Source organism: Lissotriton vulgaris, chromosome 7 (genome assembly GCF_964263255.1).
Source record: "Lissotriton vulgaris chromosome 7, aLisVul1.2, whole genome shotgun sequence".
NCBI classification, from domain to species: Eukaryota; Metazoa; Chordata; class Amphibia; order Caudata; family Salamandridae; genus Lissotriton; species Lissotriton vulgaris.
Window position 1 is genome coordinate 1,393,285,418 of NC_141695.1, and position 72,089 is coordinate 1,393,357,506.

Below are 72,089 nucleotides of genomic sequence, written 5' to 3' on the forward strand. Positions count from 1 at the left end.
TCACAATTTTCCAATGAAGGCTGACTCTTTCTTTGCAATGTGGGTAGCCTTGGAATGTGGGCTCTAGATCAGCTGACCCGTAGGGTAACCTAGCAAACCTGCACTCCGAAGAGTCCAGGGTGACATGCCCTGCATGGCTCCTAAACTGTTTTTTTACCCAGAAGCCCGTGCAAACCTTAAACTTCGGGTTAAACACATCTTTTCGTCACAAATCTATGAGGAAAATATCTGGAATCTGTGGAGAGAAACACATTTCCTACCTCCTGGTAATTCACCACGTCTTCTGATAAAAAAGGTACCTCACTTGTGTGGATGGGCCTAGTACCCACGACAGGAAATGGCCCATCAAAATGTCCTGTCAAAAAATGAACTTATTTGGCAATGGACGTAGCTGTGGTATTTAGGTCCACCCAGGGAAACCTACCAGTCCCAAACATTTCTGAAAGTTAGACACCCGGGGGAAGTCCAAGGTAGGGTGCCTCAGTTTGACCCCATGGTATTTTCTTACCCTAAGTCCCCTGCAAACTCAAACTTTGGGGCTTATTTACAAGCCCATTGCACCGCTGGTGTGTCACTTTTCTTGACGCATTGGTGGCGCAGTGTGCCTGTCCAGATTTACAAGGCCACATAAAGCCTCCCTGCATGGCTATTAATGGCCTTGTAAATATCGACCCCTTTCACACATTACTCTGTGTGAAAGGGCGTTCCATGGGTGTTGCTGGGGGTGTTCTCACACAACATCCATGGAATATGACACTTTCCCAGATTTACAAGGTTTTGTAAACCTGAGAATGCATCAGATTGTACGCTTCCACAGGGGAGGTGTAAGGGAGAAGCAACGTGGAGAAATTCCTTTAATTCTCCTTGGGTTTTTTTCTATGTGTGATGCATTTTACAGCACACATGGAAAAAGGAAAACCTCTTATGTGCTGGAACGTGTCTCTTCCTACACAAAATCAATCACCCCTACAGTGCAGGGACCCTTGTACCATGGCACAAGGGTGACTATGTTGGCACTTGGCAGCCCATTGTGCGCCAGCGTATTGTAAAAGCACAGGAATGTGCTGTATTTTGTAGATATGGCGCATTTGTGCCCTTTTCTTTTGATGCACAGCAGCGTAGCAGGAAGGTTTGCTGCACTGCTGTGCATCAAAATATTGTAAATGAGGCCCTTTGTCTATAATCACACATTTCCTTGTATTTCTGAGGTGTAAACATCCGAAAACCTCAGGGAGTCACAGAATTCCTTTCATCAAGTGCATTAAATAGTCTACAAAAGCACCACAGGCGAGAATATAGCTGTTGCAGCCAATGTTCCCTCTAATATTTTTCCTCTGTATGCGGCAATGAAGGTGCTCTGTGCACTGCAGGTAAGGCTGTTTGCGCTGTAGGCAAGCACCACTTAATATACAATGCATGCGGTATGCAAGTTACCGAAATTAGCCATTTAGTAAGGGAGCTCTGGGCCTTAATGCAAATGAGAAAAAATGCTCCCCTTACATCTGGGTTTGTATTAAAGACACCAAATACAGGGGAGTAGTGGACTCCTCACAACCCTAGCCATGGGTACCACAGCATCTTGTGCCTCAATTGTTCTACCTATAACTCCTTTCCATTGATATCTCCATGTCGCTCTTATCTCCTTATTACACTTTTTCTTATCCCTATCCACTACCACCCAATTTCTCTTGCTTGTCCTTATCTCCTTCCTCCCTTTTCTTCTCTCCTTGCTCCTCTCTACCCTCCCCACTTTTCTTTCTCTATTTCCGTTCTGCGCCACCTCTCCCTCAACCTATCTCCTCTTGTCAATCTAAGTCCTCCTCTTCTCTCTCCCACAGACTACCTTTAATCTTTCTGTTCGCTCTCATTCCAACCATATGTTATACAATTTATATCTTGAATATGCTTCTCTATCACACACCTCATTTCTCTTCTTGTCGCTGACCTCCTTTTTTGTCACCTCTTGGTCTACCTATCCCCTTTCGGTTGTTTAATCTTCCTTTTCTTCCTTATTCCTTTCCCTCCCTTTTTTCTTTCTTTTCTACATTTAACTCCCTTTGCTTTCCTTTCCCTCCATATCTTGCTTATTCTTTCGTTCTTTTTTCTATCTCACTCTCTGTTGCACTCCCAAATATTCTTTCCTCTGCATCTTTCTATTATTTTTTCCTTTCCTATCCGGGTACCTTTTCTTTCTTTCCAATCCCCATACTTATCTTTTCCCCTTTTCTTTACTCTCACATCTTTCTTCCCATTTTGTTTCTGCTTTCTCTTTGTTCATTTTCTAATGCTGTCTCTCCTCTTCCTTTTTTCTCTCTACTTCATATCACATCTCACCCCGTGATTCTTTTTGTCCTTAATATCTTGCCTCCACAGTTGACCTCCTCCTTCCACCCTCATTCTATCCACCTACATTTAATCTCACCCCTCTGTTTTTCTTCTTTTCTGCTGCCTTTTCACCTCATCCATCAACTTCCACCCTGTCTCCTTGGCCTTTTTCTACCATATGACAAGCTCCCGCTCAACCCACTGAATGAATGTTTGGCTTCTTTGTCACTGTATCCTCTGTTTTGAGTTTTACCAGGGCCTGCCTGAGACTGGTTTTATTCTCTGTTTGAGTGGCAATAGTAAATCTAACCCCTAAAAAGTCTAGCACTTTACCTACTATTGTTTACATTAGAGTGGGAATAGTAAATCTTACACCTCAAAGTCCAACACTTTCCCAGCAGTTGCTTAGATTGCAGTGGATATAGTAAATTTAATCTCTCCAAAGTCTAACACTTTCCCTACTTTTGCTAACGAAATGGGAATAGTAAATCTGACCCCTCTAACGTCCAACACACTCCTTGCTTTTGCATAGATGTTTTCGATTGGACCGGAAACAGGAAATCTGAGCCCTCAAAAGTACAACACTTTCCCTACTTTTGCTTACTTTGGAGTGGGGATAGTAAATCTGACCCCTACAAAGTCCAAAACTTTCCCTCATGTTGTTTAGACTGGACAGTGGACTAGTAAATCTGACCTTCTCCAAAATCGAGCACTTTCCCTACTATTTCTTAGTTAGGATGGAAATATTAATAGTTTTTTCAAGTTTTTTAAAATTATGTATAAAATGTAATCATTTATGATTTTCTATTTTAATGTTTCAATATATTTTGTATATAATTTTCTCTACATTTTTTTTTAATTTTTGGAAACCTTTATTGTGCAGTAGTAGAAGAACAAATACGGGCCCACAACCATCAGGCCGGCTACGATTCCATTTAAAGCACAAGTGCAAGCAATGCGGCGACTCAGTAGCACAGCAATACAAAATGGCAATCAATTAAAGTTACACTGGATAGCGCTGTGTTACCGTGTCACAGGAGCAATGAAGGTTAATTTTAAAGATTTTTGTTCCAAATATAAAAGTTTTTCTTTTTTTTAAAACAGTAAACTAAGGAGAGCAGAGTCCGTGCAAGCGCTTCACGACATGAGCAGGCAACTTCGTCACGCGAAAACCAACAACAACAGAAGCCGAAACCCCCCAGGCAGCATGGCGGCTCAAGAATATGTGCAACAGGATTATCAAACCAAGCATTGTGCTCCGTGTCCACCGTCGCCCACCCCCTACCAATCCCATTCACGGACCCAAGATAGAAATAAGAGAAGAAAAGATCATAAGAATGAAGAGAAAAACAAGGCCCATAGAAACTAAAAACGGAAAACTAAAATCCCAACCCCCCACCCTACACGCATGCAGAGGCTACGGCCTGCCCCCCCCCCAGCAGTGTGCCTGTCGCCCAATAAAGAACCCGAAAAATAGAAACGAAGGAAAGGAAGAAAAGAAAAAGGAAACCTTTTAATACCAGAGGAGGGCCAAATCCAAAGTCTCCCGGACTCCCCAGCCACAAATATACACTCCACCCCATGTATGAAAGCAAGAACAATGAGCATCAAACACAAAATGAAGTGGGGAGAGTCATCACATCTCACATCAGTACGTGCTGAGGAAGCGCCCCAGTCCGAGTCCCCACCGGCCAATCAAGCACAAGTTGTAAAAGGGAATCCCCTAGCCCTGGCCAGTTCGCAAACGTCCCCCTGAACATGGCTCCCGGAGGGAGCCCGCCTCAGACAGAACAAAGGAACAAGATGGCCACACTCGGCAGAGAAGAGATGGCCAAAAACAAAATGGACATCGCCAATCACAATCAGTTCCATTGACCCAAAGGAGTGGCGTTTCCAGGTTCGCCCGATGTTGCAGAGTACAATGTAATAGTAGCGGAGCTTGCAGAGCGTAAGCAGCCAGGAGAACCAGTTGCTGCGCCAGCGGCGCCATAAACAAAGGTAGCGATACCACGGGTGAGGTCGTAGTTTCCAGCAGGGAGGGAAACACTGTAGCGTCATTGAAGTAGGCGGACAACAGTCCGCAGACACTAACACTGCCAGAAAAGCGATCCTCTGCGCACTCGCGCGGCAACAATGTAGCCCAGTCAGGAATCAGTGGGGGCAGATCGGTGCAGTGAGGAAAACAAGCTGGTGGTGCACATCCCACTGTGAGTGCGGCAGCATCAAGCTTCTTGCCCAGCAATCGAGAGCCCTCACGCCATTCAGCTCTCAGGTCGGCAAGCGCAGCGAGAACAGAGCCGCAGGTTAACACAGACTGGTGTTCCATCGTCTCCGCGGTATGAGGTGCGGCACACGGTCCAGCACACAGTTCAAGTCCATACAGGGCGACCCAGTCCTGAGCCGAGGTATCACCCACCATCACCTCAACGGAGCCAGCCGTCATTGCCACCCCGCCAGGGGAGTCACAGGGGTGCGTGGGCGAAGCCTGCATAGAACGGCTGGGCTCCAAGCTACCGGTGCAGTCCAGATCAGCTAATAATGGGCGATCCACAGTAAGAGTCTCCCCCTGTCCGACTCAGGGCGGGGGCAAACTTAGGGGTGAGCTACGGTAGCCGGTTATACGCCGATATGGGAGAAGCACAGCGCGCCTCACCTTCAGCGTCCCACAAAGAGAAGCGGCAGAGTAAACCCCCAAGCGACCGACGTTTACATAACGCGTGAGGGGCTGGTAAGTTCCTTCGCAGAGAGTAGCGTGGTTTAGAATGCCAGCTCCGCCCCAGCACGATCGCTCCACATAGCTCCAGCAGCCGCCATCCATGCACCATAGCATGGGTCCCGGTTCCAGGGTTAGGAAAGGCCGTCCGACTAGCTCGTCAATATCTCCGGCTGGCAGGCAGGCAGGGACATCGGAGAAACGCCAACAACAACAGCGCACTTTCACCGTCCTCCCGCTGTAGCGCAATGGCAGGATAGGGATCAGGATATCGTTGCGGGAAACAAAGGCTCGCGGAGCCGGGAGACTACACATCCGTCTCCGCCGCCATCTTGGCTCCTCCCTTTCTCTACATTTTTGTTTACAATATTTATATATAATTATGTGTTTAATGCATTTTTATTGTTTTAATAATAATTTAATTATAATTTAATTTTGATTATATTGGTTCACCTTTATTTTATATTATTTTTTAAATAACGTTTAGGTACTTTTAATTGTATTATTATTTTAAATTTCAATATATGAATGTAATTAAATATGTTATATGAGGTGGAATCTGTATTTTTACCTGTTTTATGATATTCGGGTTCACACTATTTTTGTTTTTTTACATACAATGTATGTAAACATGATATTTGGGTTCCTATTTTTTTGTGATATTTGTGTATTGCAACATTTTTGTTTCTGATAGTTTGTCATACAAAAATGGTCCTGATACTAAACTAAGGGCAATAAAATCATTGCCCGAGACATCCAGCACCTTGCTTTCCTCTCACCCCCTACATCAGCCATTGCCGACTTGCCTTTGATTTCTACCTCAGCTAAGGCAATCATGTTCTTCGTGTTATCCTCATTGGATATCACACCTGTGCCATTGGCACTAGGGAGAATCACCTCAGGTTTGAGATAATTCCTCTCAACCATAAACCTGTAAACACCTGTATCTCTTTCTCTCAATGATGCTAGCTTCTAACACAAATGCTTTTTTCCCTTTTATCAAATATCCATTGCTACTAGGTTGAGCACCACACAGCCCTCTCTGGTCTTTGAATCTCTGATGGTACAGAGCTGGCTTCATCCTGACTATCTAATCAGAGCTTCATTCAGTTGCACATAGTTAATTTGATGAGCTACACACAATCTGTTCATTGCTATCATTCCTTCCATAAGCCAGTGACTCATTAAAATGGCAGCCTTAGGTTCATCACTCTACATGTGGCCTCAAAACTTTTAAATTATTCCAACATATCCTGGCCTTTCGCATTTATGTGCACAAGATCTTTTGGAAGCTTATAACATACTCCTGCAGAGTTGGAGGTGATGTTGCCTTTCCTGGATGAAGCACCCTTGGTGTGATCTTCCAGTTCCCGGAGGTTACATTGTCTAGGAAAAGGGGAACTCACAAACATTTTCCCGGAAAAGTTTGGTCTTTGGTGTGACCAAAGGCCACACTGATGCCAGAAGGGTGGTGGTTGGAGTCGGGGTGGGGGTGGGGGAGGAGCGAGTCTTAAAGTGGATGTAGGGGAAGCAAGCACGTACATCTAGTGGCTGAACTGCATTGCACTATTTTGAACCAGAAAACCTGGGGTGAATCTTGACTTCCTCACTTGACCAAAATGTGTGATCCTAGGCAATTGAGTTATTTCAATTTACCACTTTTTCTTCATTATCACATGCAAGAGGACCTTTAAATCCAAAATGTAAGAGCTTTTGTAAAGCACACATCCTAAAGTCATGTATTTCATCACTACTGGTATTGTTAGACGGGGTGGGAGAAAGTATGAAAGTTTCCAAATTCATGTTTGAAAACTAACACATTTAGAAAAAATAATACTTTGAGTGCACTACTATAGTCTGATTTACTACGGTGAAACGGTTCTTTTTTTTTTTTTTTTTTTAAAGTATTTTCATTGAAGTTTTTTCCTCTTTTTTCCCCCCCCCTGAGATATGGACAGGGCACAATAACAATCAAATGCAGCGCAAAATCATATATACATTTGGGAATTATACAAAGCATAGAAAACAAGTGTAATATTAAATCATACATAGTTTTTCCAAAGCAAATCATATATACCAGGGATACATAAACTTCTATACACTACGTTCTCGATTTCCTCCCCCCCGCCAGTAAAAACCATAATCAATAATCGGGACCTTGTTTCCAGCGAACAAGAGGCTCCCATATTTGCAGACCCAGCTTCTTGCCGTTTCTCCCCCTCCTCGCATAAATGGATGATTCTAACTTTTGAGTAGATAGTATCTTCCCCAACCATTGATGATATGTAGGAGGGTTAGGATCCAACCATGCCGAAGCAACTAATAGTCTGAGAGTAGCCAATGCTACAAATAAAAACTTTTCGTTATCCACGTGCGTCTCAAGGCTGACTCCTAATAACATTAGAACTGGATTTAATTCTATTGTAGTTGCTAATACATTCTGTAAAAATTGCTCAATATCCCGTTTTATACTATTTAAATGTGGGCAAAGTGAGAAAATATGCATTAGGTCCGCCCCCGGACTACCACATCTGAAGCAGGTGGTTCCCGAAATACCCCCCCATTGAGAAATTTTCCCAGGTGTATAATACAGATGGAATAGGGTCTTATAATGTTGAGCCTGTAGTGATGATGAGCACAGCAATTTTCTTCCCATCTCTAATGAATCTGAGAAAATATCTCTATTTATATCCAAATCTACAGACCACCTATTAATCCATTTCTCCATATCATCTTTCTTTAGTATAGTCATCTCCGAATAGAATCTCTTTATGGTGCAATCTGAGCCTATTTCTGTAATATCCAGCATTGTATTTCTATCGAACCCCAAGGGCCCTCCTTTCCTATTTATCAAACAGCTCCTTATTTGAAGGTATTTAAAAAAATATTTTGTGTCTAAGGTATATCGAGCCTGTAGCTCAACAAATTGTAAAATACCTTGGGGTCCGTGAATATCTCCAATCTTTCTTATCCCCCGCCTCTCCCAGTCTTGGAATACAGCTCCCGAAAAAACCATACTAGGGAGTGAAGGGTTGTTTTTGAACCTAGTGTAAAAATTATATTTCCCGATTCCTATCTTTTTTGATATTCCCTTCCAAACATTGTGCGCTGCCATTAGGGTCTTAAACCGCGTTCTTTTATAATAACTTTCCTCAGTGAATCTCAAAAATATATTTTCCGCATTTTTACCAAGAACCAAACCATAAATTGCAAGTGAACCTACGTTGTCCCAATCATCTATATCCGCCCCCCCTACCAATCCCAGCATGTTTTGGAATGCAGCGGCCCAATAATACACTTTTAAATCTGGTAAAGACCAGCCCCCACGCTCCCGCGGTAAAGACATATATCTCAGTGCCCTACGTGTTTTTCCTTTAGCCCAAACAAATCGATTGATCATTTGTTCACATATTTTAAACCACTTGTTTTCAAAAAAAAGTGGGATAGCCCTAAATATATACAAAAATTTTGGCAATATCATCATTTTAATAATATTAACCCGGCCAACTAATGATAAGTGTAGATTTTCGTACCGGTCCAGGTCCTTCTTTGTTTTACTTATTATTGGAGCAATATTATTTTCTACCAGATTATTTAAATCAGCTGATATTTTAATTCCAAGATAGGTCCCCGCCTGAACCACACGATTATCATCACACGTAGTCGCTGAGTTTTTGATAATCTGGGTCTTGGAGGCATTTAGGGCGTACCCGGATATCCATCCAAATCTGCGGGCCTCTTCTTCTATATAGACAGTTGCCTCTGTGGGGTTTGGTGTTATCACCGCCACGTCATCAGCATAAGCCAATATCTTACACGGACCTAGCAATGTTGGCAGTGAAGTTATCTCTGGGCAAAGCTCTAATTTACGGATCAATGGGTCCATATACATGGCGAATAATAATGGGGAACATGGGCACCCCTGCCGTGTACCCCTTTTAATTAAGAATTGACCTGTAGTGTCCCCATTGACTCTTAGAGCCGCAGCTGGTTCTTTATATAGAGTTTGTAATGCTTTTATAAACCCACCCCTAAGTCCAGCTCTAGCCAAAGGTTACCACAAATAGTCCCAGGAGACCCGATCAAACGCTTTTTCAGCGTCGAGCAGCATTACTGCCATCGGGTCTCCTGTGACTTCGGTGGAATCTAATAATGTTATTACTTTCCTAGTATGGTGGGTCGTTCCTCTACCAGGAATGAAGCCATGTTGGGTATAACAAACTAAAGAGCTTATCACTTCTGCAAATCTCATTGCCAACATTTTTGAATATATTTTAGTATCATTATTCATTAATGTAATAGGGCATTTTGACTCGTCACGTTCGGTCCCGTTATAATGGAGACCTCTATATACCTTTTTGTGATTGACAGATGCCGTCTGTGAATTCCAGCTAAGAGACCCTCTCCGGGCTCGGTATTTTCCTCCTGCAACTTCTCACGGTATGCTTGACTCACTCTCCAATTCTAACCGTGTTAGTGGCCCTCCTGTAACAACATATATAGCAATGATCTCCTCACTTTCTCTTCCCAGAATCTTCCTTTCACTGATCGATTGATCCCTACACAGCCCTGAGTGTTACCATAGTAAACATTTGGAGACCACCGTCCTTGTCCTTGCATCCGCTCTGAATCACAGTGGAGCCTACTGTAAGTTTATCCATTTAATTATATGTGGACATCATGCATGTTGCGTGGCACAAGCTTAGTTTTCTTATTATTTCCTCCTATAGAGAAGGATTCCCCCATCTATCCTCAGTCGCATCTGATATTTGAGCGTGGTTCTTCAGCCTTGGCCCTATCTATCTTGCTTTGTGGGAGTACCGGTTCCCTCTCCACCGAGTTTAACAAACATCCCTGGTATGTTTTGCTAATGATACTATACCCTTTCTGTACTAAATAGGTCTGTGTCCCTGTCCTCTGTCCTGATGAAGACCCTAATGCAAGGGATCAATTTCAGCCTGCCTTCACTCTAGGGGTCGAAACGTCGACTGTTTTTTCTTGTTCTTCAGCTTCATTCCCACAATTATGCTATTAAATATATCCATGAAGCATGGTATTTTCTAGTATTAATATCGAACTTTGTTCTCTGTCAATTTAAATCAGTACAAGAATCCTTGATTGATTGTAGCCTTTTTGGCTTTGGTTTTATGTCACTTTACCCCTTCCTACACACACTCCGCACTTCCCCTTCCCCGTTTCCAGGGCACTGTACTTAATATTGTAAATGGTTTGTCTATAATGGTTACCTTAATAAGTGGCTTAGCTACATTGTAAATAAAAACAATGATAGCAGAATGACCCATTTGTCTTCTTAATCGACCTTATCTTGTTGTAAATAACTTCCTTTGGTTTACTGGGACCCCTCCTTCTCAGCAATCTATATACCCAGGTCCCAGTGACTGTATTGGGTCACCCCCCGTTTTTTGCAACGAGTTCTGAAGAAGATCAGGAGGGACTGTACCCCAGTCCTCCTAGTGGCTCTGTAAAGGATCAGGAGAGTGTGGCACCCGTAACTTCTGGGCATGAGCATGTGCCTTCTGATCAAGCTACAACTGCAGGACGCTCTTTTCTCGCAGTAAGAGGGCTGGGTTCTGCATCTGAACCTGCACAATTTACACCTCCATGTGTGGAGATTGAATGGTGACTGCTGACTACGTACAATCTTTTTCCTGAGGTTGTAGATGTCATCCTCACTGCCAGGCCTCCCACTACAAAATCTATTTGTGCAGGGCGTTGGAATCAATTTGTGGCCGCTCGTGTCCACAACGGGGAACATCGTTTACAACACGGTGTTTACACCGCACTACCTTAACAACGCTGCCATTACAATGCAAGTCGTTACTACAACTTGCACTGGATGGCGCTGTTGGTTAAGGAATATTGTAATTTTATATTCCAACACCTTCCCTACTGTTACGTGGACTGGTGTTGGAATATAAAATTATAATATTCCTCATTCCACGCCCTCCAACGCAAGTCGTTGTAACGAATTGCGTTGTAATGGCAGCGTTGTTAAGTACCGCGATCTAAAAGTTTGCGATGTACTGACACACATCCATCCACAACATAGACCCTTCTACAAGCCAATTGAATGTCTTGTTGTTTGTTTTATCTGTGGCCCAGAAATGTCTTAGAAAAGGCACCATTAAAGATTATTTGTCGCCCTTGTTGCTTTTTGCGTTTGGTGAACCAACAATCCTTGTTCAAATCACCAGTTGTGAACCAGTTTATTAAAGGTTTGACACATGTGATCCCTCCCAAACAGTTTGCAATGCCACAGTAGAGTTTTAATTTGTTCCTGAGATTCCTCGTGTACCCCTTCAAGAAAATGCACAACTGCTTATTGTGTCTTCTGACTCTCAAATCCATATTCCTCATTGTGATTACTTCAACTCATAACAGAAGTGAACTGCAGGCTTTATCAAAGCAGCTTCCTTACATCATATTTTTACAAGACAAACTGGTGTTGAGAACCAATGCAACCTGTTTGCCTAAAGTCATCATGCATTTTCACATTGGGCAAGCTAGTCCTCTTGCAGCGTTCTTTGCCCTGCCTCACCCTTCGAAAGAGGAGGAGAGACTCCATTAACTGTACTTTAAAAGAACACTGGGGCATATTATCAAGGGGGTTTATCTCCGCTTTTTTGGCTTTAAAAGCCAAGAAAGCGGAGATAAAATTATCTCCCTATTACCTAGCTGCCGCTAACACCAGTTAGTGACAGCTAGTAGGAGATAGCGACCATCTTGGGCCCCACTTTGCATGTCAGTGATATTTATCACTAATGAGATGCAAAGTGGGCGTGCCAAGATGTTAGAGACTGAAAACAGTCGCTAACATCGCTATCTCCTATTACCAACTTTTGGAGATATTCGCGCTAAGCGGGAATATCTCCAAAAGCTAACACCTGCCCTGAGCAGTTCTTAGCCATGTTATCCAATGGGAGGTGGATAACATGGCTAAGAGCATTAGCTCGCTAATGCATGAATATCGCTGACTTTTCAGCGATATTCATGCTTTGCGGCGATTTTTACCGCATTCGCGTTAAACCTTGGTAATACCAAGGTTTATTTGCGGTAAAAATCGCCGCAGCGTTGCGGTAATTTTTTGTCTCTAACCAAGCAATAGCGATAATTATCGCTATTGCTTGGTAATATGCCCCACTGAGCTTCTATATCAATCGCACCTAAGGGCAGGCCATTTTGGTACTCAGAGTGCCTGTTCTTAACATTTGTCGGGCCGAAATGTGGGTGTCTGTGCACAGGTTTATGGAGTACTATTGTCTTGACAGACTGGTCCGACAGGAATGGAATTTTGCCCGTTTGATCCTGCAGGACTTTTTGGTCTCAGTCCACACCACAGACCCTCTTCCTCTGTGAGGTATAGCTTTGGTATCTGTTCTAAAGGTGAGCACTGCTGTGAGAACTTACAGATAGAGTATTGCGCCTGGGGAATATTTTAATAGTGATAAATCTGCGGTTAGATAGAGTATCCACCAGAAAGAATGTTGCCAAGGGTAATTAACTTGCTCTTGTTGTCCCTCACAGTAATGAAGATGAAGAATAACTTCTTAGGATAGTCTAAACTTAGATATTGAAAGAGCCTTAAGTTCTCTAATAACTCTCAAGATAAACGAAAAAAACTATGCTACACTTTCAGAAGTGACAATACCATTCTGCAGAGGGCCAAGAAGGTGACATGGAATACAATGAACAGGATAGCAAAAGAGACTCTGAATCTGCGACTGCTTCTTTAAGAACATTTTGCAGTGAAGCAAAGTGTGATATCATATGTGAATCAATGTCATATCAGGAAAACATATTTGAATAACCTTCAATCCAAAAGGCTGTCAAAACATTGACTTTAACCAACTTGTATAGACCTTTTTAGAGGAAAAACTCCTCTATCACTGCCAACTAGTTCAGGATGCGTGGATATCAACCATGTGATCCTTGCTAAGGAGCAACACCCCCTCTAGAGCTCAATGTATCACAATGGAGTCACCTGTGAGCAATCCTCAAGACTGTCTTGATTTTGAGCCACCTGTGTGCACTCCTCAGAGTATTCTTTAAGTCATTATCTTTATCATGGCTTTATTAGATAATTTAAAAATAATCATAAAAGTGATAAAATATACAGATAGTACATGTATAAATATAAAAACAAATACAAAATCCGACAGAGTAGTTAACACAATAATTCATGCATATGTATAAATTACTCATAAAAAGTTAAAACAGCAGTTTTTCCCTATAACGAAGCGAAAATTATAAAAAGGAACACGCACTAGAGCACATCAAAGGCGAACTAAGATGCTGAAGAAATGGCAGAGCAGATTTCCAAGTGACAAACCCAGATCTTCTTAACCGCATCGCTGCTGCGGTTATTTTTGCGCTGTGCGGCTGTTTTAGAATAACCGCGTTACATGACGAGCTCAGCTCGTCATCCGCACACGTCACCCGTGGCTGATGACGAGCTGAGCTTGTCATCAGCATCGAAGGGGTTAATATAGGAATTACAAATGATTTAGTATACACAGCATACAGTTGCAGAAGAAGGTTAAGTGCAGCATAGCTTGAGTAGAATACTCATCACTTGAGGAGATCATGGTAGAAGACCTGACAAACTGGCCTTGAGGGAAGCATGAAGAACTTTGATTCAAACCCAACCTAAATTTGGCTACTAAGATCCGATCCCAAGAGCGCTAATTTTGAACACCTTATGATCTGCAGAACTGTGGGACTGGAGCCGTCTTCTTTTAGTCACTGGAGGCATCTGTGAGCAGTCCTGAGCATAGTCCTTAAAGCATGCCAGGAGGGTGCATGTTGGAACAGTGTTCAGCACAGTCTTTACAGAAAGTTGGGGTTCATGTTTTTAGCAGTGTCCTTGAAACAAGTCAGGTTTAATGTCGAACTGGCTTTAGCCTACGCCTAACTACATGTGAATGGGTTAGTGGGTCATCTCCAAGAAGTCTTCAAGGCAAGAAATTAGAGGCAGCTGTAAGTGGTCTTTAGCAGCATTCAACTGGATCATCTGATCAGTCTTCATCATAGTATCCTATAGAAGCCCATGATTGAACCAATGAGCAGTCTTCAAAACTTTCTTTAGCCAAGGTCTAGACTCACCTGGGAGCAGCCTGCAAGACAGCCCAAATATAACTCATCTGGATCTGCCATCCAGTCTTCAAGAGTCTTCAGTACAAGCCAATTTAGTGCTTACAATCAGTTGTCTGCAATCACTCAATTTAGTGTAAGCACAGAGGCTTAGTTGAGTAGGTTTGTGTTGTGGTTACTGTCCCTTTAATGGAACTTTACCAGCTCTGCCTTCTTGACATCATTATGAGAATGTTATGTTTTCTCCTGAAGAGTCAGTTGCTGTGATCTCTTGTTGATGGTTGTACCAATAAAGCTCCTTCTACAACTTATCCTGTTTAGAGCTTTTATCACTTTACTATTTTTTCTTATGTTTTATCGCATGGAATCCAGGAGTAGTGAGAGTAGCACAGTAGCACAGCAGCAGTAGCACAGGAACTCAGGGGCCTCCGCAAATCCATTTTAATCTGTGCTATGGTAGGATCTTAGTATTATTTTAGTGGACATATGACAACTTGTCATAAGTTCTATAGGAGCTGCCTTACGGATAGATTCCAGAAAAGTTTGTAAGGCAAGCCGTTAAAGGGCAAAGTGTAAGTCCAAGCGGTAAACTGTAAGGTGCAAGTGGGTCCTAAGAGGCAAAGAAAAAGAGATCAATCAATCTGCGCCTTAAGATCAGAAAGAATAAGGTTCGCCCCAAATGAGGCTTTACGAAGAGATCAAAAGACATCAAGTCAAAGCAAGCTCTTTAAGGGAGGTTCTGCTATGATCGAAACTCCACGAAAGCAACCCTGAGACAATACGAAGAGCACACACTCTCCTGTCTTCTCTTGAATACAAAAGTTATTTTACGCTCTATGGCTTTCTTTTAAAAAAAGAATAACGAAGAAGCCTTGAAGAAAGAACTAATGAGAAGGTATGGAAAAGCTTGAAGGTTACCAATGAACAACTAGCTTTTTATTTACCAAATGTAAGCGCAGAAACGTTAATCTCACTTTTTAACCAATAAAATGAGACTTTCATATCTTTCAGCTGATGTTTTTGCTGAAACTGATGATATGCCATTTGTTTAAAATACAGGCAATGTCATGCAGCTCTTACCTGCAGCATGCTTCTGTCAAAGCCTAGCCTCTCCTTTCCCCTGGAAGACACTGTGGGGCGGATTTACAAGCCCCCTGCGCCACCAGTACGTCACTTTTTGACGTACTGGAGGCGCATTTTACTTCTCCATATTCACAAGGAGAGGAAAAGTCACCCTATCTGACTTTTCCTCTCCATGTGAATATGGCCCCTTCACATGCAGCACTTTACGTGGAAGGGGCATTCTATGGATGTTGCTGTTCCCACGCAACACCCATGGAAGGAGACACATTTCCAGATTTACAAGAAATCGCGAATCTGGAAATGCGTGTCAAAGCTACGCCTCCCCAGGGCAGGCGTAGCGAGGTGCAACGAGGAGAAATGTTTTCCTTTCTCCTCATTTTTTAGGTCTCGCCTCCGCAGCGCACATGCGTTGCAGAGGAAAGAGACCTTCAGCCATCGGTAGAACTTTCCAGGCAAAAACGTGCACGCCTTGCATTGCTTTGAATGGCAATGCGTGCTATTCAATAGTGGGAGCGAGCAGCTGGCGCCAAATGTTATCAATTATCGAGGAGCCAGCCTCTCGCTCCCGTGAGGGAATTGCACTGGTCCCCTCCTCTCTCCCTTCCCCCTGCTGCCATCGAAGGCGGCGCACTTGTGCTTGTTTTAAAGTGGTGTTTCTGTTAAAAGTTTTCTTTGTGGGCGTTTCTCTTGTTCTCTGTGTTACTAGCGTCCCTCTTGTTTATCTTGTTTCTGGTTCCTACGTGTTTCTTTTCCTTCTTCATGCAGCTCGAATAACTTGTGCGGCTTGTGCTGTCTAATTATTTATGTATTTCTCAAGTTCGTATGTTTCTCGGGCTGTGCCTTTTCCTTGTGGGCCCACTCAGCTTGATTATAATCAGCCGCACCCAGAGTGGGCTTCAATCATCCTTTGTGTTCCGGGTTACTGCTGCTGGACACGTTAGTGACGGCAGGACGTGTTGACGCACACATGATACTGATGATGGGCCACGCTTTGTGGAAGGTGGGCGAGTGGTAGTGGGTGCTGACTGCAAGCCGTCGACTTTGGTCAGGTCAGGCATGGTGCTGCGCCATTCCGGTGGTTCATCTTGCCGGGCAGCAGGAACAACAAGAACATGCTAACGCTCTCCTATCTAATCGCTAGTGCAGCTTTTGGCACTAAGGCCTTCATCAGAAGGCGCCAACAGGCATTTATTCCGGTAGGTGAAGGTGCTGCCGAACGAAATAGTCCATTGGGTAAGTCAGGTAACTTATGTTGCCACTGCACGCTCGTGTCTCCTGCCTGCATCTTATAGAGCCCCATAAGCATCACTGGGGTCAGCGAAGTTTATGTAAATGTGCCTCCAGGTAAGTGTGCGGCCTTCTAAGCAAGCCTTCTGGTGCTCAAGTCCTCGGGCAAGTAGGAGCGCAGGCCTTTTGATAATTGATCCTTCTGTTAAGTAAGCCTTCGATAAAGCCAGCCTTCTAATTAGCACACATTCCGGTAACAACATTTTCTAATAAGTGGGCCTGACAAGTAAGCTAATTTTCATGCAGTCAGCCTTGCAGCCGGCCACCCAGCTAGGTAAGCAAGCCTTCTCTTCGTGAGCCTTCTGTAAGGGAAAGTTTGTGAGGGGCATGCTTCCAGGTAAATGATCCATCTAGTAAGCATACTGCTTGCTAAGACGTCTTTCTGGTAAACAGTTTTCAGGTGAAGGGACCACACTGGCATCCAAAACCAGTCCAGGCAAAAGTTTTCAAGCACACAGCACTGTGCAAGCAACTAAAGCTACAAAAGCAAGCGAACCAGACCTCCTCCAGTTGGTTTGTGCTGGGGATTTCTCCCCTAAAGACCTTTTAGTCCAAACAGTGCAAATTACACAAAGATGGAGGTTAAGCAACTTTAGGGCTGGATGTTGTAGCCCTTCCAGCCCTAAAAGCAGCCCACTAGGAATTGCCACGATGATTACGTGGCCAGCCGGCTTTGAGAGGTGTGCAGTCCTCCGGTAAGCAACAAGCTGTTTGAGCAGCCCTGGTAAATACAGCGTCTGGCAAACATGGCAATAGGTATTCAAGACTTCAGTAAGTGAGCAGTCTGGTTAGTACCCTACCATCAAATCATTCAGTTAGGTAAATGTCACTGGGGAAGTAGGCCACCAGGAGATCCCACGAACAGGTAACATGCAATGTAGTGAACATACTGCATGCATGCTGCCAGTCAAGCATGCCACTGGCAATGCCCACTGGCAGCTAATCTTCCTCCTGTTACCCAACTGGCAACAACAGTGTCTATTTAAAGGGGAATTCCGTATAGAGGGAAAAACTGTTCTCTTTGGCCAGTCCTGCATCTCTGACAGTACCCAATAGGCCTTTTATAGGCATTCTATAATGTTATTGTGATGTCATCAGGGGTTTTCACATGTGACATAATTCACTGGATGGTCCCTTTAGGCGTTCACCAGGTAACTTCACAGGTGCCTTAGTGCACCGTTATGTAAGCACAGCACCATGTCTTAACTCTGTTAAGGAAGCCAGCTGCCAAGTAAGCACCACTGGGAAAGCACCCAGTGAAACAAGCATTGGCAAACCAATAGGCGTGGCTTTGGCACACTGGTTGTTTCTTTTTCTAAGTCTGTTATTTGCCAAGAACATTTTAAACTTTACTACACTTGCATTTATAATATACTTACTTGTAAGGACTTTCAACCAGCCCTCTTCCTCAATTGGTCTCTCATTGTGTCAGTCACATTTTCCTTCTGCCCACTACTGCAGACAGCATTGGGAAGTATGTCAGCCAACTTCAGCCACTGTGTTAGATCTGGGGGTCTCTAGATGGCAATGGTTATCACCTTTGTCCAAACAGGGACCCTTACTTCTAAGTCAGGATAAGAGTATTACACTCCTTAATAACCTATGCTCACCCCCTTGGTAGCTTGGCAAGAGCAGACAGGCTTATCTCAGAGGAAGTGTGTTAAGCATTTGTGAATATACACAGTAATACAGTGAAAACACTACATATGGACACAACACAGGTTTTTATAAAAATAAGTATTTTTCATATAGACTTAAACACAAGACCACAAACGACAAAAATCCACAATACTACACTTAAGATTACTTAAAAGATGATTAAAGCCTCTTAGTTCAAGTTGTTGGTAAATGTGACAAAGTTCTCAACAAAGTACCAGGATGCATAACGCAAAGTGAACAAAAGACTCGCAAAAGGGGAAATGAGTCGATTCCGTGACCCGGGGTAAAGGTTGCGTCCTTCCTCAATGCTTGTGCAGAGTAGGGGACTCGCCATGAGCCTTACCGGTGCGGAGGTGATCAGGGGCGGTGGGTGACTTTTGAAAGTGGTGGGGCGCAAAGTGATTTGCATACAGCACCGTAGCGCGCAAGCGCAGCTAGCGAGCCCGAACCCCAAAAGGGGGAAAATTTTGAAAAAAAATGAAGAAAAATCGTGCATTTTCAAGCAAATTTGAGAAAGCAGGAGGTTAATAAAGCAATTGTGAAAGTGCAGTTATTACATTAATAGATGGCATAACATAGGTAGCTGCTTATTCAGTATAACCACAGAGCTTCATACATTCCGTCCTATTACGCTCAGGTGCTGAATTCAGACTATAAGACTTTCACGAAAATCTCAGCTCTAAGAGTAGAAGAAGTTGCACAGCAGTGTAAATTATGGTTTTGCCTATTTGTTGTGTGGCCATCGCCACCAGCCATGCACACTACACATTTGCCTATGATCTGGCACCTTTGTTATAGTCCTTAACAAATCAAACTTCTGAATGCTCCCTAAAAGGAGCACTCTAGACCTAGCACACCTATCCAACTGCAGACCAATCCTGAAGGGCCTAGGCTATTCCACGAAAAACTGATTGAAATGTGAGCGTTAACATAGTTCTGCAACTACCTTGAAGAAAAAACCTTTGCCTCCGATTGAGATCTGCCCTAGAAGAGGCACAGACTCTGCACAGATCTCTATAACAATTTACATACAATAGTGCACACAAGCTTGATCAATACCCTTCTGTAATAAATGGTGCACACGGACACGCTGCACTGCCGACTGCCTGGTAGTGGTACTAATGAGGTGAAACTTTGGCCAAGATAGCGTTAACGTTTAAAAATTACAAACCAAGGAGGTAACAGCCGCATTATGCCACATAATATGCCCTCTTTCATGCCACACATAATTTTCCCTTCCTGCCGCATAATTCCGGTGGACCTGCATTTATGCATCAGTGGATTACGATCAGCCAGACAAAAAGTATGCCCATGAAAGAGTTACAATTTGCTTTATTATGCTCTATGTTTCGTTAGGTTTTTATTAAAAGACTACATAAAGCATACCCGCATATAAAAATGTAAAATCATACTCAACAGTAAATGAAACAATGGAATTTATCTACAAGTTTTATTCCCCACACTTAAACTTCTTTGGTTTGCTCTCAAGCATACATTTGAATTACACACTGTGGCAGCCTATTATTAAACAAACATTTTTGCCACTAATCAGGAATTTATGGTTGTGACGAATTCTTTCTGTCAGTCTTCTCTCCTTCAAATTACAGGGTTCAAAGAGAATTAAATTGGCCAGAACCTCGAGGAATAGCCACATTACCACTGAGTGTTAGAGTCGTACAATTGACCAAGTACAGCACTTTAAACTCAGAGAGATGACAGCACTTAACTAAGTTAAAGAAAGGCTCACTGTACATGTAGTTTTAATTTATATGCATTTCCATTTTTAAGAGCACGGAAGAGGCCCAAAAGGACTGCAGACACTGTACAGTCACAGAAAAAGAAACATTTAGACGTGTTTTGTTATAGGGTGGGTGCAAACAAGGGATAAGCAGATACATGACGACTGTAGAGGGCAGCAAATGAAATGAAGAACAATGAGCCAGCCCAGAGCTCGTGGGCTGCTGGGAGGAGGGGACTTTCAGCAGTGGAAGTTGGGCAGAAGGGGGTGAGTGGGTGATGTGAAGGTCTTTCATTAGTAGGTAACTTTTGTTCACCGACAAGTGTGATAAGTGGAACCTTTTCAAATGTTGAGAAAGCAGGGCAGTTTCTAATTTTGCAGTGATCAGACCGTCTCTCTAATTTAGGCGATACCATGGAGACTACAAGGTTTCCAAAATTGATGAGATAATGGAGGGAAATGATGTGTTAGCTCTCATAGCAACAAACCTAGGCATCTGAAAAGGGGGGAAAAAATCATGCAAAAAATGTCTGGAGTCAAACATACTTTAAAAAAAACACGACAGAGGGTGTTCTGGGAGCAACACACTTCTTGTTAAATGGTTCAAGACTCTTTTGTCAATAGGATTTTAACATTAGAAGAAAGGCTAGTCTTAAAGACTGAAAGACGCACAGCAAGGTTATAATAGAATTTCTTTTCAATCAAATGGGAGCTTGAACCACTGGAGGAGATGACCGAAAGGAGTCACCGATTGATGGGAGGCTGAAGAGATGGACTTTGAGGCAGAGCTCTCAAGTTACCCTATTGCCTGAGTGAGTAGCTCCCAGACCAGACTCCGCCACACCCTCCAACAGCTAAAAAAATAGTGTCAGAGACTCCCCTCTGAATGTTCCAGTTCCACTACACACCATTGCACGGCACAGCAGACGTGTCAAGCATGATTCCTTTCAAACGCACGTACAAGAAGACGAGGGCGCTTGTGCAGCCCCGTGCACGGCTATGAAATTAAAAAGGAGGATATATTCATTTACAGTGCATGCGAGGTGATCCACAGCAGGGAAGCCAGCACCCAGAGGCCGAACGACAAGCACACTTTGTTATCTGCGAAGCACTTCGTTACTACATGACACGAATGGAGTCGCAATACTTCTACTTAGTCTGTCAACTATATACTGACTGATAGTGTACTCACTATTATCATGCAAGATATCACGATCGACTACGGGTCGAGACACGGAGACAGTGAGACTCGAGGACTCGAGATTGATAAATGAAACCACACAGGGGCAGACACAGGCAGGCTGGCTGTAGGGCAGACACGACACCACGAGGCGACTTGTCACTAGAACCGGATCATGCCTGCCATCCGACATCAGCAGCCTGATTAGCGCCGCGCGCCGCGCGCGGCGAAATGGCCAATCACTGCTTGACTACATTCGTCAGACACAGTGATTGGCCATTGTGCAGTGCGGCTGAGCAGCAGTGCACCACCCACACGTGGCATCCAATAATGGATTGCCCTGCCCTGCTGCGCCATGACCGGCCAAACGCCAGGATTGGCTAGGGGGGCACACTGACTACTCACCCTCTCGCTCTTCCTAACGCTGGGGGCTGCTGCCCGGCTAAACCGGCACCCCCCTGGTCACTCTCTATGGGGGGGGGACCTAACTGCGCATGCTCTGGCAAGTTTCAGCCCCTTGCTTCACTTGCGCGCTAGGGGTACCTGTCTCTGCTGCTGCAGCCTGAGCCCTGCTGTCACTCAAGCTGTGCAGGACAGCCCCCCTGCGCGCAGCGCACTCCATGAAAACTCGGGTGCTGCCCGGATTCCAGGCGGGGCTCGGTGGCGGCGTTTAAATAAATTACTCGGGTGGCGATTATTTTGTCAAACAAAAGTACAACATTTGCCTTGCAGCCGCGGGTCCATGTGGGCTAGTGGGGCTACGCCTCTACGCCCCAATGGACGCACTGTGGCTGGAGGTGATGTGTAGATTTTCGGCTTGCGGGCCTGTTGCGGTGTGCAAGATGGCGCCTTGATGTGATGCGACGATCTGGTTGCGATGTGAGAAGATGGCGCCCTTGATGCGGCGATGCGATGACGATGCTATGATGCCCTGGCAACCTTGCGACGACTCTGTACTTTGGAGCCGCAACAGGCCCTGCAACACGCTTCTCCGGTGATGCGATGGCGACTCTCACGAAGGCGTCACGCTCCTCCGGTGATGGACATCAGACAGCTTCGATGTACACGCGCGTCCAAGGAGATGCGGTGAAGGCTCGCTTCTCCGGCATTGTGACGATTTCAGCTGCGGCGCCGTCACACTTCTTCTCGATGTGTTGCGCTTCCAGCTCCCAGCGGCAGGAGGGAGCTGGAGGTGAAGTCTTTTGTCCCTGAGACTTCAGCAGGAGGCAAGCACAGTTCAAGCCCTTGGAGAATATTCTGTAGAGGAAAGTCCTTATAAAGTTCCTTCTCCTTTCCCTTGGCAATGAAGCAACCACTGCATGCCAACCCAGCAAACAGCACACTGGCAGAGGGGCAGTCCAAACTCCTGCAGCTTCCTTGGCTCTTCTCCTTGGCAGAAAAGTTTCTTGTTCCAGAAGTGATCTCATTTCTTGGGATCAGGGTTCCAATATTTATACCCAAAAATCCTTTGTTTGCTGTAAGCAGAGAGGCCTCTGCCTAGTTCACACCAGTTCCTGAGCACTTTGTTTACATGACTCTCCTCTTCAATTCACTGTGCAGGGCAGAGACATCAGCAGCCCCACAGGAGGTGGAGCCAGCACAAGGGAGGGAAGATACAGTTCTGGAGCACTCTGTTGACATGATTCCTCCTCTCCTTTCACAGTGCAGGGCAGAGACATCAGACAAGCCAACAGAGGTGGAGCCAGCATTTTAGAGGGAATGCCCAGCCTTATTCAGGTCCTAGGTGCAACTCCTCTCTCCCATCTAGATGCAGATTTCTCTATTCACCACTGGGCTGCCCCAACCTGTCTCCCGGAATCCCCCAGCCCTGTCACTCACAAACCCAGACAAGGAATACACAACCCAGCAGAGGAAGTCTCAAAGGGTTAGGCAAGCAAATACCTACTTTCTAAAGGTGGTATTTGCAAACACAGAATATTAAAATAAACTTTACTAAAGATGTACTTTATTATTATTAGTTCAGGCATACTAAATTCGAATTTCCACCATGTTCCCAGAGTCAGTTAGGATTATAAGAATGTAATAATCTAACTGCCCATTCTGGCCTATGAGAACAGGTAGCCTTCAATAGTGAAAAACGAAAATGGCTGTAATTCACTATTAGAACATGCTACACACATCAGAGCATGTCCTACCTTATACTTACAGTACACCCTGCCCTTGGGCCTACCATAGGGGTGTCTAATATGAAGCAAAGGGAAGGTTTAGGGACTGGCAAGTGGGTACACTTGGCCAGGTCGACATGGCAGTGCTAGACTGCACACAGACCTTGCAATGGCAGTCCTGAGACACACTTTACAAGCTGCTTCTGTGGGTGGCACAACCAGTGCTGCCAGCCCACCAGCAGCATTTGCTTTATAAGGCCTGGGCACACATGGTGCACTGTACCAGGTGCACTGACAGATACATCAAATAACCCAATCATGGAGTAACCAAGTAGTACATTAATTTAACATAGGGAGCACTTGCACTGTGGCACTGATTAGCAGTGGCACACAGCCCAAAGCAGTAATCCAGCAAAACATATCAAAACAGAAGAGGCAATCCATCAAAAATGGAAGGGAGACTCACGCCAATGATGCCAGGTCTAACACACTGGCTATATTCACTGCGAGTGACAGCATTCTGCCCTATCACAGAGAGCGCATCGACACACAAAGCAGTTCGCTTAAGTGCCAAGGACTGCTATGGCAGTGTGTGCATTTTAAGGCCAAAATATTTTTGTGCTTTAGCCAATTTTTTTTTTTAGATTGAGTCCCCAACAGTGAAGTTTTGTAATAACCATGACAAGGCCAGCATAGGCCACAAAACAAAAAAAGAATCAGTCATGTAAATGTGGCTGCCAGTTGCTTGCAATAAAAAAATTCCATTGAAAAAGCATTCACCCATGCATCTGTTTTACCTATAATAATGTTTCTTTAAAGACCAGTCATTTCAGATATACAATGCATTTTATTATTATATGTGAAGGAAACAAGAAAAAATGATCACCTAATCAAGCACCCAAATCATAGGCAGCTATAATGTTACAATGTCACTTAAATACTTCATAATGTAATGTTTAGAAAGGAATGTAGATAAAATGAATAGCCAGTATCTAAAGTTGTTTTAAAACAATAACTAAAATCAAAAGGCACACTATATTAAGTGGATATGAACAATGAGAACAGGCTTTCTGCAGTCACTCAAAGTAAATGCTTTCTGCAGTCACTCAAAGTAAAGGGAGCCAGTGGGTAATTTGGACTGCCCCATGCGGTATGGTTTGGTGGGCTGAAGCAAAATGTGAGTGTCAATTTCACAGATAATTCTGTTGTTACATGTTGTGTTGTATTGTATTGTATTGCAGTATTTATATACCTCTATGTGGGGCCTTGAAGCGCTTGCCTACATGGGTAGCACTCTGAGCCATGTAAGCTGTGTGGTTGGAAAAATGTTGTCTTTGTTTTTATCCTATGCAGGAAATGTTTCCATGTTGTGCTTGATGACCACAGAGTTGCAGTTGTCGTGTTATAGGACATAGCGTATAGCAGTGTGGTGCATGATGAACTGAGTGGCAGATGCACAGTTTCATGATTTTCAGTATGATGGTAACTTGAACAGATCTGCAGGTCCCTTTATGATATTTCTTATGGTATATTCTACTTATGTGCTTATTGCACGGGTTTGTCCATTCTGAGATTTGTGTATATTAATTATGATTTTATGGCAAACACAATAGTTGGTGGGACAACTTAAGCTGTTTCAAATTCCAAACCTAAAAATCCCCTTAAGTAGCTTCTGCTCTGTAAACATGCAAGATAAATGCCCTTTCAGGTATGTGTGCTGTTGCTGGGTCAGTTTGCAAAAACAACAGGTGATGGACCGAATGAGGATCAATGTCACACATTCAACCCAGTCAAAAGATCTGGGTCCTAATCCATCGTTTTTTTGCACTCTACACCACCCTGGGTTAGACAATGGCGATATGCAAATCAGCTCTGACCCTGTGCCCCATGGGAACAGTCCAGTCCGAACTACAAAAGCCATGTCCTTCCCAGAACGGAATCAAGCATCCGAGGACCGGACCGGTTTCGAGGTAACACCTCTCATCAGCCCGGCTAGCTTGACTCCAGTGGTGTGGAGTGCCTGGGACCCACGTCTGGGCATCCCCAGTACACTTATAGCGAGTTTGCAAAAACAACAGGTGATGGACCGAATGAGGATCAATGTCACACATTCAACCCAGTCAAAAGATCTGGGTCCTAATCCATCGTTTTTTTGCACTCTACACCACCCTGGGTTAGACAATGGCGATATGCAAATCAGCTCTGACCCTGTGCCCCATGGGAACAGTCCAGTCCGAACTACAAAAGCCATGTCCTTCCCAGAACGGAATCAAGCATCCGAGGACCGGACCGGTTTCGAGGTAACACCTCTCATCAGCCCGGCTAGCTTGACTCCAGTGGTGTGGAGTGCCTGGGACCCACGTCTGGGCATCCCCAGTACACTTATAGCGAGTTTGCAAAAACAACAGGTGATGGACCGAATGAGGATCAATGTCACACATTCAACCCAGTCAAAAGATCTGGGTCCTAATCCATCGTTTTTTTGCACTCTACACCACCCTGGGTTAGACAATGGCGATATGCAAATCAGCTCTGACCCTGTGCCCCATGGGAACAGTCCAGTCCGAACTACAAAAGCCATGTCCTTCCCAGAACGGAATCAAGCATCCGAGGACCGGACCGGTTTCGAGGTAACACCTCTCATCAGCCCGGCTAGCTTGACTCCAGTGGTGTGGAGTGCCTGGGACCCACGTCTGGGCATCCCCAGTACACTTATAGCGAGTTTGCAAAAACAACAGGTGATGGACCGAATGAGGATCAATGTCACACATTCAACCCAGTCAAAAGATCTGGGTCCTAATCCATCGTTTTTTTGCACTCTACACCACCCTGGGTTAGACAATGGCGATATGCAAATCAGCTCTGACCCTGTGCCCCATGGGAACAGTCCAGTCCGAACTACAAAAGCCATGTCCTTCCCAGAACGGAATCAAGCATCCGAGGACCGGACCGGTTTCGAGGTAACACCTCTCATCAGCCCGGCTAGCTTGACTCCAGTGGTGTGGAGTGCCTGGGACCCACGTCTGGGCATCCCCAGTACACTTATAGCGAGTTTGCAAAAACAACAGGTGATGGACCGAATGAGGATCAATGTCACACATTCACCCCAGTCAAAAGATCTGGGTCCTAATCCATCGTTTTTTTGCACTCTACACCACCCTGGGTTAGACAATGGCGATATGCAAATCAGCTCTGACCCTGTGCCCCATGGGAACAGTCCAGTCCGAACTACAAAAGCCATGTCCTTCCCAGAACGGAATCAAGCATCCGAGGGCCGGACCGGTTTCGAGGTAACACCTCTCATCAGCCCGGCTAGCTTGACTCCAGTGGTGTGGAGTGCCTGGGACCCACGTCTGGGCATCCCCAGTACACTTATAGCGAGTTTGCAAAAACAACAGGTGATGGACCGAATGAGGATCAATGTCACACATTCAACCCAGTCAAAAGATCTGGGTCCTAATCCATCGTTTTTTTGCACTCTACACCACCCTGGGTTAGACAATGGCGATATGCAAATCAGCTCTGACCCTGTGCCCCATGGGAACAGTCCAGTCCGAACTACAAAAGCCATGTCCTTCCCAGAACGGAATCAAGCATCCGAGGACCGGACCGGTTTCGAGGTAACACCTCTCATCAGCCCGGCTAGCTTGACTCCAGTGGTGTGGAGTGCCTGGGACCCACGTCTGGGCATCCCCAGTACACTTATAGCGAGTTTGCAAAAACAACAGGTGATGGACCGAATGAGGATCAATGTCACACATTCAACCCAGTCAAAAGATCTGGGTCCTAATCCATCGTTTTTTTGCACTCTACACCACCCTGGGTTAGACAATGGCGATATGCAAATCAGCTCTGACCCTGTGCCCCATGGGAACAGTCCAGTCCGAACTACAAAAGCCATGTCCTTCCCAGAACGGAATCAAGCATCCGAGGACCGGACCGGTTTCGAGGTAACACCTCTCATCAGCCCGGCTAGCTTGACTCCAGTGGTGTGGAGTGCCTGGGACCCACGTCTGGGCATCCCCAGTACACTTATAGCGAGTTTGCAAAAACAACAGGTGATGGACCGAATGAGGATCAATGTCACACATTCAACCCAGTCAAAAGATCTGGGTCCTAATCCATCGTTTTTTTGCACTCTACACCACCCTGGGTTAGACAATGGCGATATGCAAATCAGCTCTGACCCTGTGCCCCATGGGAACAGTCCAGTCCGAACTACAAAAGCCATGTCCTTCCCAGAACGGAATCAAGCATCCGAGGGCCGGACCGGTTTCGAGGTAACACCTCTCATCAGCCCGGCTAGCTTGACTCCAGTGGTGTGGAGTGCCTGGGACCCACGTCTGGGCATCCCCAGTACACTTATAGCGAGTTTGCAAAAACAACAGGTGATGGACCGAATGAGGATCAATGTCACACATTCAACCCAGTCAAAAGATCTGGGTCCTAATCCATCGTTTTTTTGCACTCTACACCACCCTGGGTTAGACAATGGCGATATGCAAATCAGCTCTGACCCTGTGCCCCATGGGAACAGTCCAGTCCGAACTACAAAAGCCATGTCCTTCCCAGAACGGAATCAAGCATCCGAGGACCGGACCGGTTTCGAGGTAACACCTCTCATCAGCCCGGCTAGCTTGACTCCAGTGGTGTGGAGTGCCTGGGACCCACGTCTGGGCATCCCCAGTACACTTATAGCGAGTTTGCAAAAACAACAGGTGATGGACCGAATGAGGATCAATGTCACACATTCAACCCAGTCAAAAGATCTGGGTCCTAATCCATCGTTTTTTTGCACTCTACACCACCCTGGGTTAGACAATGGCGATATGCAAATCAGCTCTGACCCTGTGCCCCATGGGAACAGTCCAGTCCGAACTACAAAAGCCATGTCCTTCCCAGAACGGAATCAAGCATCCGAGGACCGGACCGGTTTCGAGGTAACACCTCTCATCAGCCCGGCTAGCTTGACTCCAGTGGTGTGGAGTGCCTGGGACCCACGTCTGGGCATCCCCAGTACACTTATAGCGAGTTTGCAAAAACAACAGGTGATGGACCGAATGAGGATCAATGTCACACATTCAACCCAGTCAAAAGATCTGGGTCCTAATCCATCGTTTTTTTGCACTCTACACCACCCTGGGTTAGACAATGGCGATATGCAAATCAGCTCTGACCCTGTGCCCCATGGGAACAGTCCAGTCCGAACTACAAAAGCCATGTCCTTCCCAGAACGGAATCAAGCATCCGAGGACCGGACCGGTTTCGAGGTAACACCTCTCATCAGCCCGGCTAGCTTGACTCCAGTGGTGTGGAGTGCCTGGGACCCACGTCTGGGCATCCCCAGTACACTTATAGCGAGTTTGCAAAAACAACAGGTGATGGACCGAATGAGGATCAATGTCACACATTCAACCCAGTCAAAAGATCTGGGTCCTAATCCATCGTTTTTTTGCACTCTACACCACCCTGGGTTAGACAATGGCGATATGCAAATCAGCTCTGACCCTGTGCCCCATGGGAACAGTCCAGTCCGAACTACAAAAGCCATGTCCTTCCCAGAACGGAATCAAGCATCCGAGGACCGGACCGGTTTCGAGGTAACACCTCTCATCAGCCCGGCTAGCTTGACTCCAGTGGTGTGGAGTGCCTGGGACCCACGTCTGGGCATCCCCAGTACACTTATAGCGAGTTTGCAAAAACAACAGGTGATGGACCGAATGAGGATCAATGTCACACATTCAACCCAGTCAAAAGATCTGGGTCCTAATCCATCGTTTTTTTTTGCACTCTACACCACCCTGGGTTAGACAATGGCGATATGCAAATCAGCTCTGACCCTGTGCCCCATGGGAACAGTCCAGTCCGAACTACAAAAGCCATGTCCTTCCCAGAACGGAATCAAGCATCCGAGGACCGGACCGGTTTCGAGGTAACACCTCTCATCAGCCCGGCTAGCTTGACTCCAGTGGTGTGGAGTGCCTGGGACCCACGTCTGGGCATCCCCAGTACACTTATAGCGAGTTTGCAAAAACAACAGGTGATGGACCGAATGAGGATCAATGTCACACATTCAACCCAGTCAAAAGATCTGGGTCCTAATCCATCGTTTTTTTGCACTCTACACCACCCTGGGTTAGACAATGGCGATATGCAAATCAGCTCTGACCCTGTGCTCCATGGGAACAGTCCAGTCCGAACTACAAAAGCCATGTCCTTCCCAGAACGGAATCAAGCATCCGAGGACCGGACCGGTTTCGAGGTAACACCTCTCATCAGCCCGGCTAGCTTGACTCCAGTGGTGTGGAGTGCCTGGGACCCACGTCTGGGCATCCCCAGTACACTTATAGCGAGTTTGCAAAAACAACAGGTGATGGACCGAATGAGGATCAATGTCACACATTCAACCCAGTCAAAAGATCTGGGTCCTAATCCATCGTTTTTTTGCACTCTACACCACCCTGGGTTAGACAATGGCGATATGCAAATCAGCTCTGACCCTGTGCCCCATGGGAACAGTCCAGTCCGAACTACAAAAGCCATGTCCTTCCCAGAACGGAATCAAGCATCCGAGGACCGGACCGGTTTCGAGGTAACACCTCTCATCAGCCCGGCTAGCTTGACTCCAGTGGTGTGGAGTGCCTGGGACCCACGTCTGGGCATCCCCAGTACACTTATAGCGAGTTTGCAAAAACAACAGGTGATGGACCGAATGAGGATCAATGTCACACATTCAACCCAGTCAAAAGATCTGGGTCCTAATCCATCGTTTTTTTGCACTCTACACCACCCTGGGTTAGACAATGGCGATATGCAAATCAGCTCTGACCCTGTGCCCCATGGGAACAGTCCAGTCCGAACTACAAAAGCCATGTCCTTCCCAGAACGGAATCAAGCATCCGAGGACCGGACCGGTTTCGAGGTAACACCTCTCATCAGCCCGGCTAGCTTGACTCCAGTGGTGTGGAGTGCCTGGGACCCACGTCTGGGCATCCCCAGTACACTTATAGCGAGTTTGCAAAAACAACAGGTGATGGACCGAATGAGGATCAATGTCACACATTCACCCCAGTCAAAAGATCTGGGTCCTAATCCATCGTTTTTTTGCACTCTACACCACCCTGGGTTAGACAATGGCGATATGCAAATCAGCTCTGACCCTGTGCCCCATGGGAACAGTCCAGTCCGAACTACAAAAGCCATGTCCTTCCCAGAACGGAATCAAGCATCCGAGGGCCGGACCGGTTTCGAGGTAACACCTCTCATCAGCCCGGCTAGCTTGACTCCAGTGGTGTGGAGTGCCTGGGACCCACGTCTGGGCATCCCCAGTACACTTATAGCGAGTTTGCAAAAACAACAGGTGATGGACCGAATGAGGATCAATGTCACACATTCAACCCAGTCAAAAGATCTGGGTCCTAATCCATCGTTTTTTTGCACTCTACACCACCCTGGGTTAGACAATGGCGATATGCAAATCAGCTCTGACCCTGTGCCCCATGGGAACAGTCCAGTCCGAACTACAAAAGCCATGTCCTTCCCAGAACGGAATCAAGCATCCGAGGACCGGACCGGTTTCGAGGTAACACCTCTCATCAGCCCGGCTAGCTTGACTCCAGTGGTGTGGAGTGCCTGGGACCCACGTCTGGGCATCCCCAGTACACTTATAGCGAGTTTGCAAAAACAACAGGTGATGGACCGAATGAGGATCAATGTCACACATTCAACCCAGTCAAAAGATCTGGGTCCTAATCCATCGTTGTTTTGCACTCTACACCACCCTGGGTTAGACAATGGCGATATGCAAATCAGCTCTGACCCTGTGCCCCATGGGAACAGTCCAGTCCGAACTACAAAAGCCATGTCCTTCCCAGAACGGAATCAAGCATCCGAGGACCGGACCGGTTTCGAGGTAACACCTCTCATCAGCCCGGCTAGCTTGACTCCAGTGGTGTGGAGTGCCTGGGACCCACGTCTGGGCATCCCCAGTACACTTATAGCGAGTTTGCAAAAACAACAGGTGATGGACCGAATGAGGATCAATGTCACACATTCAACCCAGTCAAAAGATCTGGGTCCTAATCCATCGTTTTTTTGCACTCTACACCACCCTGGGTTAGACAATGGCGATATGCAAATCAGCTCTGACCCTGTGCCCCATGGGAACAGTCCAGTCCGAACTACAAAAGCCATGTCCTTCCCAGAACGGAATCAAGCATCCGAGGGCCGGACCGGTTTCGAGGTAACACCTCTCATCAGCCCGGCTAGCTTGACTCCAGTGGTGTGGAGTGCCTGGGACCCACGTCTGGGCATCCCCAGTACACTTATAGCGAGTTTGCAAAAACAACAGGTGATGGACCGAATGAGGATCAATGTCACACATTCAACCCAGTCAAAAGATCTGGGTCCTAATCCATCATTTTTTTGCACTCTACACCACCCTGGGTTAGACAATGGCGATATGCAAATCAGCTCTGACCCTGTGCCCCATGGGAACAGTCCAGTCCGAACTACAAAAGCCATGTCCTTCCCAGAACGGAATCAAGCATCCGAGGACCGGACCGGTTTCGAGGTAACACCTCTCATCAGCCCGGCTAGCTTGACTCCAGTGGTGTGGAGTGCCTGGGACCCACGTCTGGGCATCCCCAGTACACTTATAGCGAGTTTGCAAAAACAACAGGTGATGGACCGAATGAGGATCAATGTCACACATTCAACCCAGTCAAAAGATCTGGGTCCTAATCCATCGTTTTTTTGCACTCTACACCACCCTGGGTTAGACAATGGCGATATGCAAATCAGCTCTGACCCTGTGCCCCATGGGAACAGTCCAGTCCGAACTACAAAAGCCATGTCCTTCCCAGAACGGAATCAAGCATCCGAGGACCGGACCGGTTTCGAGGTAACACCTCTCATCAGCCCGGCTAGCTTGACTCCAGTGGTGTGGAGTGCCTGGGACCCACGTCTGGGCATCCCCAGTACACTTATAGCGAGTTTGCAAAAACAACAGGTGATGGACCGAATGAGGATCAATGTCACACATTCAACCCAGTCAAAAGATCTGGGTCCTAATCCATCGTTTTTTTGCACTCTACACCACCCTGGGTTAGACAATGGCGATATGCAAATCAGCTCTGACCCTGTGCCCCATGGGAACAGTCCAGTCCGAACTACAAAAGCCATGTCCTTCCCAGAACGGAATCAAGCATCCGAGGACCGGACCGGTTTCGAGGTAACACCTCTCATCAGCCCGGCTAGCTTGACTCCAGTGGTGTGGAGTGCCTGGGACCCACGTCTGGGCATCCCCAGTACACTTATAGCGAGTTTGCAAAAACAACAGGTGATGGACCGAATGAGGATCAATGTCACACATTCACCCCAGTCAAAAGATCTGGGTCCTAATCCATCGTTTTTTTGCACTCTACACCACCCTGGGTTAGACAATGGCGATATGCAAATCAGCTCTGACCCTGTGCCCCATGGGAACAGTCCAGTCCGAACTACAAAAGCCATGTCCTTCCCAGAACGGAATCAAGCATCCGAGGGCCGGACCGGTTTCGAGGTAACACCTCTCATCAGCCCGGCTAGCTTGACTCCAGTGGTGTGGAGTGCCTGGGACCCACGTCTGGGCATCCCCAGTACACTTATAGCGAGTTTGCAAAAACAACAGGTGATGGACCGAATGAGGATCAATGTCACACATTCAACCCAGTCAAAAGATCTGGGTCCTAATCCATCGTTTTTTTGCACTCTACACCACCCTGGGTTAGACAATGGCGATATGCAAATCAGCTCTGACCCTGTGCCCCATGGGAACAGTCCAGTCCGAACTACAAAAGCCATGTCCTTCCCAGAACGGAATCAAGCATCCGAGGACCGGACCGGTTTCGAGGTAACACCTCTCATCAGCCCGGCTAGCTTGACTCCAGTGGTGTGGAGTGCCTGGGACCCACGTCTGGGCATCCCCAGTACACTTATAGCGAGTTTGCAAAAACAACAGGTGATGGACCGAATGAGGATCAATGTCACACATTCAACCCAGTCAAAAGATCTGGGTCCTAATCCATCGTTTTTTTGCACTCTACACCACCCTGGGTTAGACAATGGCGATATGCAAATCAGCTCTGACCCTGTGCCCCATGGGAACAGTCCAGTCCGAACTACAAAAGCCATGTCCTTCCCAGAACGGAATCAAGCATCCGAGGACCGGACCGGTTTCGAGGTAACACCTCTCATCAGCCCGGCTAGCTTGACTCCAGTGGTGTGGAGTGCCTGGGACCCACGTCTGGGCATCCCCAGTACACTTATAGCGAGTTTGCAAAAACAACAGGTGATGGACCGAATGAGAATCAATGTCACACATTCAACCCAGTCAAAAGATCTGGGTCCTAATCCATCGTTTTTTTGCACTCTACACCACCCTGGGTTAGACAATGGCGATATGCAAATCAGCTCTGACCCTGTGCCCCATGGGAACAGTCCAGTCCGAACTACAAAAGCCATGTCCTTCCCAGAACGGAATCAAGCATCCGAGGACCGGACCGGTTTCGAGGTAACACCTCTCATCAGCCCGGCTAGCTTGACTCCAGTGGTGTGGAGTGCCTGGGACCCACGTCTGGGCATCCCCAGTACACTTATAGCGAGTTTGCAAAAACAACAGGTGATGGACCGAATGAGGATCAATGTCACACATTCAACCCAGTCAAAAGATCTGGGTCCTAATCCATCGTTTTTTTGCACTCTACACCACCCTGGGTTAGACAATGGCGATATGCAAATCAGCTCTGACCCTGTGCCCCATGGGAACAGTCCAGTCCGAACTACAAAAGCCATGTCCTTCCCAGAACGGAATCAAGCATCCGAGGGCCGGACCGGTTTCGAGGTAACACCTCTCATCAGCCCGGCTAGCTTGACTCCAGTGGTGTGGAGTGCCTGGGACCCACGTCTGGGCATCCCCAGTACACTTATAGCGAGTTTGCAAAAACAACAGGTGATGGACCGAATGAGGATCAATGTCACACATTCAACCCAGTCAAAAGATCTGGGTCCTAATCCATCGTTTTTTTGCACTCTACACCACCCTGGGTTAGACAATGGCGATATGCAAATCAGCTCTGACCCTGTGCCCCATGGGAACAGTCCAGTCCGAACTACAAAAGCCATGTCCTTCCCAGAACGGAATCAAGCATCCGAGGACCGGACCGGTTTCGAGGTAACACCTCTCATCAGCCCGGCTAGCTTGACTCCAGTGGTGTGGAGTGCCTGGGACCCACGTCTGGGCATCCCCAGTACACTTATAGCGAGTTTGCAAAAACAACAGGTGATGGACCGAATGAGGATCAATGTCACACATTCAACCCAGTCAAAAGATCTGGGTCCTAATCCATCGTTTTTTTGCACTCTACACCACCCTGGGTTAGACAATGGCGATATGCAAATCAGCTCTGACCCTGTGCCCCATGGGAACAGTCCAGTCCGAACTACAAAAGCCATGTCCTTCCCAGAACGGAATCAAGCATCCGAGGACCGGACCGGTTTCGAGGTAACACCTCTCATCAGCCCGGCTAGCTTGACTCCAGTGGTGTGGAGTGCCTGGGACCCACGTCTGGGCATCCCCAGTACACTTATAGCGAGTTTGCAAAAACAACAGGTGATGGACCGAATGAGGATCAATGTCACACATTCAACCCAGTCAAAAGATCTGGGTCCTAATCCATCGTTTTTTTGCACTCTACACCACCCTGGGTTAGACAATGGCGATATGCAAATCAGCTCTGACCCTGTGCCCCATGGGAACAGTCCAGTCCGAACTACAAAAGCCATGTCCTTCCCAGAACGGAATCAAGCATCCGAGGACCGGACCGGTTTCGAGGTAACACCTCTCATCAGCCCGGCTAGCTTGACTCCAGTGGTGTGGAGTGCCTGGGACCCACGTCTGGGCATCCCCAGTACACTTATAGCGAGTTTGCAAAAACAACAGGTGATGGACCGAATGAGGATCAATGTCACACATTCAACCCAGTCAAAAGATCTGGGTCCTAATCCATCGTTTTTTTGCACTCTACACCACCCTGGGTTAGACAATGGCGATATGCAAATCAGCTCTGACCCTGTGCCCCATGGGAACAGTCCAGTCCGAACTACAAAAGCCATGTCCTTCCCAGAACGGAATCAAGCATCCGAGGACCGGACCGGTTTCGAGGTAACACCTCTCATCAGCCCGGCTAGCTTGACTCCAGTGGTGTGGAGTGCCTGGGACCCACGTCTGGGCATCCCCAGTACACTTATAGCGAGTTTGCAAAAACAACAGGTGATGGACCGAATGAGGATCAATGTCACACATTCAACCCAGTCAAAAGATCTGGGTCCTAATCCATCGTTTTTTTGCACTCTACACCACCCTGGGTTAGACAATGGCGATATGCAAATCAGCTCTGACCCTGTGCCCCATGGGAACAGTCCAGTCCGAACTACAAAAGCCATGTCCTTCCCAGAACGGAATCAAGCATCCGAGGACCGGACCGGTTTCGAGGTAACACCTCTCATCAGCCCGGCTAGCTTGACTCCAGTGGTGTGGAGTGCCTGGGACCCACGTCTGGGCATCCCCAGTACACTTATAGCGAGTTTGCAAAAACAACAGGTGATGGACCGAATGAGGATCAATGTCACACATTCAACCCAGTCAAAAGATCTGGGTCCTAATCCATCGTTTTTTTGCACTCTACACCACCCTGGGTTAGACAATGGCGATATGCAAATCAGCTCTGACCCTGTGCCCCATGGGAACAGTCCAGTCCGAACTACAAAAGCCATGTCCTTCCCAGAACGGAATCAAGCATCCGAGGACCGGACCGGTTTCGAGGTAACACCTCTCATCAGCCCGGCTAGCTTGACTCCAGTGGTGTGGAGTGCCTGGGACCCACGTCTGGGCATCCCCAGTACACTTATAGCGAGTTTGCAAAAACAACAGGTGATGGACCGAATGAGGATCAATGTCACACATTCAACCCAGTCAAAAGATCTGGGTCCTAATCCATCGTTTTTTTGCACTCTACACCACCCTGGGTTAGACAATGGCGATATGCAAATCAGCTCTGACCCTGTGCCCCATGGGAACAGTCCAGTCCGAACTACAAAAGCCATGTCCTTCCCAGAACGGAATCAAGCATCCGAGGACCGGACCGGTTTCGAGGTAACACCTCTCATCAGCCCGGCTAGCTTGACTCCAGTGGTGTGGAGTGCCTGGGACCCACGTCTGGGCATCCCCAGTACACTTATAGCGAGTTTGCAAAAACAACAGGTGATGGACCGAATGAGGATCAATGTCACACATTCAACCCAGTCAAAAGATGTGGGTCCTAATCCATCGTTTTTTTGCACTCTACACCACCCTGGGTTAGACAATGGCGATATGCAAATCAGCTCTGACCCTGTGCCCCATGGGAACAGTCCAGTCCGAACTACAAAAGCCATGTCCTTCCCAGAACGGAATCAAGCATCCGAGGACCGGACCGGTTTCGAGGTAACACCTCTCATCAGCCCGGCTAGCTTGACTCCAGTGGTGTGGAGTGCCTGGGACCCACGTCTGGGCATCCCCAGTACACTTATAGCGAGTTTGCAAAAACAACAGGTGATGGACCGAATGAGGATCAATGTCACACATTCAACCCAGTCAAAAGATCTGGGTCCTAATCCATCGTTTTTTTGCACTCTACACCACCCTGGGTTAGACAATGGCGATATGCAAATCAGCTCTGACCCTGTGCCCCATGGGAACAGTCCAGTCCGAACTACAAAAGCCATGTCCTTCCCAGAACGGAATCAAGCATCCGAGGACCGGACCGGTTTCGAGGTAACACCTCTCATCAGCCCGGCTAGCTTGACTCCAGTGGTGTGGAGTGCCTGGGACCCACGTCTGGGCATCCCCAGTACACTTATAGCGAGTTTGCAAAAACAACAGGTGATGGACCGAATGAGGATCAATGTCACACATTCAACCCAGTCAAAAGATCTGGGTCCTAATCCATCGTTTTTTTGCACTCTACACCACCCTGGGTTAGACAATGGCGATATGCAAATCAGCTCTGACCCTGTGCCCCATGGGAACAGTCCAGTCCGAACTACAAAAGCCATGTCCTTCCCAGAACGGAATCAAGCATCCGAGGACCGGACCGGTTTCGAGGTAACACCTCTCATCAGCCCGGCTAGCTTGACTCCAGTGGTGTGGAGTGCCTGGGACCCACGTCTGGGCATCCCCAGTACACTTATAGCGAGTTTGCAAAAACAACAGGTGATGGACCGAATGAGGATCAATGTCACACATTCAACCCAGTCAAAAGATCTGGGTCCTAATCCATCGTTTTTTTGCACTCTACACCACCCTGGGTTAGACAATGGCGATATGCAAATCAGCTCTGACCCTGTGCCCCATGGGAACAGTCCAGTCCGAACTACAAAAGCCATGTCCTTCCCAGAACGGAATCAAGCATCCGAGGACCGGACCGGTTTCGAGGTAACACCTCTCATCAGCCCGGCTAGCTTGACTCCAGTGGTGTGGAGTGCCTGGGACCCACGTCTGGGCATCCCCAGTACACTTATAGCGAGTTTGCAAAAACAACAGGTGATGGACCGAATGAGGATCAATGTCACACATTCAACCCAGTCAAAAGATCTGGGTCCTAATCCATCGTTTTTTTGCACTCTACACCACCCTGGGTTAGACAATGGCGATATGCAAATCAGCTCTGACCCTGTGCCCCATGGGAACAGTCCAGTCCGAACTACAAAAGCCATGTCCTTCCCAGAACGGAATCAAGCATCCGAGGACCGGACCGGTTTCGAGGTAACACCTCTCATCAGCCCGGCTAGCTTGACTCCAGTGGTGTGGAGTGCCTGGGACCCACGTCTGGGCATCCCCAGTACACTTATAGCGAGTTTGCAAAAACAACAGGTGATGGACCGAATGAGGATCAATGTCACACATTCAACCCAGTCAAAAGATCTGGGTCCTAATCCATCGTTTTTTTGCACTCTACACCACCCTGGGTTAGACAATGGCGATATGCAAATCAGCTCTGACCCTGTGCCCCATGGGAACAGTCCAGTCCGAACTACAAAAGCCATGTCCTTCCCAGAACGGAATCAAGCATCCGAGGACCGGACCGGTTTCGAGGTAACACCTCTCATCAGCCCGGCTAGCTTGACTCCAGTGGTGTGGAGTGCCTGGGACCCACGTCTGGGCATCCCCAGTACACTTATAGCGAGTTTGCAAAAACAACAGGTGATGGACCGAATGAGGATCAATGTCACACATTCAACCCAGTCAAAAGATCTGGGTCCTAATCCATCGTTTTTTTGCACTCTACACCACCCTGGGTTAGACAATGGCGATATGCAAATCAGCTCTGACCCTGTGCCCCATGGGAACAGTCCAGTCCGAACTACAAAAGCCATGTCCTTCCCAGAACGGAATCAAGCATCCGAGGACCGGACCGGTTTCGAGGTAACACCTCTCATCAGCCCGGCTAGCTTGACTCCAGTGGTGTGGAGTGCCTGGGACCCACGTCTGGGCATCCCCAGTACACTTATAGCGAGTTTGCAAAAACAACAGGTGATGGACCGAATGAGGATCAATGTCACACATTCAACCCAGTCAAAAGATCTGGGTCCTAATCCATCGTTTTTTTGCACTCTACACCACCCTGGGTTAGACAATGGCGATATGCAAATCAGCTCTGACCCTGTGCCCCATGGGAACAGTCCAGTCCGAACTACAAAAGCCATGTCCTTCCCAGAACGGAATCAAGCATCCGAGGACCGGACCGGTTTCGAGGTAACACCTCTCATCAGCCCGGCTAGCTTGACTCCAGTGGTGTGGAGTGCCTGGGACCCACGTCTGGGCATCCCCAGTACACTTATAGCGAGTTTGCAAAAACAACAGGTGATGGACCGAATGAGGATCAATGTCACACATTCAACCCAGTCAAAAGATCTGGGTCCTAATCCATCGTTTTTTTGCACTCTACACCACCCTGGGTTAGACAATGGCGATATGCAAATCAGCTCTGACCCTGTGCCCCATGGGAACAGTCCAGTCCGAACTACAAAAGCCATGTCCTTCCCAGAACGGAATCAAGCATCCGAGGACCGGACCGGTTTCGAGGTAACACCTCTCATCAGCCCGGCTAGCTTGACTCCAGTGGTGTGGAGTGCCTGGGACCCACGTCTGGGCATCCCCAGTACACTTATAGCGAGTTTGCAAAAACAACAGGTGATGGACCGAATGAGGATCAATGTCACACATTCAACCCAGTCAAAAGATCTGGGTCCTAATCCATCGTTTTTTTGCACTCTACACCACCCTGGGTTAGACAATGGCGATATGCAAATCAGCTCTGACCCTGTGCCCCATGGGAACAGTCCAGTCCGAACTACAAAAGCCATGTCCTTCCCAGAACGGAATCAAGCATCCGAGGACCGGACCGGTTTCGAGGTAACACCTCTCATCAGCCCGGCTAGCTTGACTCCAGTGGTGTGGAGTGCCTGGGACCCACGTCTGGGCATCCCCAGTACACTTATAGCGAGTTTGCAAAAACAACAGGTGATGGACCGAATGAGGATCAATGTCACACATTCAACCCAGTCAAAAGATCTGGGTCCTAATCCATCGTTTTTTTGCACTCTACACCACCCTGGGTTAGACAATGGCGATATGCAAATCAGCTCTGACCCTGTGCCCCATGGGAACAGTCCAGTCCGAACTACAAAAGCCATGTCCTTCCCAGAACGGAATCAAGCATCCGAGGACCGGACCGGTTTCGAGGTAACACCTCTCATCAGCCCGGCTAGCTTGACTCCAGTGGTGTGGAGTGCCTGGGACCCACGTCTGGGCATCCCCAGTACACTTATAGCGAGTTTGCAAAAACAACAGGTGATGGACCGAATGAGGATCAATGTCACACATTCAACCCAGTCAAAAGATCTGGGTCCTAATCCATCGTTTTTTTGCACTCTACACCACCGTCTGCATGTCTACTGTCACAGTCTGCATGGTTTCATGTTCTGCTTTTTGGTTCAAGTTTTCATCTGGTCTTCTCTGACCAACAAGCCTTCCTGACTTCATTGCTGAAGAGCACCAAAACGTTCCACCTTTCGTCCTCGAGAAGTTTCACGCTACAACCTGTTGTGGAGCCCCAATCATCTTCATCCTACCTGGGCATGGCACCCGAGGCAGGACGAGGGTTAAAGCTGCTGCCAGCCTGCCCCCTATAACACACTAAAGGAGAGCCAGGACCATGTTTCTTCTTGAGCACCTAACACTTAAGGGACATGAAGAGAGTTTTCAGACTACCCAGTGTCTCCCCATCACTTTGACCACTCATCTGTTCACTTCAGTCGCAACTCTGTTCACTTTTAGCACTTTGAAGCATCCACAAGGAAGAAAAAGTGCATTTAACTTGCCTTAAGTTTGTGGTCCTTTCTTCTCTCTCCGCTATGCTGTTATTCTTTCTTTCTAGCACACCCACCCTTCCATAGCGACTTTTCTCTTCTACCCTCTATCATCTTTTCAGAGTGACTACTTAAGGGCTACACCAACATGGCAGAAGAAAGAAAATGTGAGTTGGAGAAAGAAACAAGCATTTGCAATGCAATAGGTCTCACATTTACTTGAGTTTGAGCTATTGGCATTGTAAATGACAATGCCTTTTATTTTATTTTTTGGCAGATGACTGCCACGGAGAACCACACCTCCGGGTAGTCTCAGGTGACTCGTAGTCCCACCCCCAGAAATGGCGGAGTGTACCTGACGGCGTTTCTGGATGACGGCGTTCTTGCAGCTCTGAAGTGCTCGGGCTGCTCCGAGAAGTTTTCGGGCGGCGTGTCCTCCCGGTTTTGCGAAGATATACGGGCATGCTGTGTTGGTCCCGGGAATCTCCGTGCGGCAGCTCTGCAGAGCGGAGATGGCGGAGATGACTGAGGAGAGCTCTCGGACAGCGTCATTTCCTTTGGTTTCCGGGCCTGCTTCACGCCAAGGAAATCGGGCACAGTTGGTGCAATAGTTGCAAAGCATTTAGGCATTTCGGACCCTCGTGGAAACTCCTTAGGCAACATTGGAGTTATTGGAGGACAGTTTTGGAGAGGTGGCGTCTTGTGTCTGAAAGGAGGATTCGGAGGAGGTTGAGGTGAGGAGGCAGCGGTAGACTTCTGAATTAAAATCTGCAGGCGAAAAATAGGCAGCCAGACAGACCCATTTCAATATTTCACAGCCAGGGGTGGGAAGTCGGAGTTGGAGGTGGAGGTAGTGGAGGCTGAGAGTTGGTTTGAGGGAAAAAACGGACTGAGATCAAGACGGAGGGGCGAGTTGGTTGGTGGCCTTACAATCGAGCAGGCCAAGCAATATAATATAAGCTCCCAATAAGCTGTTTATATGCCGGAGACTCCAGAGATGGGGAAGCTGCAGAACACTCGCCTCGCCAAGGCTAAGGCGCCGCGGCTCTTAGCAAAAGAGGCAAGAGAGGCTAAGAAATCAGCCCGCTCAGCTGGACCAGAAAGCACCCCGCCTCAAATTATGGACTCTACAGCTGAGAGCTCCGAGGGAGAAGCAGAGAATGAGAGCCCAGATGCAACCACTCTGCAGTCTGTACTCCCGGAGGAGAATTTCAGTAAAGGTTCGAGTAAAGTCCCAATCCCTAGTAAAGATCCAGAGGTTAAGCAATTCCCATTGTTTTTGAAAAAATCTACTCCGCAAGCTTCCTCGTCCAGTTCTAACTCGGCTACTCAGATTACTAAGAACACTCTGAAAGATATAGAAATGGTGGTGCGGCAGTGAGACAAGAGAGTCCGAGTTTAAGTCCAAAAGGGGTAATAGACAATTCGGATTGTGTTATCCATACTGTTTCAGTTGGCTTCTCCGTTAAATGTAAGGCATGGCCAACTTAGTGAGCAACAGGCCGACTCTAGGAAGAATCATGGATCTGCTCCGACAATTTTAAATCAGCCACTGCCCCGCCAGCAGGAGGATGCAGCAATAGAGGAATTGAGAACTCACCCTCCTGCCATGCCTCTGCCTCTACCTCTGCCTTTGTCCACCATTAATACCAATACTGACAATACTGATTCCAATATATCACTGGATTCCACGGGAGACTTTCAAATGAGTGTTAATAATAGGTAGAGACGCGGCCATATCAAAGAAAGCTAGATTGGAGAAGTTAAAACTGGAAGACAAGATTCATGCCCTTAACGAGATATTTTTAAGGGATCCCTCTGTCTCTAGTAAAAAACATTTGGAACAGGCCAAACATGAGCTTTGCTCCATCTACAACACTCAAAGTGAGATATTTTTTCAACGCTTTCAACAGAAAGTGTACGAGGAAAGCAATTTCACTGGTAGGCTTCTGGCGTGGCAAGCTAAAGAGCAGGCTGCCGCAAATCAAATTAAGGCATTGAAATGCCCTTTGACAGCACTTCCTACGGAAGATCCAGGAAAAATTGGGGCCATTATGATGTCCCACTACGAGTCTATTTATGGCAAACTCCAAAGGGTTGATAACCAACTACTTGCAAATTTCCTTCGAGAAAATCCATCTCCAACTTTGTCAGAAATCGATAAGGAATCTATGGCAAGTACTTTTTCATTGATAGACTTTCAGGAAGTTGTATAGAGTTTGGCGAATGGTAAGGCCAGTGGTTCAGACGGACTACCCACAGAATTTTTAAGGTTTTCTTTGATGCCTTGGCAGATTTTTTTTTTAGCCTTGATTAATTCTTTATTAGAGGGAGGGCCAGTCCCAGAATCTTTTAGGCAGGGGAATATTGTCAGTTTTCTGAAGAAAGGCAAGGACAAGATCGACCCTAATTCGTACCGTCCTATTACGTTGCTGAATATAGCCTTATAGCCCGCTGTAGAGGGCTATACCGGCTATTAAAGGCGATCTTCAGCGTTAAAGGCCCGAGCCGAAGGCGAGGGCCTTTAACAAGGGAGAGGGACTTTAATAGCGGTATAGCCCATCTACGAAGGGCTATAAGGCTGTTAGAACATTCTGTCACTAGAGGACAGAATGTTCTAACCAAAAAAACAAAGCCTTTTGAGAGCGTGAGAGGATTGGAATCCCAACATAGTAATTCCGAGTGCACACCGGTTCCATCCATTTTACAAGTTTTAGTCTGATGTACAGTTTATTTGCGTGCGGGCCCGGAATCGTGGTCTGCCCTGGCCACGTAATAGTGAAAAACAACAAGAGAAATGGTGCGACCTCTCACACCATGTCCAGGCGCACAGCGATCACATGTGCATAACAATAATGCAACAAGTTAGTCCAAATTTATTCATCCTTTATTTGAATTTCATTTTCATCATGATGTTTGTTTTTAATCCCAAGTTTTCTCAACGGTCACATGAGAGACGTCTCACATTTGTCACGGTAACCTTTAATGCTGCAGAAACGCCAACATGCCTAAATCTGAAGCTCGGCGTAACAGTGAGAAATCCTCTTAAGTTCATCCAGATAACGCAATGCATTTCGGGCCATAAGTGGCCCTTCGTCAGGGGTATTCTACGATTTAAAAAAACAATGTTATAACACCAAGTGTTTCAAACTAAATGCCTATGCTGCTTATAATTCAAAAGCGTTACACGTCATTGTCTCATGCTTCCTCCGCTTCATTAACGTGTTCCCGCTAATCGTGGCTAAAAAGCATAACATGACGAACTGAATTAACGTAGTTAAAACAACCAAGGGTGGGCGGGGTACTATTGATTGATGTCCATAAATATCGCACTTATGTGATAAGTGATAACGTTAATCCACGTACATTGGGAAATATAATCTAGAGGCACCGAAGGCTGTTAATGTGGTACATTGTGGGAGTTTGAGTGCTAGGATCCGAGTAAGAATTAGAATGACACTGGGTTATAGCCATGGTGTAACATAGCATGGTTAAATAGGGGTGTACACTCAGATGGAATTCAGTAGCTATTGTGAATAAACGCACAAGCGCATTTGAACAGCTGAAAGTGAGTATCATGGGTGACATAGGGTTAAGAGAGCTGAGAGTAGGAGGAGCCGCATAGGGCGGAGAGATTACCCAGGTGCTTTTAAACAGATTGGAGAGTGAACATTTAGATGCTGTTTGTCCGTGTGGTAAAAGGAAAGAATTGTTGAAAGGTAACTACCCAGTTTGTTGAAAATCTGTTCTTTATTAATTCAGGATTTGGAGGGTTTGCACTTAATGAAACCTCAGTACCGAAAATATGTGGCACATTCGAATCTGAGTGGAGGGTGGGAGATTGAGAAATGGGGATGTGAATATTGATTTGGTAGTGGCTTTTTAGCCATGATTAGTGGAAAAGACGGCACCCGAACAAGGCCTTGTGGCACGTGAAAAGCAGCGGAGGCTGGGTGAGGCGCTGCCCGGGCGGAAGTGAGGCCTCGGCGGTGTTACCAACCGGAAGTGCTCGTAGTGCAGAACAACCCGAGCGAAAACGGCAGTTGGAATCCGATGCCCCCGCAGACCGTCCAAGGGCAGTAGATATCGCCCCACGACAAAGCAGTACTGCTGGTAGCGGCAACACTGACGGAAACCGAAGCCGGAAATCAAATGCGACGACGCCGCCATTTTGCATAACATACGCCACTACGGGCGCAGACTCTCTCGAACAACAGGCTAGGGGGCCCGCGCCGAGGTCTCAGCAGGCTCGACAACGGATCCTATGAAAACCAATGCGACTGGGGAAGGGGTGCAAACCCGTCTGTGGGGATCCGGCCCGGAAAGCCCAATTACTGCGTAGCTGAGGCACCATCGAAACTCGGGCGGTCCGGTCGACCACTCTCTTCGAAGAAACTCCAGGCAGAATACCACCACAGGCTGCGTGCAACAGTGAGCAATTTCTTGGTGTGTGAACATGGCGGGCAGAGGGTCTAAGCATAATTCCACCCAAGCTAAGCTTAACAAATTTGCATACGAGAAAAAGTCTCTCCCCCAGATGGAACAACGCAAGTCTTTGGGTAAAGGGACGGAGGGAGACGGTGCAAAGAAAGCCACGCTGGAAGATGTGCTGAGCGCCCTGGCCCAAGTGCAAGCGACGGTGGGGGCGACAGCAACGGAAGTAACCCTCATTCGGGCAGACCTCCAGAAAATGAGTGAAAGGGGGAGGCAAGTGGAGGTGGTAGCTAAATCCCTGGTGGAGGATGTATCAGATCTGCAGGTGGAAATGGAGAAACTGCAAGCTGATAACAAATCGCTCAAGGAAAAGCTGGACGACCATAAAGGACGCTCCCGGCGGAACAACGTCCGTATCCTGGGAGTCCCGGAATCTGAAACTACGGGTTCTATGGATCTATATGTGGAAGATCTGATGAAGAACCAGCTTGCCCCCAAGGGCCTCTAAAACCTTTTCACTGTGGAAAGGGCCCATAGAGTTCCAGGAGGAAAACCGAAACCAGGGGCCTCGCCACGACCGATCTTGGCAAGACTTTTTAACTTTCGCGATCGGGACACCATCCATCAGGCAGCCAGAGTGGCGCCGGCCATCCAAATTCAAAACTCAAGGATGTCTTTCTTCCCAGATTACACGGCTGAGGTATTCCGACGGAGGAGGACATTCTTAGAAGTGAAAAAGACATTGCGGGAGCAATAACTACCCTACTCCATGCTATATCCGGCCCGGCTAAGGGTGGTCGCCAACAAAAAGGTCTGTTTTTTTGACTCTCCGGAGGCGGCCAGAGATTGGCTCGATGGCTGGCGCACTGTGGGGCCTCCGCGTAGGTCCAACAGAACGAACCACGGACATCGAGACGGCAGCCAAACTGGATCACAAACATCAGGCAGAGGAGGCGCGAGTAAGTGACCGACGCAAGAACTCTCCAAGGCTGGCGGAGGAGAATAACGCAGACAACCCATGAACACATTGGACGCTGACTTCTTTTATTGACTACAGTTGCACAAGAGTCGTGAATGGATGCAGGCCTGGGTGCCCTGAAGGGAGCAGGGATGCCGCCTACTCGGGGAGACGCTCTCCCCCAACGTGCAAGTACTCTGTTTTTGGGATGGGTTAAGCGCTCTGCTCAGTTGGGGAGACGGGCAGTTGAAGGTCCGTTAAGCAGGGAGGCAGGGAGGGGGAGGGAGAGGGGGGGTTGTTGGTTGTTTGTTAGAAATTCACAACGTCAGTCGAGAAATGGAGTTTTATGTTTGAATACTATAGCTGAAAAGGCGGATGGTCTGATACGTAATGCGGGGGACACCGAGTCACGGACACGTGGCTCCCCCCTTCGAATACTGTCGTGGAATGTAAGGGGACTTGGGGATAAGGTGAAACGTGGCCTGGTATTGAATGCGTTGAAGAGACAAAAACCTCACCTAGCACTGCTACAAGAAACACATTTAACGGGGGGGCATCTAAGGCCCTAGACAGGAGGGGGTATAAGATGGTGGTTCACTCGGAGTTTACTTCGGGCTCCCGGGGTACTGGCATTTTGATCAAGAAGTCCTCGCAATTCATCCCACTGGGCACGAAAACTGACAGGCAGGGTTGCTTCGCAGCCATACAGGGACAATGGGAGGGACGACCCCTTATTGTGGTATCGATATATCTCCCGCCATCCCTTCACTCAATAAAGCTACCAGCGCTCAGTGACTTTTTGCTGTCCCTTCCCGAGGGTGATGTAATTCTTGGGGGAGACTTTAATGCCACAGTGGACACACAACTTGACAAATTCCCAGCGACAGGCCCGATTGGGGGACCTTCCCGGTTTCAACGATTCCTGACAGCGATGGGTCTAGTAGACATCTGGCGGCACGTCCACCCCCAGGATAGGCAATACACATTTCATTCAATGGTTCACAACAGCCTATCACGAATTGATTACTTCTTAGCAATGGGTGACGGCTTACAATACGTCGATAGACATCCACCCTAGAGGCATATCAGATCACTCTCCGATCACCCTGACAGTTTCTACTCAAGAAAAGTCTCGCAACCGTATATATCCCATTCAAGCATCATACCTTCAAATCCCCAAAGTCAGGAAAACCCTTCAGAAGGTTACAACACAATACTTCGAGGAAAATATAGCCTCCGTGACCTCTTCGGAGGTTATATGGGAGGCTTACAAGACGGTATTGAGGAGGCAGGCCATGAACTCGATCACGGGCCACAAAAGGGAACAAGCTGCCGAACAGTCTAGGCTCGAATTGGCACTTCGCGGCATGACAACTTTGCATGAGACAAACCCCACACCAGACACGGCACACACACTTATACTCCAACAACAACTGTACACGGAACATGTCCGGCAGCGGGTGAAGGGGCACATAACTGATACACAGAACAGGATATATGATGTGGGACATAAGGCGGGAAATATGTTAGCCTGGCTAGATAAGAGAGGGGGAAGCTCAAGGGGCATCCAACAGGTGAGGGATAGCAACGGTGAAATTCAGACAAGCCCTGAACAGATAGTGGAAGCACTGGCGACACACTTCGAGGACGTTTATACCCCCGGACGGGCTGTATCTACTGACATGGCGCGGGCAGCATTGGACAGAATAGAAACTCCGATACTGCAACCAGAAGCAACAGCCGACTTAGATGCGGCCATAACTAGGGATGAAATACAATTGGCTATACGAGCGCTGAAGCCTGGCAAGGCGCTCGGACCAAATGGCATTCCAGTAGAATGGTATCAGGCCCAATCGGAGGAGCTAAGTGCATATTTACTAGCCATGTATGAAGAATGCTTAGAAAAGGGTGAACTTCCGCTCGATCAGAGAACGGCTACTGTAGTAGCGATTCCCAAGCCTGGGAAACCGCAAGAGGACTGCTCCTCATACCGCCCTATCTCTTTGCTGAACGCGGAGGTTAAAATCTTAGCCAAACTCCTTGCTAACCGGCTGATGGCGCATCTACCCGACCTCATACATGCGGATCAATCCGGGTTTATGCCCCACAGGAACACGGCACTGAACCTTCGCAGAGTGCATGGGGTGCTGGCGAGAGCAGACTTGATCCACGATCAAGCAGATATACTGGCCCTAGATGCAAAAATGGCCTTTGACCTAGTAGAATGGAACTACCTGTTTGAGGTTCTTGCTTGTTTGGGCTTCGGCTCGAAATTTATATTGTGGATCAGACTACAATATACGAAGCCAGTTGCACATGTGGTGGTGAACGGCCACATTTCACGAACATTCCCTTTGGGGAGAGGCACCCGCCAGGGCTGCCCCCTCTCGCCATTGCTCTTTGCACTCTCCCTAGAACCACTAGCAATTTTGATAAGACAAACGCCATTACTTAAAGGAATACATTGGAAGGAGGGCTGGGAAGACCGGCTGTCCCTTTATGCGGACGACATGCAGGTGTACTTAACAGACCCAGAGCGTGGTGTGCCGGCACTCCTGGACCTCTGTGATGATCATGGTAAAATTTCAGGATATACGATCAACTGGAATAAATCAGAAATGTATGTTTTGAAAGGCCCGGTCCTGGTACTGGGCCCTGACTGCCCCTTAAGGTTAGCTGGCTCCTCCTTTAAATATTTGGGGATCCACGTTACAATGGACCCAACGGAATTTGTACAAAAGAATCTGGCTGCAAGACAAGGGACCTCTGTAATTTAACCCAGGGGCCCCGGGGGAATAGAGAGGGTATATGGAGTACGTCCTCCCAGCGGATACTCTGCAACACAAAATACTCCAAAAGCACCCTACTGAAGAACTAGAAAGTTCAAGGTAGGTTGCGCTCATAGGAAGAGAAGGGGACCTATGTATGAGGAGGGATTCAACACTATACCACTAGGGATGTGTTTGATATGCTAACCATATCTATATGTATGGAAGGGGGGGCAACACTAGTTGTTTTTAGTTACCCTCACACACCCTAGTGGTGTCATGCTTCATCATTGGGTCACCCCGACTCCTACAGGTCAGGGTGGGCTCAACCACAGTGTTGAGAAGCTCTTATGATAATGAAGGAAAAAGGGGTATATATAAAATACCTCAATCAGACCCCCGGTATCCTTTTATTCATGGGTCTGGTTGGGTTGTTAAAAATAGAATAAAAGTAGGGTTTGATAGGATTTTAATGGTCCTATGACCCTAGTGAGGTGCCGACATGTTTCAGTCCTTATGAGGCCATTAAGGTCCCGGACTTTCTTCAGGGCAAGATTCAAAGACCCCCTTATGTGTGGGGATGCTCAGGAAGGGGAATTCCCTACTCTATTGGCGTGGCGAGGGAAGAGTAGCTTCTCCTCCTGTTTGTGTAGTTATGTTACTAAGAAATGCCAGGCTCCATCCAAATTGTGTTGGGATCAGGCACCTCAGTGGGCGGGACATTAGGGCATACTCTCTTGTTTAGAGGACGCCCTCCTATGAGCGCAAGCTACCTTGAACTTTCTAGTTCTTCCGTAGGGTGCTTTTGGAGTATTTTGTGTTGCAAAAGAATCTGGCACCACCCATGGAAAGACTTAAACAGGACGCCAAGTTCTGGGCGGGGTTGCCCTTAACAATGCTGGGTAAAGCAGCGCTATACAAAATGATGTCCTTGCCCCGCTTTCTATACATACTAGAGAACACGCCGTATTCAGTGGCGCCAGGATACTTCAAAAAGGTGGCAGCAGTGGTATCTGGTTTGCTGTGGGGCAATCGCCCGACGCGTATTGCACAAGCCAAACTACACAGGGGTTGGTACGATGGTGGAATCGCTTTGCCGAATCTTAAATTGTACTACTGGGCAGCTCACCTTAAGCCCGTTAACAAATGGATTCATGCACCGCAGACTGACCCAGCTTTCCAAGCAGATAGGGCACAACTAGGTACCAATAGTATGCTGGCCCCGCTCTATGACCAACTTTGAGTGCGGAAATTAGTGGGACCCACTAGACTCACCGCAGCGCTGTGGCATACGGCGCTAGCGGCGCTGGGCTGGCAGGGGAAAATAACCAATCTCACCCCGCTCTGGGACACATGTGCCTTGGGAAATTTGAGACACAGCAAGGGTTTCTCTCACTGGGACACCATTGGGATATCCACGGTGGGAGACCTGTGGGAAAGAGGAGAGGTTATAACATTTGACCGCCTGAAGGAACTATACGAACTGGTAGCCACAAGAATCATACCGCTAAGTCCAGATATATCATGCGTTACTCGCGGCCATTCCCCCCGGGGAGGATATACCTGAATCGTCCCCGATGGAGGATCGTCTCCTCACGGACTTTATGATTGAGCGAGCGACGTCATTGACATATCGCAAGCTCATTAATAACTTGCCTGACCCACTGACCCAGTGGCGGTTTTACCATTAGGGCGTTTGGGCATTGCCCCACCTATAATTATCAGGCAATTTATTCGAGCGGCGCGTTAATAAAAGTTTTATAAATATATGCGCCGCTCGAATAAATTGCCCGATAATTATTGCCCTGCGGCCGTGGTGTGTGTCATGGACTTGGACAGTATGCACTGTCTGACACTGGGTGGCGCTGGACTGACTCTGTGCCGGCACAGTGCGCACTCACTGCGCATGTGGTGTTTGCCCGGCAGGGCTTCTCCAACTAGCAAACTATGTGGTTTTAAAAAAACCCACCGATTAGGGGTTTGACTGCCTAATGCAACGCACCCCAGTGCTGAAAAAAAGAACAACGTTTTTTTAATGCTCAGCCCAATCCTGATGCTACTTTCTTTAGAGAGCAGCTCTCCTCTAAAGAGAGCAGCATCAGGATTGGCTACTACTGTGTCTCGTCATCGACAAGTTGGCAGCCATCAGTCTAGGCGCCAACGGGACCCCAGAGCAGAGATGGTGCGGACCCGGTCAAGTGAAGACAAGGTAAGTTTTTTATTTTATTTATCCCCACCCCCCTGTGAGCGAACCGTGACTGTCTAGAAATAAACAGAGGCTAGCTGTACACTGTTTCAGTTCTGCCCGCACGGAAACATCGACACACGCCAGAATCAAAAAGGCCCCAAATTAACCAGTGAGGAATCGAAATTGTTCCACAGAGTCGGGCTAGCAGGGTTTGCGACTGCGAGCTGTAGAGCTGAGCGCGGGAGGCAAGGAGGGGGGTGTGTCAGACCACATTTACAACACTCCCCTCTCCCCGCTGGAAACAACTACCTGCACGCACGGCCGGGACTGCAGTGTGCTGAGCACGAGAGCTCTCGGTGTGCACGCCGTGGGGTGGGGACAGGGGTGAATGAATGGCACTTCAGCAGTGAGGGGTAGAAACAGAGCTCTGGGAAGTCATCCGAATAGTGAAGGAGGGCAGGGCCGTCCTGAATAGAAGCAAAACTCTTGCAGATTAGGTTCAAATCTCCCTGGGGAACAGGCAGCGCCCATGGAAGTAGGACAAAACTGTCCGGAGGTCGGGGGCAGGGAGAGCTCTCTGGGATTAGAGTAGAGCACAAAGGTGACTGGCGCGGAGCCCCCTAAAGGGTATGGTGACCTCATGGGTAGGAGCAGAGCAAAACACCTCTGGGGCCGAGAGAGAGCCAGTAGAGCCAGTGCAGAACTCTCTGGGGGGCAGGCAGTGTACGTCTCATGGGGCACAGTATTATTCTTTGGGGCAGGTACACATCTCAGGAAGCAGAGCAGTACTCTCGAGTGATAGGAGCATGTCACCACTTTGAAAATCTACCAGCCGCCACTGAATAGTACAAAACTTTTCGCCCACCACTTTGAAAATCCACCAGCCGCCACTGCACTGACCTCATTGAAAGATAATTGGGAAGGGGAGGTGGACGCCCTGGACGAACAAAATGGAATGAGGCGCTTGCATCCCCAAGAGAGGTGGGCATCTCAGCCAGGCTGAGGCTCGTACAACTAAAGGTCCTACACAGAGTGTATTACACGAGAACACTACTGCACCACATACACAGAGCACAACACCCTTACTGTCTTCATGGCTGTGGGGAGGAGAAGACCTTCTTTCACACAATCTGGGACTGCCCACGCATCCAAGACTATTGGAGACAAATAATGTGCACTGTGTCACAGACCCTGGAGACCTCTCTAATTCCCGAACCGCTAAAATGTCTCTTAAATGTGTGGGGACCGAACGACCTGTCCAGATGTGGCCAACTTTGGGTTACGTTGGGCATGATAGTGGCCAAGAGGGATATCGCACAGCGCTGGGGGGCGGCAGAACTGCCGACGAAATCACAGTGGTGCATGAATATGGATAAGATAATGGTGACAGAGAGGGCGGTATACTTGAGTCGTGCATGTCCAGGGAAATGGAACAAAATATGGACCCCATGGAATGTGTATAGAGGGGAAATTTGTGATCCTCTGCCGGAGGATGACCCGTTGGAGTCAGATGAAGAGGGGGGGGGGAAGGCTGAGGTGCCATGAGGGTGTTGCAGAGGGTAGAGGTCATCGAGAGTGGGGAAGGGGCCCGAGTCCCGAAGGATAGGTAGTGTGGGTAGACAAGGGTGAGACTTGTGGAACGTCGCGTGCAGGGAACATAGGCGTTACCGACCTTTCAATATATGTTTGATTCAACGGTTATAAACAGTGGCACGTATTGTCGGATGGACTTTAAAATTCAGCTAAAATAACATTACTTACTCTTTGATGTGTTCTTTGCTGTTTTTCTTTTTGTTGTTTTAAAAAAAAATAGAAAACTAAAACCACTATTGATTAGCAACATATCGCTAGTTATGTGCCTTTCACTTTGCCTTATGGAAAACATTTTTCTTCTAAGCAACGTAACCAAAATATGGGCTTAATCTAATGTAATATATCAAACGTTGAATGATTGCGGCCGGCCCTCTGGGTTGTAGGCCAATGGCTGTGTAATTTTGTAAAGGTACAATAAAGGTTTAAAAAAAAAATGTTAAAAATGTAATTACTTACAATTAAATTACTTTCCACCCTATTCCCCTATAAACCCACAAGCCACTACAGAAAATACATTAATAAAAGTAACATAATTATCAATTAATCAATTATTTAAAATTAATTAGCAATTCTATTTTAATTAATTACCAATTAATAATTAATTAACAATTAATTCTAAATAAATACCAATAAATAAATTAAAATATTTAACTAATTATAATTAAATTACTTCCCACCCTATTCCCCTCTAAATCCACAACCCGCTACAGAAAATAAATGACTACAATTAACATATTTATCAAATAATCAATTAAAATAAATTACCAATTATATCTTAATTAATTACAAATTAATAAATATAATTAATTAACAAATAATTTAAAATAAATACCAATAAATAAAAAAACATATTTAATGAATTATAATTAAATTACTTCCCACCCTATTCCCCTATAAACCCACAACCCGCTACAGAAAATACATTACTAAAATTCATATTTATCAATTAATCAATTAAAATAATTACCAATTATATTTTAATTAATTACCAATTAATAATTAATTAACAATTAATTAAAAATAAATACCAATAAATAAAATAACATATTTAATTCATTATAATTAAATTACTTCCCGCCCTATTCCCCTTAAACCCACAACCCGCTACAGAATTATATCACGCAAATATTAAAAATAATATTAACTCACCTCAAATTCGATATTTTTGTTGTCTATATTCTGTCCATTCAATATTTTTGTATTCTACATTCTGTCCATTCGATATTTTGTTCATTCTATATTTTGATTCGATATTAATGCTATTCAATTCCATATTAATACTATTCTATTCGATATTTTGGTAGTCTGTATTCTGTCTATTCAATATTATGTCTATTCTATATTTTTTACTCAATATTATTGCTACTCGATATTAAAAACTCAATATTTTGACTATACACCTCACTCAGCACCACAACAGCATTGTCCTTGCTTGCTACCAACAAGCATTGCCATAGCCAATAGGACTCGCATTAGGAAAGTGTAAGCTATTGGCTTTGTGAATAACAATGCTATTCATTTATATATAGTTTCAAAGAGACAAGGGAACCCTCTAGGTAATAAAGGACCAGGGGTAATAGTTTTATCAGGCAACAAGGGTCCTTAACTTAACACAATAAAAAGAACAATGAATTATAGACAACAATCTGTACTATAATGAAGAAGGTGTCCAGCCGGACACTGATTTAATTATTTGGAAGAATTAAACAGATAAGGTGAACATTTATACAGTGGGACACGATCCTGTATCCAATATATATAGCACAAACAGGACAAAACCAGGGGATTTAAAAGAGCGGGCATTTGCAGGCAATTATATAATAACGAGACGCTAGTAACAAGTGAAACATTAGCCTAGCTGTATTCATGTAGTAAACACAGTTGTGTAACATAATGGGAAAACTGGTGTGTAACTACATAGACTGTCGACGGCGTTTCGATCCTATTGAAAATAAAGGATCATCATCAGGACTAGAAATGTATTGCCTGAATTTGCAAGCCTTGGAGGATCTTGCTAGTGATTCTACGGTCCCGTAGAATTAGAGTGGGGGAACTTAGTAGGGTTTCCAAGGCCCTGTGAACTTCCTGGGTGGGCGGAGGGGTTCAGAGCTGGAGGAGGTTAAAATTAACCTGAAGGAGGAGCTTTGGGGTGAAGCAGTTAGTACGGTCGGCCGGAATTACGGCCGTAACCTAGGAGTCCATGTCCTAGGGGAGATTGCAAGAACCGATTGTTTGAGGTGTTCATGCAGTTGGTCTCGGCGGGGAGTCCCGTCACGAGGATATCCAAATTGTGTGATATAATCTAGAGTTCCAAATAGGAAATCTTAAATCCGCTGGCGGGCTCTTCTTATGGGCACAGTGATTCATCGCGACTGGGGCAGCTTTGGAAATTCACAACAGACTGAATTCTGATCGCGAGGTAAAAAAACTTCTGACCCAGCTAAGAACGACATCTTTACAACCGGAGCACTGGGGCCAGGGTCCTGCATGTTGTGCTTACTTTTTTTATTGCCTCATCAAGGACGCCGACCTCACCTTGCTTTAGTGGGGCTCTCCTGCGGTGCTGCCGGGAGCTCGGCGTTCAGCCTGCGGCATCTGGAGAGGGTGCGGCTGCGGCTGCTTCAGGGCGGAGTAGCAGCGGAGCGATCGAGAGCTGCATCCGGTCTGCTGAGCACCTAGAGTGGAGTCTGAGCTCGGCCAGGATGGGCCCAAAAAACGCCGGCTCTAGTGCAGCCGCTAGAGGCCCAAAGACTCGCGCAGTAGTGGCTGCGGGGACATCCCCAGCAGCCTCACAGGTTCCACAGGTGCAAAGAGCCACCAATTTACCACAGATTCCCTCAGAGCAGGGGAACCCGCCTACGGATGGAGTTGGAGCATGAGCTGGGGAGACTTCAATGAATGCCCCAAAGGTACATCTAGATATTGATCCAGCCCGTGTAATAAGTGATCCTCACGATCTAAAGGAGGTAGTAATTCCAGAGATTTAAAAAACAAAAATTACTGTTAAACCTAAGCAGAACTGTGTTCTTGTCTTACCTCCTCTTACAAACCACAGTGAAACAATTAGTGCTACGTCTGCCGCTCCAGGAAAAGCTCCTAGCTCTAGGGAAATCCCCCCATTTCAGGTGATTATGCTTCAAGACCCAGATCCTGCCATACTGGTTCCATCTTCACACCAGCCTTCTATTCTTGATAATGTACTGGAGAATCAGAACTCATCAGCAGAAATGGCGATTGAGGTCGACTCTTGCGGCTCAGGGGGGACATTTTATTCAATGTCAGATGTCTCTGTGGGCTCAGAGGGGGAGAGTTTGGACCTTGACTGGGCAGACGACAGAAGTCTAACTAGTTCAGCGCCTCCAGAGGAGGAGGAGAACAGTCTACTATCAATAGGTGGACGAATCACGGTTCGCAAACCACACGAACCGTCTCAGTTGCATAGCACAGTATCACCCCACGCAATAAGCAATGATGGCTCACCACCTCTGGAACTTGCGACAGTTAATGAAGATGTTGGGTCTAACAGCAATAGAGCAAGAAGGAGAAGTGTGGCTCAATGGTTAGAGGCGGCAGACCCGGAAGCTGAGATCGGCCCGGGACCAGGGTTCGATTCCCAACGCGGCAGGGTCTTGGGTCTAAATGTCTGCGGGCCTGATAATTCTCGCCTCGGCGCCTACTCTAACCTTGGGTTCCACTCTGCAACTCTGGGCAATAGCTTGCTTAATCTTCACAACGGCCCCATCAACGCCGGGGATGCTTGGCTTCACCTTGGGGGTGCCCAGAAGGGACCATCTCACAGGGAAAGCCAGGACGGGTTCCCCAGCGGTATATAGCGCCGGGACGCCCGCGGTGTGGGCAGCTGTGTGCTTTCCAAGTATACAACATTTACAACATTTAACAGCAATAGAGCAAGAAGGGGCCCTAGCCTTGAAGACTCTGATAACCCTATTACTCTCACAGCTTTATATCAAGCTATTATGTCACATCACAAGGAGACAAAGGTAGAAAGCTTACAAATCCAGGGAGCAGTTCGTAAGCGCCGCGTGGTAAAAACATGTAATGACCTATCTACCAGAGTTGGAGAGGTTGAAGGAAGGCTTGGAGAAGCTGAAGGCAGAATCTCCTCAATGGAAGATGACCTCACGGCTCAGAAGACAGACGTCTCAGCCCTGAACTCTAATCGTGATGATATTAACTGGAAACTTATTGACATCGAAAATAGGTCGAGGAGAAATAACCTCCGCATACTTGGAATCCCTGAAGGGCTGGAAGGGAAAGATATTCCTCAATTTGTAATTGAACTCTGTACCGAAGCATTCCCAGAGTTAATTGATTGGAAATGGGAGCGAAAGCTTCAAAGTGTACATAGATTCCCTTTTCATACTCGTGGCAGGGGTAGAGGAGCTGAACTTAAACCTAGAGCGATCCTTATTTGTTTGAGTAATTTTATACTCCGAGAGCACCTTTATGATTTAGCAAGGCCCGATCGAAAGCGAAGAGCCAAGGGCTGCGACTTCTTCGTGCGCCCTGACTTTTGTCAGGCCACTGTACAAACAAGGTAGCATCTGTGCCAACTTATCTCGCCACTACAAGCGAAAGGGGCCCAAGCTTTCCTATTAAATCCTGCAAAGCTTACGGTTATATTTAAAGAGAAAACCTTGTTCTTTACTTCCGAATTAGCAGCCAAAGATTTTTTGAGCTCGCTGTAAGTGAAATATGGTTTAGTGGTATCACTGTAGTCCTCTTTTTTCTCTATTCTTTTTTCATTGAGCACGTTCCTGGGGGGGTGGGGGGGTAGGGAGAGCACGTACTCCTCTTTCTCCATCACCAATAGGGACTAGACAGTCCCTGTGCCTCAATTGGGTGGGTTTGGGGGAGGATGGGGTGGGGAATAGTAGCAGCGGGGAGGGTGGGGGGTTGTGGGGCAAGGGACGGTAGAAACACAGCAGTGGGTTTGGTTGTTTCTAGTACTATTAAGAAATGCTATAATAATATATGCATTCTGCTTTAATAAATGTTTAACAATAACGTGTAGTATCAACAAGTGTGGACAGGGAAAATATATGGCTCTCTCAAATATGGTAAAACAATTCTTCCGTGCTGATGGCTAAGTTTTCTATCTGTACATGGAATATTTGTGGGCTAAACAATAGGAAAAAAAGGGGAATTGCAGCTCAGGTCCTGAGAACAATAGGTGCACAATTGATTTACATTTACATTTACATTTGCCTACAAGAAACCCATATTGCCTGGAATAATAGGGCCTTGCCTGGGTTTTGAACTTGTGTGCTCTACACGTCAAGGAACATCCACAAGAGGGGTGGATATCCTGAATAAACATGGATGGGGTGAATGTAAACGGGCTAAAGTGGATCAGTACGGTTGTTTAGGGATCATTGAGTTAAAGATTGACAACTTCATAACCACCATATGTTCAGTATATGGCCCCAACTCAGATGATCCCAATATAATAAATGACCTGAGTATTGCACGTGCATCTTGGCCGTCCCCCTTAATCTTTTGTGGGGACCTCAATTTGCATACCCGTGGAGATGTGGACCTCCGTACCACTACCTCCTATGAGGGAAAAAAGAACAAGACCTTTAGAGCGACTGAGGGTCTTCTTAATGATTTTGGATTAGTCGGTGTGTGGTGGTTAAAAAGATCTTCCGATCCTGGGTACACATTCTTTTCTGCCCCTCATCAGAAACATGTGCGGCTTGACTATTTTTCTCACCTGTAGGATTACTGACAAATGCTAGTATAAATACGTTTCCGAAAGTAATATCTGATCATAACCCGTTAATCCTGGAATTACAAATAGAAGCCTCGCAGAAACTGTCTAGAAAATCTTAGACTTTTGAACGTCAGTTATTACTTGATTCTGCCTATCAGGAACAAATGGCTAAGTGGATTCCAGAGTTTTTAGAAGTTAATGTTGGATCTGCCTCTGTAAATATGGTCTGGGATGCTTTTAAAGCTGGGGTGCGGTGAGAGACTTTAAGGTATTCTGTTAATAAACAGCACAGATTGAGAGCAGAACAGGAGGAAGAGCTGAATAAATTACGAGTTCTCGAAACTAAAATTACTACAGCATTTAACTGCTCCCAGGGGTATGATCAAAAAATGACTGACATGGCTGTTCAAAAGATGAAAGTATATCAGATATTTGCCGCTAAATTAGCATCTCAGATTGCTGTAAACCGTTCGGAGCTGTATGAGGTGGGGGAGAACTCAGGCCGTTTACCGGCTAAGAGAGTAAGGCAGAGGGAGGTAGCTAGTAGGGTTGATGCAATTCAAGACGAGATGGGGCAAATCCTAACAGATTCTGTGAAAATATTGGAGACCTTTAACCATTTTTATACCCAGCTTTATTTAAATGAGGATAACACTGTGGAGAATACTGAAATGAATTCTTGGGAGATTTAGAGTTCCCGACATTAACTCTTGATCAAAAAGAGGAACTAGAGGCAGATGTTACTTATGAGGAGGTAGAGGCGGCAATTTTATCCCTCGCGGTGGGAAAGGCGGTGGGACCAGATGGGATCCCGCTGGAATTTTCTAGAACCTTCTCAGTGATATTAAAAGAGCAATTGTTGAAAATCTGCCAGAATGCACAAAAAGGATTGGCCCCAAGGTCTTGCGGTGAGTCGACAATACCGCTTTTCTAAAAAAAGATAAACCTCCTCTCTTACCAGCTTCGTAGAGACCAATATCACTAATCAATGCAGACAGTAAAATTTTCTCAAAAATATTAGCCACTCCCCTGTCTGGGGTTATTGCATCTCTTGTTTCTCCATTACAACACAGGTTCATACCCAGCCGTGATAAGGCCGACCATGTGTGCCGTGTGATAGCATTGATGAATTGGGCAAAAGACACTAAGACCCCCATCGGAATCACCCTGTTGGATGCCGAGAAGGCATTCGACATGGTGTCTTGGTCATTCTTGTGGGAGACCCTACGGTTGAAGGGCCTACGTTCGAATATGCTTTCAGCAATAAAATCTCTTAATAAGTCACAGACCGCGCGTATAAGATTGGCGGGGAGCGAGTCTGAGCCCTTCATAATTAGCCGTGGTACGAGGCAAGGATGCCCGAGTTCACCCTTACTTTTTGCGTTATAAATTGATTTTTTTTAACCAAATTAACACACCCTATACATATTAAACCAGTTATAGCGGGTAGGACCGAATACAGAGCCATAGCTTATGCAGATGACATTGACATTCTTACCACCGATTTGTCTTCTGCTTTACCTGCAACTGAAAATTTTGCATTACAGTTTGGGCTCTTTTCCGGCTACAAGCTAAACTTTACCAAAACACAGATTATTTGTGTTGGTGGTAACCCTCCGGATGGCATTCTTGCCGTTTCGGAAGCAACATACTTGGGAATAAAATTGTGTTTGCCAACCAATAACATTCCCGAAATCAATATGATGCCGGTATTAGGTAAAGTAAAGGTTACCTTGGAGCGAATTAATCACCTTCATCTATCTTTACACGGAAGATCAAATGTGTTGAAGATGCTCGTGCTCCCCAAATTTCTCTATCTATTCAGATCCATCCCACATGAATTCTCACCAGAGTGTTTTAAAAAGCTTTAGAGTATCAGCACTAGGTTTCTATGGGGCTACAAAAGGCAGAGGAGAGCACATAAAAAGATGACACTTCCAAGATCTAATGGGGGGTGGGGGATTCTGCATTTTCTATTTTATTATTGGGCCGCAGCTTTGCAATTTATGTCCCCTCTTGTCATCGGTGAGAAGGTTACCCCTTTGTCTTGCCATACCCCTTCAATCTACACATTCGGGCTGGGAGAGGAGGCAAATAGTAGCTTTGTTAAATTTTCGGAACCCAGTTATTTCAAAAAGAATAAATTTAAAATTTACAAGGCCGCCTATACGGTCTGAAGGCAGGTAAAGCGATATCTCGGCTTCCCAAAATAAACGCTTATGTTCCCTTTGAAGCCACAGACATACTCCCTTGTATTTTTCGTGATCAAATCACTGCTAAATGGCGGCAGAAGGGGCTTAATCGTTTAGGCAAGATATGTTCAGAGGGACAAATCCTTTCTTTTACAGATTTACAAGCACAATATAAGCTATCAAAACATGATTTTTTTAAATATCTGCAAATTCACAGTTTTTGGGCTTCATTGGGTCCTGATGTCTTGAATAAGCTTAGAAAAATTCCGTTATTAGAAGCGTTGGAGAAAAGGATGCCTATTGGTATCTTATACAATGATTTGATAAAACTACTACCAGATGATCTCCAGCAACGTCAAGAAAAATGGGCTACAAAGCTAAATATAAACGGGTCTGAGCTGAATACTTCCATAGCCCTGGCAAATGAGGTTTTGTTGACTGGCAGGATGTGCGCACAGCATTATATGGCAATCTATGATCTATATTACACCCCGAGTAAAATCTCCAAATGGGGCGCAGCAGGCAGAACCAAATGTAGCAGGTGCAGTCTCTTTGCTGCAGATGCAGTGCATATGTTTTTATCATGTCCTAAATTGGCGTATTTTCTTTTGTCTATCTCATCTTTCCTTTCAGTAATATTACGATCACCAATTCATATCACAGGAGAGTTGGTAATGTTAGGAGTCAGATCAGAATCAGACATGCATTTAAGATCCAAATCTAAGACTGCATTACTTTTCATTGCTATGGCTACCCTTCGTGCTTGTATTACAAAGGATTGGATTTCTCCCGAAACTCCTTTATTTACTACCTGGTGGTCTAGGCTGTTATCAATTTACAATATGGAATTTGCAATCTACAAGACCAAAGGAAACAGGAAGAGATTAAGAGGGGCGAAAATCTGGTCCCCAATTACAGAGTGGATTTAATAGATTGTGAAATAATATGGAGCCCTTTTTATATATGTAAATGTAAATGTAAATGTGTGTGTCTTTTAAAGAGCTCTGCTACCGGGAGGCATCCTGGCGCTATAGACCGCTGGGGAACCCGTCCTGGCTTTCCCTGTGAGATGTTCCCTCCTGAGTATCTCCAAGGTGAAACCAGGCATCCCCGGCGTTTGTGGGGGCCGTTGTGGAGATGAGGCAAGCTAATGCCCAGAGTTGCCGAGTGTGATCCCCGGTTAGAGTAGGCACCGAGGCGAGAATTATCGAGTCCGCTGGCCCAGGTTCACGACCCTACCGCGTCGAGAATTGAACCCTGGTCCCGGGCCGTCCTCTGCTTCCGGATCTGCCGCCTCCAACCAGTGAGCCTCACCACTCACACCACCACACATATATGGCTTGCCTCTCTTCTTCCTTAGTCCATGGTCGATTGTCTTATTCTTTATATATCCTGTTTTTCAAGCACTTATGTAGTATGTATTTAAGTTACTTTGTTAATTTGTATCTGGTGTTTATTACATTCTTGCATTACTGTGAAAGTGTCTTTACTCGCCCACCTGATGTGTTCCCGGTGTTTGAAAATGTTTGTTTGTTCTTTCTTTCCTTGCATACATTTTTTTAAATAAAAAAAAAAAATCAATGCCAACACATATTAAAAAAATGTGTCATTTATAATAACAATAGCTCACACTTTCCTAATGCGAGACCTATTGCATTGCAAATGCTTGTTTTTTGTAAGATGGCAAAAACATTAAGTCTGTTCATGTTCTAGGGTCCCTGTAAAGTGCGCACTCCTCACTCGTCTTTATTTTCACCTCACGTGGGACCATACCCGAAAGTATTTTAAGCTTTTTTTTTTTTGGGGGGGAAAACCTTTATTTAAGATCCAAGGCACACAGCTATTCAGCCTTACATCCCTGAGGCTAGGCAGCATTATAGAGAACGGATATAAGGTGCACACAAGACAGATTAAAGAAACGTATCAGGTTTAATTTTATAATATGGGAACAATAAACCTATAAAATAACTAACGAAAAAGAACACTAAGAAAAGGGAAATAGGCAAGGAATAATGCTAAAGCGACAACACTTAGTCCCGGGAGGTAGGCAGGGCCAAGCGGCTTCAAAGAGCAGCTATACTGTATAAAACAAACGATCACGGGGGGAAGAGAAGCAGGATACCAGCAAAATGATAAGATGGTTGGAAGGGAGGGCTATGGAGAAAGACGAGCCTCTATCGGGTCAGCATCGGGAGGTAAACAAATGTCGCCCCTGTATTCATTCCAGGCCCCCCAGACCACTCTCTACCTCCTAGGTTTACCCCTGGCCACATACACTGTCTTCTCACGGAGCATACACCAATCCATATTGGTCTTCCATAATTCCACGGAGGGGGGAGATGGAGCCCCCCACTTCTGGGCGATGTCCCGCTTCGCCACCATATTCCCCAGCGTGACCCATTGAGTTTGGGCATTATTGTAGTCCGTGGGGCCCCACACATTCAACAGGCAGCGCCGGGCCTCCGCCGGCAGATCCACACCCGTCACCTCACGCATCACCGCATGTACTCGTCTCCAGTAAGAGGCTATAGAATGGCATTCCCAGATGATGTGCAAGAATGTGGCCAGTTCTCCACAACCACGCCTACAAAGACCGTCCACTGAGAGTCCCATATGAATTAACCTGGGGCCAGTCACATAGACTCTGGAGAATCTTCAATTGAACCAGGCGCAGTCTGGCCGAAATTGCCACCTCCTTAGGGGAAGACACCGCACACTGCCAGTCCTCATCGTCCAATTCGACACCATCACGCACCCACTGGTCCCTCACACCCGACAGTAGATCCGTGCGAACGTTAATCAATTTTTTATGGATCAGGGAGATGGCACTGTCTGGCATATAGCCGTCCAGTACCCTATCTTCTAGCGGGGATGATTCGGGGACCTTCTCTCCCACCGGCAACGCTGCCACAAGGGCATGTCGCAATTGGGCATATCTAAAATATTCTGTGGCTCCCAATTGAAACTCCGTTTGCAGAGCATCAAAAGACTTTATCTCGCCCCTGGCCATCATATCGTCGACTTTGGAGATTCCAATAAGGTCCCACCGGTCAAACCCCTTAGTATGCCACATCCTGCCCAGCAAGTCAGAGTCATAAAGTGGAGTAGCCATAGTAAGCCTACCCTGCCACTCCTGTGCTTTCGTAATGGCCCTCCAAATGTGCACAGCGGTCCTAGTGGGACCCGTCATTCTTCCATCCAGAGATCTTGAGTATAGTGCTCTATAGTACTTCCCATCGTCCAGGAGCCACCGATCCATGGCATACCCCAGATTGTCAGCCGGTCCATAGAAGCCATGGTTAAGAGCGGCAAGTTGAGAGGCCCAGTAGTACCTCCGGATATCAGGCAAGGCGATACCGCCGTCGTACCAAGGGATCGTCAACTTGGCAACAGCAATACGCGGCCTACCCTCCCACAGGAGGGTCCGTTGCAAACCTTCAACCTCCCTAAAGTACCTGGAAGGGACGGGTGTCCTGTGTGTTCTGGAGCGCGTACAAGAATCTGGGCAGGGACATCATCTTAAACAACGCCGCGTGTCCAAGTAGGGACAGCGGTAGCTTGCGCCAACCCTCCAGGTCGCGCCGAAGGCGCGCAAGAGAGGGAAGCAAATTATTGGAGTATCGCGTCCGAGCATCAGTTGATATATAAACGCCCAGGTACTTGAATCCCTGCCTCGCGATCTGTATAGCGCAGCCCCTGGGAAGACGCGGGGTCTCTCCGCTAAGTACGTAGAGGTAAGATTTCGACCAGTTGATAACCAGGCCCGAATATCTACCAAAAGTACCCAACACGTCACAGGCCACAATCAAGGACCTACAAGGGGAGGTGAGGTAGAGCAGGATATCATCCGCGTATAACGGCACGCGGTCCTCAAAGCCAGGCGACCACCTAATCCCACAGATGTCTGGGTGGGTTCGTATCCAAGCGGCAAGTGGCTCAAGCGCGAGAGCAAAAAGCAACGGCGACAGAGGACAGCCCTGTCTGGTGCCTCTACGTAAAGCAAAGGAAGCTGATACACGACCGTTAACCGTAACATTGGCCAATGGGGAGGCATATAAAAGTCTGACCCATCTTATAAATTCGGGGCCAAACCCAAACTTACTCAGTACTGCCCACAGGTAATTCCATTCAAGGGAGTCAAATGCCATTGTTGCGTCCAATGATGCCAAGACGGACGGCTCACAGAGTTTGTCAACTCGTGCCATGACCGCGTGGAGCCTCCTAAGGTTGAGGGCGGTGTTGCGATGGGGTATAAATCCCGATTGGTCCGGGTGAACCAGGTCAGCGATCACACCCACCAGCCGGTTGGCCAATAACTTAGCCAGAATTTTAGGCTCGGCATTCAGTAGGGAGATCGGGCGATACGACCTACAAAGGTCTCTAGGCTTCCCCTCCTTGTGAATGACCACAATAGTGGCCAGTCGCTGATCCAGAGGGAGCTCACCTGCCTCACGCGCCTCCAGGAACATATGTCGCAAGGGTACAGCAATGGTGTCAGCCTTAATCTTGTAAAGCTCTACCGTAAGACCGTTGGGGCCGGGAGCCCTACCAGATCTTAAGGAGCGTATCGCAAGCGCCACCTCGTCCGCCGTTATGCCTCTGTCCATATCTTCGCGTTCGGCATCCGACAGGCAAGGAAGCTCAATCCCCTCAAGAAGAGAAGCCGAATCCGACTCAGTCGTGGTAGAGACCGACGTGTAGACAGACTCAAAGTAGTCGGCAAAGGCCGTAACTATAGCGCTGGGGTCAGTGACAACCACCCCGTCGTCACCCAGCACCTCGGGCACCACTCTGGAAGCCATCTCCTTCTTATCTAGCCAAGCAATAAGCTTGCCTGCCTTATCCCCTGCATCGTAGATCCTCCCTTGCTGTTCTCTGCCCATCACCTTGGCTGCGTCAGTAGCAGTGGCTCGATACTCCGCCTGCTTGAGAGAGAGAGCATGTAACAGGGCAGGCGCCGGAGCAGTATCCAGTTGAGAATCTAGGTCCTCAATCTCTGACTCCAGCCGCACCACATCCTCATCTCTGCGTCTGCGCGCCTCGGCTATTAAGGAGAAAGCTTCTCCTCTCAGGACAGTTTTGAAGGCCTCCCATAGGGACAGGGCCTACGTCACTGAGCCTGTATTTTCGGAAAAATACAGGTCAATGGCTTTAGCCAGGAGGTCACGAGTTTTAGGGTTACGGAAGTACCATGGATTGACTGGCGCTACCCTAGAGGCTGCTACGATATCAAAATCAAAGGACACCCAGACCGGGGAATGGTCCGATATGCCTCTGGCCATCAAGCGGGCCCCGGAGACTGCCGAAGCCTGGGCAGCCGGAGCCAAAATGTAGTCAATCCTGGAGAGGCTACCGTGCGCACCCGAATGAAAGGAATATTGCCGCTGGGTGGGATGGAGAAGCCTCCAGCAATCAATAAGCCCCATGGTATTCAAGAAGTCAGGGAGCCAAGACTGCGCACCGCGAAGATCTCTGGATGGAAAACGGTCAAGGGTCCCCGATCCAACTGCATTAAAGTCCCCACCAACTATGAGCAGTCCCTCCGGCAGGCCCAAAATGGCGCTCCCGAGATCCTGAAAGGTCGTTGATTGTAGGCCAGGGGGGACATAAACAGAAACCAAAACCAGGGTACGCCCCTCCCATCTACCCGTGACAGCAACGTATCGTCCCCTATCGTCAATTACACTAGTCTCCACCTCGAACGGGAGAGACATGCGCACCATGATCCCCACCCCTCGGGACCCCGAAGAGAACCCCGAGTGTGCCACCATTTTAAAACCTTTCCTGTTGAGTGCGTGGCATGTATTGCCAATGAGATGAGTTTCTTGTAGCAAGATGACATCGGGCACTCTCCTTTTAAACATTTGCTACACAACCCCTCGTTTTATGCGATCACCCAGCCCATTCACATTCCAACTCAGTACATTCAACTTCTCACCCCCCATCATCAAAGCACGGGCCCCTGCCACCCCCCCAGGAAACAGTCACCGCTACATAGTATTCAGAAGAGTGTTCACCTTGCCTTAAAAAGGAAGAGAAAAGGAAAACGCGAAAGAAAAAATCAGCCCAACCACCCCCCACCCTGCACCCCTGCATTAGACTAAAAAGCCCCCCCAACTAGCAGTGTGCCTGTCGCCCCGAAAAACTACTCTACGAAAAGCCCCCAGAGGAGAAAGGAGTCAGCCTATCCCCCCCCCCGTTTCCCCCGATCCTGAAAAAGAACAAGAACAGAAAACAATAGTCCGCGACTAACTGCATGTGCAGGCCCATCCACCGAAGACGGTCCGAGAAAGTTCACTCACTCCTGAAGATCAGGGCCACCCGACGCCCCTTCCGACTGTTCCTCGGGCGTACTCCGTCGTTGGGGCAAAGTGTCCAGCCAGTCCCCAGCCGCTTCCGGCATGTCGAAGAACAACGCCCGGCCGTCGTGTTCAATCCGAAGTTTCGCTGGGAATAACATAGAGTACTTCATCCCCAACTCTCTCAACCTACGCTTGACTCCCATGAAACTTTGCCTGTGCTTCTGCACCGCTTGAGTGAAGTCCGGGAAAAAATTAATATCAGCGTTCTGAAACTTTAATGGCCCACCTCTCCTCGAGGCCTGCAGGATAGCGTCCCGGTCCCTAAAGTTGAAGACCCTGGCAATAATGGGGCACGGAGAAGCTCCCAGTTTCGGCTGCCCTCCAGGTAGTCTATGCGCCCGCTCCACCGAGAAGAACTTGCTCAGTCCACCGGGAGCTAAATGATTCAGTACCAAGTTCTCGACAAAAAGGTCAGTAGCATCCTCCTCGGCGCCCTCCGGTACTCCTATGATACGGACGTTCTGGGGCCTGGCCCGTCCTTCGAAATCATCGAGCCTGCGGGCAAACAACATGTTCGTGGCTTTCAGGTCCCGAATCTCCGACTGTAGGTCAGTCACGTCAGAGGTTAAACTCGACGCCTTTATGTCAAGCGACTTGACCCTGTCGTTAGTTTTGCCGAGATAGGCTCTGATCAGGTTGACTTCAATTGCCAACGTGTCGACCTTGTGTGTTAACACTTCATGTTGTTTATGCATCTCGGCCTTGATGCCCGCAATGGCTCCCATGACATCCCGGAGGGTGGGTTCCGAGTCATCTGGTGACACATCTCGCTGCGTGTCTTTAGTGCGGCCTGTGGCTCCAGGCAATCCTTTCGGGAGGGTGAAGTGATCGGAGATAGTGGGCTGTGAAAGGGAAGGTTTTCTGCTGACTCTAGGTTTCCCTTTGTCCGGATCTCCCCTGCCCGCCATGTTGGGTGAAGGGGGTCGCTCGGTCAGGAGAAGGACCTGGTCGTCCCTGAAGCCCCAAGTCGGTAGAAGTCAGTACTCGCCTTCACCGCTCCTCCAGCACTTCAATCCGCTGAGTGGTCTGGCCACTATTTCAGAACTCCTCACCAGACTGCCACCGCGTAGCAGCAATGCCGTCGCCCACGTAATGCCAGGCTATGGTGGCGTCGTCATCCCCAATCTTCAACACGGTTTAACTTCGCGTAGGAAACTCGGATCTTCGATCAGAGAACGAGTCCCGCATCAGCAGCAGTTCAGCGACAGATTCCCACTATTGTGGGACAGGATAGGTGGCAGGATTAATTCGGAGGATCGGAGGGTCTTCGGAGCTCCGAGCTCACGCGGCCATCTTAGTTGCCCGCGAAGCTCCTCCTATTTTAAGCTTTTTAACTACATCTCAAAACTTTGGAAAAAATCGTGCCTGCAGTTTATTTGTTTTGTGAGTGTCTGTGGTGCCATCGCACCTGCCTGCTCCTTGCTGGTAGATTCATTTTGGGATTTTGGTGAATAGTGGACTAGACAATTGCAAAGGAATGAGGGTTTCTGCAGCATTGCTGCCAAGAGTGTGTCTTGTATTGGCCAGATACCTCCATAACAGGTCTTGATTATTTTGTTCTTCCTTCGGGTGCCAGGCGAGCTCAACTGTATTAGTTAACCACTGCCAAAGATACACAAACCCACCGAGTTATCTTATTATTGCATTCGTCTGCACTGAGCATGCCCACGATGCAGCAGCACCCTTCATGCGCTCCATGTGTGTCATTGACAAAATGCACAATAGGTTTGCCAACTGCATTAAAAACTCGCACCCGGCTGGAAAGCAAACCCTCGACCATGACACTGCCATAAATCCGCACAATTCCCAGCTGTAATCATTACCCTGCCCCCTCCTGGAGAAACGTACATATGGCAAAGCACCATATACCCTTCCTGACGGGCCTGTCCTGTGCGACAACGGCTGGCTCAGAATGTAGGGAATTCCTGGCCGGGGTCCAGTCTATTGGCATTGTAAATGACAATGCCATTTATTTATCTGTTTTCAAAATCTGTTTTCAAAACCAACACATAAATAAAACATTTGTCATTAACAATGCCAATAGCTCTAACTTTTGCAAAGGCGAGACTGGTGCATTATAAATGCTTGTTATATATTACCTTCTCCGCAAATAACTTTGCCCCAGTGCATCCTGGGAAGCCACAACAATGTTCACTGACAGCAGCAACAAACATCATGTGCCTCAGTCCTCCCCGGGTTTGTTTATCATCTTAAAAAGCCAACAAAAGCTGGCAAAAAGAGAGGTCAAGCGAGCTTGGAGATCGGGAGCTCAGCTCAGCGTCAACCCGATTGGGAAATATCCATAACAAAGAGCAGCATGTAAAAAATACTCACTTGGAAAGAAGAGAGGTTCAAATTAGAGCATTTGTTGGGCAAAATGATTACATGCAAGTACAAAAAAAAACACAATTCAAGAAACTTATGGTAAATAGTCATCAGCACTGAAAAGGGCCTTCACCTTGTGAATATGTCAGATATCTTCGAAACAACTTGGGCATCTTTTTTAAAAGACTGCTTCAGTCAAGCCTCAGAAAGGGAGAAACTAACTTCATCAGATATACAAGAATTTGCAATGCAATGGGTCTCACATTTACGAGAGTTTGAGCTTTTGGCATTGTAAATGACAATGCCTTTTATTTACATGTTGTTTTTAGAAAGGACCTTATTGTTAATTGGGAGAGAAGATGGCGGTCAGATAGGTGACCGCTGCAGATTGTAGCACCATGACTTGGCGAGACCCGATATAGATTAAAAGCGGCCGAGAGAAAGAAAGTGCCACTACTCCTATGAGCCATACTTGAAGTCCTGCAGAAGGCGATGGCAGAGTGGACAGATAGTTGCCAGACAAAGTGTGAGAAAACCGCAGGACAACAGGTGTTGCTTTCCGCTTGCTCCAAATTGCGAAGTACCCTCAATTCTACCAACTGTCCTGGATGGCACTTACCAGAAATAATAAAGCCCAAAACCGCTCCACCCAAGGCCCATGGTAAAGGATCAGCGACCCCAGTAACTGGAGGCAGTTCCGTGACAGACCCCGCTACTGCCACGATGAGCCACTCTGACTTTGAGCCGAGTGTTGGTACAGCGCGGCAGCCTAGACGTCATGCTCAAGGACTGACCCGGAATGACAATGCCCAGGAGGGGAAGGGGAAAGGCGGAGCTGTGCTCCAGCAGCACCTCTCCAGCCACAAAGTAGCGGACCTCCTGAGGGGAGTGAAGAGGCATCCACCCCCGGCATAAATATGGAGACAACTGGTGGTAGAGGGGAGCTGTGTGAAGTCCCTCAGGAGTGCGCCCTGGACTGTGTAAGGACCGAGATCTTGGATACCATTATCCGGCAGCACCAGGACATCTCTGGAGCAGCGCTGATGACTGGTAATGATGGAGTGGGGGTTGCAGCAATTTACCAGGTGACAATTGCTGCTGTGAGGGGAATGGGAGAGAAGGGGGAAAGGGCAGTCTGATAACCAATAACCCCCCTCAATCTGATTATCCAAAGCACAGGAATTGAAAGAAGGGGGAGCAAGAGGTATGGGGGAACCCCTCAAAAGAGGCACAAGAATATGCACATACCCTGCAATGTGTTCATGACTCCTTAGATGACCGTATGGTACCTGCTCGGCAGATGAGTCAATATCACTTACAGACTCCAGCAAAAGCGGAAGTGTGATGGACACTAGTGTGGTGGACTCTGCTCCAACTCTACATAGAGCTCACAGAAGATCAAGGCAAGCAGAGAATGCAGCAAGCAAAAAAAAAGTTGGGAAGGAAGATCTAAAATGGGATTACTCTCCGGCTACTTAACTGATGGGCACTGCTGCAGGAAAAGCTGCTAAAGAATCTGAAGATAATGCCGTTTAAAAGCTGGATGCCATCTTACAGTCCATCATGTTGCACAGTGAAGAGACAAGGCAAGACATCTGCCCTTCGTAAAATGCATGGCACAGTGCGTAAAGTCGCTAAAGTATGCAATAACATCAGTGAGCGTCTAACCGAGGTAGAGACACACGCCAAGAGCCCTGGAGGAGGACATAGCAGGTGCCCAGAAACAAACAGAATTGCATAAGACCAGATTAGTGGACAGCCAGTGGAAGTTAGAGGAACAGGAATATCGACAGCATCGTAATAACCTGCGTTTTCAGGGTATTCCTGAGGGCAGAGAAGGCATAGACGTATGCCTGTATATGATAGAACTGCTTGGGAGAGCATTTCCTGTTCTGGAAGGTTGGAACTGGTCACAAGAAATCCAGCATGTCCATCAAGCTCCCTTCAATTTGAAAAAACCAGCAGGGCCCGACACTAAACCTAGGGCTATTCTGGTATACTTCGGAAATTATTTACTTCGTTAAAATATTTGATAGAAGGCTAGACCAGAAAGCAAGCAGAAGGTGGATGATGTTGCCTTCTTTGCAATGCCTGATGTTTGTCAAATCACAGTTGAAAGACGCTGGAGGCTGAGACAAATGATCGCTCCGTTCCAGGCCAAGGGCGCCCAGGCATGCCTGATGAACCCTGCCAAATTGAAATTGTAATAGGCGATCGTACTTACTTCTATACCTCAGAGGGTAAAGCGAAGGAGGCTCTGGCTGAACACAGGGGATAGGGGAGACGAGGACCTGCTGCAAAGCAATATGACTGCAATATAAGAATCTTTCCTAAATGAAATTTTTGAGCCACAACAGAGGCTGGCAAGCGGGGGCGATAAGCTGAATTTAAGCAACTGTGACTGTAAGGAACTGATAGGGTCAACATGTGATACAGAACATCTCTCAGCCGAATCTTCTTTGTTTTTCTTTACAATGTCCCTCTATGATTTCCAGCTTACTCACTTTTTCTTTTTTTCATTTAGGATATTACCGGGGGTTTCAATGATCATGGTGCTACGCTGCTCCATCTCACACAGACCTACGGTCTGGAAGCTTTCATGATGGCAGGAGAGCTAGGGGGCTCGAGGGGTGGGGGATGGGTGGAGAAGGAGCTAGGGCTGAAGGGTTGGGGGAAAGGGGGCTGGGTCAGGAGTGGGTGGGGGTGGGGGAACAGAAAATAAAGAAAAAGTTAGGAATAGGCAGCAAAAAAGAAAAAGATCTATTTGGAAATCTCAGCATGCTATGTTCTAGAAGGTTAAGCTCTGTAGACCAACATGGATAGACTTAAAATCTGCTCAGTTAAAGTGGGGGGGGCCCTTAA